The following is a 72089-nucleotide window of genomic DNA, read 5'->3' on the forward strand; positions in this document are numbered from 1 at the left end:
CGACTATCCCGATTTCACTACGTCTTTATTACGCTTCTACTACGATATATTGCTACGATTATACTATTAGGAAGACAATAGTACGCTGCTATTAAGCACTTGCCGTCCTAAGTACGACCTTACTACGATGCTACTACGTCCTAGCCACGATAACTGCACGATCTCATTCTGTTGATATATAAAAAAACGGATGCAATAACTCCTACCTGTAGTTCAACCATGGTTACACATGAGCAAAACCTACTTCTGCAATCTTTAATACAGCTGCACTGTATCGATTTGGCTGATCAGGCTACACTTTTAGTTATAGAAGAAGGAGAAGACATACTAGACAGCTTAGGTCCTGTTTGGTGCGCCCTTGGCTTTCTGTTGAAAGAAGACTCCAGTTTGGGCATTACGACCGACTTATGAAAGGATTAAGAATGGAGGATCAACAGTCATTCTTTGATATTTTAAGGATGCCTCCAGAAATGTTTGATGAACTTTTGAACAGAGTAAGTCCTCAAATTCAAAAGATAGACACCCGATTTAGAAAGGCACTAGATCCTGGTCTGAAAGTTGCTATAACCTTTAGGCACTTAACTTCTGGTGATAGGTATCCAACCCTTCAGTACGATTTCAGAGTCGCGCGCAATACTATAAGTACTCTTATTACAGGAATATAAAGATGAAATCATATCCTGTCCAACAGAACCAAAAGATTTTCAAAGAAGATGGAACGTGCCACACGCTTGTGGCGCACTCGATGGAAAGCATGTTGCTATTAGAAGACCGCCTAAAACGGATCCTTGTTTCATAACTATAAAGGTTTATTTTCATTAGTGCTCCTTGCCTTGGTGGATGCAGACTAAAAAAATTTATGGATAGATGTAGGAGGATATGGTTCCATGTCGGACGCCCTGACTTACAATGTGGCAGAATTTAAGGAGTGTTTTGGAAGGAAAGACTATTTTATTTCCAGAAACAGATCCCTTTTTTACCTAATGACGATCTGAACATGCCATACTTCATCTTGGGTGACGTCGTATTTGGGTTCAGAACTTATTTGATGAAGCCATATTCTAGAGCGTAGTGACAACGTAGTGGAGTCGTGGTTCGATCGTAGTAGACTCGTATTGAGTTCGTAATGCGATCGGGAAGGTCTTGGTAGAAGCGTACAGAGATCGTGTAAGTCGTGGTAAGGTCTTATTAGACGTAGCAAGAGCGTGACAAGATCGTAACTAGAACGTGTTACTATCGTAGCAGGATCTTATCAGGATCATAGCAAGGTCGTGGTATGAACTTGAAAACTATGAAATATTCAATATTCAAGCCGACCATACCACGATCTCACCGCGATCTTATTTTTTTATTGATCGTGGTGGGATCTTCATGGTCTTAGTCTAGTGTGACGGGGGCTTTAGCCCCAGTCAAACCTCCGGGTCGTATTACCTTGAAAGTCCGATATCAGTTCAGTAAAATTCGTTCATTGCAAGCAGTGGTTATTTGCAGACAGTAAAGTGGTACTCATTGCATAACTTATGTGTATCGTGCTGTCCTGCGAGAAAAGAACAATCCGTGATGCAATTTGATTTACCTCCCTTTAAACACCATATGTCTTCGCCTGTGAGCTATCGTTATTAATATCATTTGAGTAATTCCTCTTTGATGATGTCGTTAACATATCAGCTCAAGTTTATTTGAAGGATATGATGATTGTTGAAAGCGAATTGTCTTGTTTTGCCTTTATCGTATGTATAAACCATTTCCAAATAAGTGTGCTTTGTATATTGCATGTTTTAAACATGTATACTGTATTGTGAATATTTCAGATGATACATATTGTATTGCAAGTTTCATAACTATCGACCTTATAAAAAAACACATGTTGGGTGATAAAAAGTTTTAATTAAAATAAAACAAATAATAAAGAGTACAAAAAAACTGAAATAAAAACTTTATAAATTTCGTGCGTCCGATACGCTTTTCAGGATTCACCTTTATGAGGAAAGCTAAACATTTGAAAGCCAGGGATGCGTAAAAACGCTAAACTATAGGAGATATACGAGCTACAAATATCTCTTCTATTACCCCAATAACCAAGACTGCATGTCCAATATCCGTAAAATTTAAAAACAATGCATTTTTCACGCACAGTGTAAGCTACTGTTATACATAAGACATTACTATATATATATATCATAAAGTGTAGCATCTGTGCTGTCGATATGATTTAGCGCAGGTAAGAGTTTCCCACGGAAGGGAAAGGTAACTTTGGCGTAAAACGACAGAAAGGCGGCTCAGCGTAACCACGACGATAAACAATAGCAAATGTTATAGCAAGGAAGGCACGAACCTACCATCTTTTGTTGGTTTATTTCTGTAAATTGTTTGATTCTAATTTTATAAGAAAAAGTTCGGAAGAGGAAATGAATAAAATTGTGTTTTTCCTATTTAAAAAAATACATTGATTTAAAAAATAGTTCTTGTTCCTGCATGATTGAAAAACAGTTTTTTTTTTTATCAAAATATAACAAAAACTGTTTGCCCCTTAAGACACATGAACACACAAGATGAATGGTCGTCGCCTAACTATAATGAATTATTGTTCTTCCTAATGCCTGAATTCCCTGTTGTCTCTGGTATACTTTTTAAGAAGAAATACTGATTTAGTTAATAATTCCCTATAAAGTATAAGTAAATTGCCCTCTTATTTCATATTTTTATATATGATTTTGGTGCTAAATTTGATGAATATTGTAAAGATCTGGTAAGTGCTCTATCAATTATATAAATGTTGGGATTTTTTGCTGCTGTGTACACTCGGTAAATGGTTTGGACGTAGAATATGTTGTGTAGACTCGGTAAATTCTGTGATGACTCGGTAAATTGCTGTTTAAACTGGGGAAATATTGTGTAGGTTATGAAATCATCGTGTTGACCCTGTTGATATTGTACAAATGTAAATTTTGTAAATGTTGCTCCAGTGAACTCTATTTAATTTTATCCATTCAACAGTATCAGTCTTCTTTTAATTATCTAAAGATCGCTTTGCATGCGCCATATCTAGAAATTAAGTCTAGTTTTTGATGTCTTCCTGGTTTTTGGAGTTGTTTGGTTGCTGTCTTATTAATATATACTCTAAATCTTTTATGCGTTTTTAGATAGAGTAGATGATAACGGAATGCATTTGTTTTTGTTTCAGGCAAAACAGTTGTGGTATGGCGATAATTATACTAAATTAATATACTCTACTCTAAACTTATATTACTACTTCTTCGATTCAACAGACAAAGGGAGCATGTATCAAAATGTCGTCACAATTACACAAATCAATGATGACGACGCCGACGACGACGAGGATGATGATGAGTAGTCCTTTTCTTTAAGATAGCGTTTATCAATTTGAATGAATTCGTAAAAAAGAGAGCATACACTGACACACCGTATCAACTGAGTTACGCATAAACCAAAAGCTATAGGACAGGCAGTATTACTACTAAAAATAAAGGAATTTCACAATATGAAAACTGAAATCATAACATTTGTAAAATATAAACTAGTTTTGAGTTGTCCGTCGAATTGGATTTCAATACAAAGCATATGAAGCAAACTTTCTTCTCTCAGTAGTTTTCTTTTAGAAAGTTCACTTAGATAGATATAATGCTCGTTCGAATATGTATCATTAGAAAGATCCTGCAATTTTAATGCAAGAATAAGGCAATTCAAAGTTGTGCCCAATTAGTTAAGGTAAAAACCAACTGCTTGTTAAAATATAAATCAAAAAACAAATATTTTGTCAATCAAATTAAATATTTCTGCATCGGTATACATATTTGAAATAGTTGTTTCTAATAAAGTGACAGTAATTACTACGATGTTTCTCGACTAGGGCTGCATGCTGACAAAAAAACCCGCTGTTTTTGTGATGATGTAACCCATGTTTCAATATAGAATTGAATCCTGATTCTTTTTTATTTACACGAAATGAAAGCAAGTAGCCTTCACATATTACATGAAGCATGATGGCGACCATGTTGATGATGAGAAGTTTAAAGTTTTTATATCGTGTCAAAACGTTCAGCGATTGCCTTTGAAGAAATTCTAATTAATTAACTTTTAAGAAGACTCAAAATGTTATTAATATCCTCTACTGGACGATTGTCTCGTGTGTTGTCTATAAAAATAAGACAATGTGGTATGATTGCTAATGAGACAACTCTCCACCAGAAACAAAATGACGTAGAAGTTAGCAACTATAAAGGTCACCGTACGGCCTTCAACAATTAGCAAAACACATACCGCATAGCAAGCTACAAAACGTCCCGAAATGAAAAATGGTAAAACAATTCAAACGAGAAAACTAACAGCCTGATTTATGTATAAAACAATAAACGAAAAACAAATATGATATACAGCAACAAACAACAACCATTTAATTACAGGTTCCTGACTTGGGACAGGCACATACAGAATTTTGCGGGGTAAAATAAGTTCGGGGGCGCCCAATCCTTCCCCTAACCTGGGACAGTGGTGAAACAGCACAACGTAAGAACAAACTATATACTATAAAATTCAGTTGAAAAGGGCATATTTAATTGTATCGCCAATGATTAAATTGTCTTTGTAACAATCGCAAATGCAGATATCAGTGTTGATCTTTGTTTTTTATATATGATTTCCTGTGTTTGGCATCTGTTGAACAACATCTCCATTATGAGTAAAAGTATATATCTAGAGCTCTTTCATGTAAATAAAACAGAACTTTAGAAATTATGCAAACGTGTGAAAATATAAAAAAAATGTTAGAAATATTACTTGTATATTCTAGACAGACGAAACATTGTGCGTATATCATACCTAAGCAGTTTTCGTCACTATTAAACAAAAATGCATGTTACAATACATTACGCGACGGAAGCAAATACCAAATATCTACAGACAATCAGGCACGTGTTGACAAACATAACGATAATCTCGCGTTAATTCATATATAAGAAGCATTTATCTTATACTAATTTTCTCAGCAATTTCATTTGTCATGTTCCTCTGACATAGATTTATACATTAACGTTGTACATGAAAAATCAATCATTACTAGTTTTGTATAAACAAAAGGTTTTATTGTACGTAGAGGTACTTTACTTTTTGGGAATATGAATTGGTGATGGTAAATCACGATTTTTAAACGTGGAAATGATATATAATTGTTCTCTTTTGGGTCTAATTTTTCATATTTGTTAGTATTCTAAAAATCTAAAATTTAAGGAAAGAGCAATGATTTTTAATTTTAGTGCAATGTCTGTTTCATGATGTCATTATGACGTCATGAAGTAGCCTCCTAATTGCAATATGTCACCCAAACGGTTGAAAATTATTCTGCAAACAAGGTATGGATTGGTTTACTATTCCGAATGAAACCTTGTTGTAATGTTGAATTATTCAAGAAACATTCTCGGATATACTATTGTAAGACAAATAAATTCAAATGATAAAACCAATTTTTGATTAAAATATGAATTTTTCATTTTTTTTGCTATTTTGATTTATGATTGATTGATTGTTGGTTGCTTAACGTCCAGTGGCAAATTTTTTCATTCATGAACAAGTTACATGTAGCAATTAATGTAATAAAGGTCGTCCGGAATGAAGTTCGGGGAATTTTGGACTGCCACTGAAAATGAGGGTATATTGGATAGGGACAGACATTTTGCCTGGCAACAGGCCACCTACGGATTCCTCAAAAAGTTGTTGCAATGGTTTCTAACGTGTAGAGACCGTGGCACTGTTTTAACACGAGGCATAGGAATTAACGTCCCCATTATGACCGGACGTGGCTGCGTAGTTGTAGATCCCGCACAGCCAAATAGACGCCCCATCAAAATGACCATATTTTTATTCCCTAGTCATCATTTGTGATGTATGAATGATTTTATAAAATGCATGTTATTTTTTACTGTTGAATGTGTACTGTTTGCATGTATTTTGTTTGAATGCCTCAAAGAAAATTGTACAAGTTCTATTTGAGTTACTCTCTTTATCAATGTCATTTTTATTATTATTATTATTATTATTATTATTATTATAAGTTTTCACTTGGGTAGTTTTTGTCAAAATTATGTATCCTTACTGATACGTCTTTACACCACTACTAGCCCTATTTTTTTATCTTTCCTATAAAACAAATGAAATATGTTCAAAAGAAAATGATATTAGTTTCATTTTAGTTTTTCAACTATTTTGCATATATGATGTAAACATAAAAATTGACAACACAGAGAAACTACCAAACTCCGAAACAGTAATAACATCGTCTCTGCTAGACTACTGTGTAAACTGGACACCTGTTGTGTTCACTTATGGCTGAGCTTTAGATGGAATGGCGGATCAGTTTACGCTATTGTGGTTTATGTTTAAGCAAAACAACGTCGCCACTCTATCGGAGTTTGAGAATATACTTCTGCACAATACAGCAAATGTACGGACTTGCTATCTACAAATACATACCGAAATGTTTCTATAAGTTCAACAAATTTTCCCCTGATTTTTGCGGTCCATCCATGTTGATGACCTAAGTCCCTTTTAAAGTAGGTATTTAAAACAATTTTCTTTTCATTTACATTAGGTGCTTCAATCATGCAAATATCTAAAAAGAAAAAAAAATTATAACATTTAAGATAGATCATAAAGGCGTAATATTTTACTATAATATTTTTTTTCATAAGCTGAGAGCCAAATAAAAGGCTTATCTTATCAAGTCCTTGTGGTGCCATTTCCCAGGTCGACACACTACAGACCGTAATAACTCTCATATTCGTTTTAGCAGATATGCATGAAAAAATTGCCACTAAAATTTAACCACACTATATAGCTTATAGTATAATATCTTGCCACATTGGTAATCTAAAAGAACCATAATTGGTGTTTTTTTGTCAAATATTTTAGTTTGTAATTCTGTGGATGATATAAAATTAATAGACATATTTTCCTACGATAAAAAAACCCAGTGGAATATTTGTTTAATAAAAGAAAAAGTTTGGACGACGAGCTTACATATCTTTATTTGCAGTTCTTGATGAAATTATTTGCTAAGCTTGGAGGTTTCATGTCATCGTTAATACAGTACAGTAATACATTGATCCAATTTTTACAATTTTTACAATTAAAAAAACGGATGAAAAAACACAAGACTGTTGAAGACGTGCATATATTTACATTGTATATAGGAATAATGTTGTTTAAGTCTACACATAAGGAATCTTTTTTTATATTGTTTTCCCCGTATTTTTGCAATGGTCAATTTAACATAATTTTGAGTATTTCTTATTTATAAATATAGTATAGCTGCACGTTGATAGTCGTTTATTTCAATATATATTTTAATGTAGAAATTGTCATTATAAAATAAAGAGTGTTGTCCAGTATCATTACCGTTTCCTGAATACGAAAAATGCACGCTGTTCATATCAACCCTGGCCAACATGTTTTATTTATTTTCCCATTATTACCACATAAAAGACTACAAAACACAAACTCAAAAAGACTTAATTATTTCGACAATTACAAATATTTCGTCAAAAGAATATTTCAAATAAATTAAAGAAGTAAAAATTTCTCTATTACCGCTTTCCAATTTCTTGGCTTCTGAATTTACACAAACGCAAATCTTTCACATTCTTACGTTTTGAATTTCATAGGTACTTCGACAATAACATGTCATGGACTATTATTCTTTCAAATGAAGCGGAAATGTTTAACTTGTAAAATGTTTTTTCAAGTCCCAATATCTCATATTGTAAAACGATAACTGTATAAAACGGCGGGAATCTGTCAGCGCTCCACGTGCTAAATATGTCTGTTGCAGTCGACCATTTATGACCGCGGTACTTTATTTCAAAAACAGCATTGCAAAACTACTTAATAATATTTCTTTAAAACGTAATTATTATTTTTTTCAAAATTTAAACTTTCTAACTTATGTTTCACAGGAAAATCAACTATTGAGAAAAAATGTAATTTTTTTTTGTGAGAAATGAAGTTTCTTTTCGCTAATTGAAATAAAAATATGAATGGAACTTCATGCGGTCGTTGTCTGAAAATCTATTACCCTTTTTCAAACTAAACCTCACACAGCAAAAGTTGTTGTTTAGTTATGATATCATGAAACAGAACGATGTCTTTTGACAAAACCAGGGATATTTATTTAGATACAAACATCGTAATCTTGTATCAGAGACCTTAATTGTTGACTCAGTAAACAGTACAAATGTTTCGTACCAGACAATAATCACAAAACAGAGTCGGGTTTCATTTTAATGAAGGATGATATCTTGTGCGTCGTGTCGCTCTGCTTCTGAGTGGATTTATCTTGACTGGTTCCCTGTTGTTTGCTAAACTGTTGACAGGACTGTCAAGTTCTGTAGAACCAAATTATGTAAAACGTACAAATGATTGGAACAGGACATTAAACGTAAAGTGAAAAGCGTCAGATGAACTACTTTGTCTTCATGAAGAAAGTTTAAAGGCTTAATCTTATCTGATAAAGAATGTACGAAGTTCATTATGTTTATAAAACTTTCAAGTTACTCTTACTTACGTCGAAAATTATATATCAACTTCTTTACCAACCATTATCAAAATGTCTGAGGTATTTTTACCCTGGACGAATTCGGCATAAATATCTAAAAAATTAATTAATTTCTTCCGTTCATTTATTTTGATCAATGTGTGAAATGTGAGCGCGCTTTTTCATAACAAATTATACAGACATTTGACAACATGTCGGTATACCAACCTTCAAGCCTGCCAACTGAACATTTTATTTCATTTTTTCGATAATATATGTTTTCTTGATATGAGGTAAATAAAGATTAAACTTTACCGATGCCACATGTGGAGCAATACCTGCTCACCTTTCCCGAACACCTGATGTGTACTTCGGTTTTGCGTGGATGTAATGTTTTGTGATTGTTTTTTTTTTTGTCTTTTCGGTCGTCTTTCTTTTGGCCATGGTGTTGTCTGTTTTTATATGGCTAATGGTTTTTGATTTCGCTCTTGGTGTTCTCTTGTTTTTTTCATATGACGATGAGTTATTTTAATGTGTGTAGCTGCCATTTTCCAATTGACTGTACATTATCGTCTGTTTGGTCGCATGAAACCATCATCCCAATTTATTATGAAGTAGATATGTAATAGTATATATATGACATAATATGTATTTTTTTTTTTTTTGGGGGGGGGGGGGGGGGGGGGTAATATGCGATTGACATATATATACAAAGATCTGATACCTTATCACAAGGTAATAGAAAATTATTTCAACCTCAAGACTGACTTCGTAAAGGAGGCTTATTTATCAATTAAAGATTTTAATATAAGAAGTAAAATTGAGAATGGAGATGGGGAATGTGTCAAAGAGACAACAACCCGACCATAGAGCAGACAACAACCCGACCATAGAGCAGACAACAACCCGACCATAGAGCAGACAACAACCGAAGGCCACCAATGGGTCTTCAATGCAGCGAGAAACTCCCGCACCCGGAGGCGTCCTTCAGCTGGCCCCTAAACAAATATGTATACTAGTTCAGTGATAATGGACGTCATACTAAACTAGAGCTATATGTAAAATGAGAATAAGTGCACATGATCTTAAAATTGAGAAAGATAGATATAGTAAAAAATACATAGAGAGAACTCAGCGTCTATGTCATCACTGCCTATCACATGGATCAAATTCTATTGAAGATGAGACCCATTTTACAGTAAGTTGTCCTTTATATAACGAACAGAGAAAATTATTATGGGATAAAGTAAACAGTTTTTGTACTAATTTTAAAGAATTACCCAAATGAGCATTTACCAACTCTTATGTGCCTAGGCAATTATATTATTAAGTGTTTAGAATTAAGATCCAGGTAGATACAAAATATATAAAATAATATTTAATTATGATGAAATTATTGTAATAGTTATGTAAGACACATGATGTGTTACATGTAGGCTCTGATCCTGTCCATAACATGATAGTATTATCTTAGGATCTAGTTTTTCTTTTTTCAAATCATATTGTGCATAATATTGTTGTAAATGATGCCCTTTATGCGTTCTTGATTAGATTAATAAAATTCTTATACACATCAAACAAATTTCCCAAGAAATAGCTTGATAATTTCTTATTGGTGCCTTTAGAGGAGAATGAACTGTTGACCATACAGTCTTTGAAAATAGATACATCAATATACAGCATGTGTATAGATAAAAGAGACTATCAAGGATTTAACTCTAGCTAAAACAAATCAAATAAAACACGATAAATGAGGTGTATGCTCTTATAAAATATAGTTATGGTGTGAAGTTTTGTTCATGTGAGAATTTCTCATATTAATACACCGTCAAAATTTCATGTTTGGTTAAATTTCTTCAAAATACTGGTCTGGTCATCTGTTTTGTATATTGCCCTTTCATACTATTTTAAACTGCTAGGTTTTCTTACATATATTTCGATGTGCCCCGTGCTGTCTATCATTTGTTTTTTTAGTTTTATATGTATTGTCTATTATTTGTTGTTTCGAAATTATTGGTCTTTTGTTGGGCAATGTATGACAAATAAATGTTGAAAAACCTCGCCCGTAATTATAAATTATGTAATTCATTGACCGCTCCCGACATGTGTAACTTCAAGGCATATTTTAGCGGCGATCGATGTCTTTCAAAATTATTGCACTTTTTTTCTTGTATCCCTGGTGCTTTCGACTGGAGAACCGTCGTACACAAACATCGCAGAAATTGGCACTCCGAGGCGGGTGGGGAGCAAGAAGGTGAACTGTGGTTTATTTTTATCAATAGTACCGCTTAAGTCGACGCTAGGGGCCGTCTTGACCTTGTTGTAGGGTATGAATGATTCGTTCATTGTTGAAGACCCTACATCAACTGTCAAGATGAAGAACAGGAATAAAAGCCTTGTTCATTGATAATTTTCTATGTTTTCTATGTATTGTGTGCAATTTTGTCTAATGTACATTTACTCCATATCCTTTCATTTTCTATTACCTTCTTTACACTACAAACCAGTAAAAGTCTGAAATGGCCTATATTTGTACTCGACTGAACTGATTTTTACTCGACCAGTCTGAATTGGTCTGAAATTTACTTGATATTACTCGACTGTAGTCTGGACCATACTAAACAGTCTGAACTTGTACTCGACCTTTACTCGACCAGTACTTAACCATTTTATACGAGTCTGAACCATACTCGACATAGTCTTAACCATTCTCGACCAAGTCTGAACCATGCTCGACCTAGTCTGAACCATACTCGACCTAGTCTGAACCATACTCGACCTAGTCTGAACCATACTCGACCAAGTCTTAACCAACCTAGACCTATTTTTTGTATCTATCTATATTATTTTTTCATTAATTTAGGAACTGTTATTCATATATATATATATATATAAAATGTATATCACATTTAAAATTAAAATAAAACAAGGTGATCAAATTTCTGGTTGGATTAAAAAAATATCATGTAATAAATTAAGTTCGTTAAATGAATTTTCATATACATGATATCATGTTCACATTGATTTATGCATCAAAAATACTATAACTTTCAACCATTATTCAAATATCTTAAATGTTATTCAATTTTTTTTTTATCAAAATATATATAAAATAGTATATAAAGCAACTTAATAAATTAGAATTGACACCTTTGTTTTGTAAAATCAAAAATTTAATCTAATAATAATAATAAAACTTTCATCTTTTTATCCTTGATAACCTTTTAAAAAAGGAAATGTATTCCAAAGTTGCAGTAGAAATTTATTTTAATTAAATTTAAATACGTTTTGTCAAAATTAAAGACAGGGCATACAAGAAGCAGTTTAATAAGGTTTAATGGTTTAATTACCTCAGTACAGGTGTTTTACAGGTAAAAAGAAAACCATATTTTTCTTAAACTCGTGTATTACTTATCTAGTGAATTCAAAGGCCTTGTTATTTAAGTTTTACAGGATGTTGTAATTTTCAATGGATGTTATTTAAAATTTATTACTCTCTGACCAGGTGTGATCTTTTTAATCAGTGTGCAGGATATATTACTTTATAGTTTACCCCTAATCAGAAGAAAAATTTTATTCATTTCTTGAATTTTTTATCCCTTTTAAAATATATATATATCCCAAATTATGAATAGGAATAGATATATTTCTGATATAAGGTTAAACAATGTCAGTGATTTTGTTGGCTGTTGTTACCTCATTAAAAAGATAGTTATATAACTATTGTATATAACCATGAAACCTAAGTACAGAAAGTCACAGGACAAAAAGTCACAGGACAGAAAGTCACAAATTTGATAGGACAAAAAGTCACAAATAATTTGTATACAATTGATTGAATATTTATGAGAAAGATCTTGAAATGTTTACTTTTTATGACACATATTCATTTTACAGTTTAGGAAATTGTTCATATGACTGAATTTGATAAATAAAGATTTATAAAATTTTAATCATGCAAAGGATATATTTCTTGGCACCATGAAGCCATTTAAGTACCAAGACATTGTAAAATTTTGTTTTCTTAACAATTATTTGATCATTATTGATATTGTTTCAAGAAAAATACAAAAATGTTTTTTTAAAAATAAGTGTTCTATTGTTCAAAGAAAAATAACCTCAAAACTGAATTGTGACTTTTTGTCCTGTGACTTTCTGTCCTACATTCGTTTTTTTATTTAGGAATTTAGGAAAATCAAGTTTTGTTTAAAAAAAAAACACATGCCAAACAAAAAGCACCTTATTTTTAATAAGGTTTTATAACCCTCAGTATAGGTGTGGTTTTCAGGTAAAAAAAGTCTTTTATTTAACAAGACTCAGACTTTAAAATTAGATAATTTAACTATCTCGATTTGCCAAATCTAAGAGAATCATGTATTATTAAAGAATGTAAAAAATGTTTTTATATATATCTTTATTTAATTGTGGCTGTTGTCATGTAAGTTAAAGAGAAAGTTATTTAAACAATCAAAATTATAAAGAAGAGGTTATTTGGTCAAGTATGGTTCAGACTGGTCGAGTATTGTTCAGACCTTTGGTCGAGTATGGTTCAGACTGAAAAAAATAGGTCGAGAGCTGGTCGAGTATTGGTCCAGACTGGGTTAAGACTGTTTCAGACTGGTCGAGTAATAGTTTAGACTATTTTCAATAGCAAATATAAGGGTCAAGTACAAATCAGTACAGTCGAGTATGGTTAAGACTGGGTCGAGTAATATTAAGTAAAATTCAGACCAATTCAGACTGGTCGAGTACAGATATAGGCCATTTCAGACTTTTACTGGTTTGTAGTGTTACGATCAATGTTTTCTCTAAAACTATTTACATATTTAAAACAATTGAGCTACGAGAGTACCATGGAATATAGACATTGATATAAGTTTCTCTGTCTTAAAGAAATGAATCCATCCGCAAGGGAACGCTCCTTTTGCTATGCGGGATGTATAAATACGCAGTCACGTCCATTTGGAAAGGGATTATCCAACATGTCCTCATTTTATGGTGTCTTACGCCCTGCAAAACCTACCTTTTGTACTTATTGTTAATTTGTTCTCGTCCTGAATATGCATGTAACATTTTTCGTCGGACATTATAAGTAAATTACAATTCATCAATCAATGATAAAAAATTATATGTTCTCGTGCACCAAGATCGGCTTTAATCTTACAATATATTAAAAGGCCACACAAAGGTATGGTCAATGTCCTCTGTATATTTGTTCCAATCACATGTTCAATATCAGTCACAGCTTCCAACAATATCACATTTGTATATAGTAACAAAAGCAAATGTTATTCTGCGAAATTTTCCAGGATTTTTTCCAGAAAGTTCCAATATGAATGCACGCGAGTTAAAGTAAAGAGCATATAATTTGTAAAACATCATGTATACTGGTACGAAATACAATTAAAGAAACATTTAAAAGCAAAACCCTTTAACGTATGTAAGAATGATTGTTTGTGTAAACGCCACGTTCAGCACTATTGGCAATTTCGCAGCGGACAGTTTTTATTGGTGGAGGAAGCCGGGGTCCAGAGAGAACCACCGACCTTCGGCAGTAAGAACTGGCAATCCTAGTCAGTTAAGTTTGGAGTTAAACGCACCTGTCACGTGCGGGATTTGAACTCGCAACCTCAGTGATACAGTAGATGAACTACTTAGACCACTCGTCCACCATACCCTTATTTAAAACATATGTTAAGCAAGTACATGGATTCATTTGCGAAAGGTCCATGGGTCTCTATCAGTCCTTTCATCTGTGTGACCGTCCAAATTCTTATTTATTTCAGAACTTCATTCAAATTTGTTGATGGAACTAATTATTTTGCAAATGAACAGTACTGTGTAGGCGTGTACTAAAAATTTTAAATTTTATAAATGGTTGACGGCAATATGTTTTTTTTTTTACTTTTAAATTATCCCACAACTGTACAGACCAAATAATTTAAAATATGTTGCAAAACACCTGTCCTACCACTATGACAACTATGTTGTCCCCGCAGATAAAGCCCAAAAACAACATCGTTTTAGGTAAAACCACATTACATAAACTGCTTGATAAATTAATTTGGTATCGACAATTCACTTGGAAACTCAACATATACCCTAACGACACGTGTAAAGGAGCAAATCCTGGATGATCATAGGTCTGTTCTGTGTTCCTTTTGAATTTCAACCAAAGATGAAGAACTGGACCTTCCTTCATTGTATTGGATACCTAAATTACATAAATGTCCTTACAAACTTGGTCTTCCAAGTGCTCCACGAAACCTCTTTCTAAATTATTAACATCAATCGTATTAGCAATCAAAGCTGGGCTTCAAAGTTATTGTGAAACTACCTATTCTAGAGGTGGCGTGAATCAGATGTGGATACTACAAAATTGCAAAGATCTTTTAGAGTACATACAATCTAAGACTTTCATCTTGCAATAGTATTAAAGCATTTAACTTTTCCACACTAGCCACAAGTATTGCACATTCCAAACTAAAAGATAAGTTGAAAGGGTTGGCCCTGCTTTGCTTCATAAAAAAGAATGGCCAACTTGTGTACAAGTATCTAGTCTTAGGGAGGGATAAATCGTACTTTGTAAGAAATCACTGTGATTCAAACAAAACATTCTCTGAAACTGACATTATCAAGATGCTTGATTTCTCGATTGACAACATATTTGTTACGTTTTGAGAACGTGTTTTTCAACAAACAATCAAAGAAAAGAAGTAAGCATTATCCTTTAACTTCACTTTCCTCTATATAGATGATGGTCTCTCACTAAATAATTCAAATTTTGGTGACTGTGTTGACCACATCCATCCCACCGAACTTGAGATAAAGGATATACCAGATACAGTTAAGTCTGCCTCATATCCAGATAGAAATTGACAATGAGGGTCGATTGGAAACAAAACTTTACGACAAAATAGACGATTCTAGCTTTCCAATTGTGAACCTTCCATTTCTATGTAGCATCATTCCAGCAGCGACTGCATATGGAATATATATATCTCCCAGTTGATACGACATTAAAGGACTTGTATTTCTTGAAAGAGGGTTGCTGCTCATAAGGAAGCTATTATACAAAGAGTTCAAAGTGGTGAAGTTAAAATCCTCGCATCGTAAATTCTACGGACGCCATCACGAATTGGTTGACTGTTATGGAATATCTGTTTCACAGTTGACAACGGATATGTTCCAATTGTCGCTACCACAATCCCGTCCTCTATTCTCCTATCACTGTCCCAGGTTAAGGGGGGGGGTAGTACCTTCAAACTTGCATGTTTAACAACACCACATTCATTATGTGCCTGTCCCACGTCAGGAGCCTGTAGTTCAGTGGTTGTCGTTTTTTCATGTCTGTCATATTATTTTTTTATAAATTGGGCCGTTAGTCTTCTCTATTGAATTGTTTCATAGTTTTCATGTCGGTACCTTTTATAGCTGACTATACGGTATGGATTTTTCTCGTTGTTGAAGGCCGTACGGTTGCCTATACTTGCTTACATCCACTTCATATGAACTGTGGTTGGTAGTTGTCTCATTGGCAATCATACCACATCTCCTTTTTAAAATTTATTTCTAAAGTGAGTATATCTTGAAATATTTTTATTTCATTATTCATTGTATACATTGTACACGTATTTCTCTATGCCTTTTAAAATGATGGCTTGTCAAGAATGAAAGATATGTATAAAGACATTCGAAAAACCCGTCCGAGATAGAATATTGAAATCCCCTTTGACAATTAAGGTCTTTGCTAGGATTTCTTATGAAATCATAAATAATAATATAGAAATCAGATAATTCATCAAAAGTACATTCTAATAGTCTGCCTTTACTATAAATTCCGGTTAAATATATTTCACAACCTTGTTTTCTCCAAATATTTCAACTTTAAGTTAACTTAAATAAAAAATATTTCACTTTTTAAACCTATCAACATCTCGAAAATCAGGTCAACAAAACCTACAAACGTGACAATTTTGTCACCGATAAAAACTACATCATCTAAATATTTATGCGTCTTTGAGATTTGACGTAAACTTTTAACACGTCAAACATACATTTTCTGTGTCCCGTTGATGCCACCATGATTGTAATTACTTGGGTCAGGAAGCCCGTCTCTAGTCTTGGATTATTTATAAGTAGCGTCGCCTCCTCCCTTGTTGATAATTTCAGGGGTCAGAAACAAAATGTGATTTATGTATTGATATACATAACTGTGAAAATATTCTGTTTAAGAAGTATTAATCATATGAAATCAACTTTTTTTAAATTGCTTTATATCATGAAATAACGATATCTTATCTATTTTCCATGCAAACAAATATATTTTACATGTTTAACACTTTTGACTTTTGATGAATTTGGCAATTCCTTTTTAGGCCCCTTTCCTAACGTTGAGCACTACGTATTTATATACACATCCCTTGCTTTCACATATTTAGGTTTGAGCGTTACTGATGAAGGTTATTCCAGAAAAGAGCTTCGGAGGAACGAAATTTATGAATTGTTATCACCATTTTAATTTCAAAGTACTACATCTCGAAATCGGCTAAAGTTTTTGAAATGTCCTCTACTAATTAAAATTCTACATAAGATTACATTTCTTAATGTCTAACATATAAAGATGTGAACGTTTCCGTTACTAACGGAGGTAAACATTCTTTAAAAGGTGTTTTAAAAATTCAATTCTTTCATAATTTCATCATGTAACAAGTAAATTTGCTGTTTTGTTTAATTAACGTCATGCGACCAATATTAGAACCAAGCAATTGTATGTTACAAGATCTACAGTTTATGATATATAGGTTTAAATAATATGCAAAAATTTAAGTACATATTTTATTATCAAGAAATATATTTTTTTTATAGAAATGTTAGTATATTTTTTTCTTTAATTTAAGATGCTAAACAAAAAATTAGAACATGTCTTCACAAAAATTAATGTCTGGTTTATTAGAAATATATTTTTTTTTAATTTTCTTTCACCACAAATTATTTATTTTCAGCTTCAATCGATATAAAACTGGAGACATTTAATGATTGAATTAATGCAAAAATATAATTCATCAATTTTCAACGGTATCTTATCAGAACTGGGGGTGAAAATTTGTGAAAATTCACAGAAAATGAAAATGTTTATTATTACTGACTGCTCCGTGCATCAGGGAGGGTTCATTGTGTGGGTTGGCCAGTGTAAGCTGTCAGAATTGACACTTCTAAATGATTAATTACTTATCAACATGCATTAACGTGAAATTGCAATGCTCCCCAACGCTGTTCTCGTTACGAGTTGCCTTTATAAGTTGTAAGATAAAAACTTTTAAAAATAAGAAATTTTGTTTTGCACTTGTACAACTGCAAATTGCAAGAGAAACGTACTCGAAATATACAGTGAAAAACTTTAAAATTATTCATTTAGAGCAGTTGTCGAAGTAAGAACTTTCAGCCAATCAGAATCGAGGATTCCATCCCTTTTTCATAGAAGGATGGAAAAATTGTCAATTTAGGATCTATTATTTATAGTTTTATTATCAGCAAATACGCAAAACTACAGAAAGTTGATTTTAACTGATTTTATTGCAAGAAATCCTCTATGGATGTAAATGTTCCGTTTTCGACCAGAGCAAACGCCTTTAGTATAGCATCACTCATGTCTGGTCAACTTTCAGAAACTTTTGGATATTCAAATCTACAGAATGGAAATGAATATTTCTTTGATTGGAATAATCCTGGATATGGCATGAAAAATATGGAAGGTATGCAAATTTAATTTTATTTGTCTGTTTATATTTATACCTAAACAATTAATATATAATTATTAATTAAATGAACGGTACATAGAGTGTTTGAAAATCAAACATGTGCGTTAAAAAATTAAATAAAACGTTAAGATGAAAGTTAATTTTCGTAAAAGAATACAACTTATATATTACATAAACGTTGAACATGCTCGAATTTTAACTTTTAAAAGATGAAAAACAAAATAAGTAAAAACAAATAATTACAGTTTGTTCAAACTTTTTTAGATAATAGAAATTAGTGCACCGGAGTTTAATATTCTCCTTTTCCATCTCGTAGTTTATTCAAAATTGATTTCCAAGTTTTAAATTATTTTAATGTATAATAGAAAAATTAGAGACTATTTTGATATAGAAATTAAATATTTCACATATATGATGAAGCAATTTTTTAACAAGTTAAAATTGAAACTATTCGTCGGATCGTTTAATTGCTTTCTGTTTATATACATAATTCAATTGTAAGTCTTTTATAATTTATAATCTGAAAGTCAAAACAATGTTTAGGTTTGTAAAATATATTTTCGGTCGTTGATGATTGTTTGTCATATGTCAGAAATAGCGGGAACCTTACATATGAATACTTCATTATAATTTTGACATCAGGCATAATATTTCATAATTTGTTAATTTAATATTTCACAAATGTGTCTTTGTGTGTAAACATCCATCGGATTTGTATCATAAATAAATAGAGAGATATTATTCCTCTGGAAGGATTCTGGATTTGATATTTGCATCAATTATATAATTTGCGTGTGGCAAATGATTTTATCTAGTTAAAAACCGCTTAAAACTTCTAGTTCAACGCAAATTACTAAACCATACTAAATGGATGAGGAATTCCTTACTATTAATAAATAATAGTATAAATTATTTTATAATTATTACAGATTAAAGTAACATTATATATATACGCAAATTACTGCACACACAGAGTTATCTGAAAATAAAGATTTCATTTTGCAACAAGTGTTTTGCTACAGAGATAAAGGAAAGACTGCAAAAACATTTTGGAAAAATTAACCTTCCAAACTTCTTTTGATCTTTCAAATGAGCTCAGTGTTGACTGCACGTGCGTTCTGTAGATTCCATTACTGAACATTATTATTTGTATATTTTTAATGTGTTAGTAAACATATTTCTGTTTACAAATAGCGTAATAATTGTTGTCATGACCTTATGATATAAATATCTAACAGAGTTTTAACCGGGTCAGTGTGCAGAAAACAATTCATAACTAGATATCTATCTAGTCTATCTAGTCTATCTGGCTTAAAAATAATATTTCTATGTCCATGGAAAAAACAACAAAAGACCAAGCAAATGTTATTGTGACCCTTCTTCAAGGGTTTATACAAATGGAATATTGGTCCTTTTTATTGTTTGCATGAAATAAACTGGGCGTTAATCAATTTATCGTACTATAGGGAGAAGGGATATTGAACCATTTATTAAAAATAAAAAAAAAATTATCAGGAAACAGCAGTCTATGACGTTTTATGTAAAAAAATGCAGTCATCCTTTTTAGTAAACATTATCGTTTGTGATCCACTTATCAACTTTTGCAAATATTGAAAAGTGTATACTTTTATAGTTATATATATACGAACGATATTCATTATGATTTCATATTTTAATTTTCAATGAAAGAGTGCAATTATAATAGTGTTCCAAATATTTTTTCTTAAAGAGTAACGTGACGTCACATTGAAATTACACAGACTCTTTTATATTGAATTATAGAAAATTACATCAGAACCAAATCGTGTTAACAAAATCTCTAAAAAGTTTTTTTTTCCCTGATATTTTTTTTATTTTTACAAACATATATAAACAGAATGAGTATATTGTTTATTTTCAACTTGTTTAACACTGCAATGCTTTTACAAGTTTGGCTAAATGTTCCATTTTCTCGTGTACACAATGAAAAATTAGTAAAATATTTTATTTCAATGAAAATGCACAACTGTTTGTTGTTTCCGTGGAGTGCGTTTGTTTGTTTGTAACTGCATGCACTAACCATCCGTACTTTTTTCATATTGTGCACTTATTGCTTTTTATGCCCCCACCGTAGCGGAGGGGGCATAAGTTTTACCCTTGTACGTCTGTCCGCCCGTACGTACGTACGTCCCACAATTGGTTTTCGTTCTCTAACTTTATAGTTTGCCCCAACCAAATGTTATGAAACTTATACACAATGCTTATTACCACAAAGCACATATCAAGTTTGAATTTTGGTGGCGTCATTTTTACCGTTCTACAGTTATGCCCATTTACAAATGGAAAAATTGCTGAATTTTTCGTTTCCGTTCTGTATCTTTAGAGTGGCTCAACCAAATGTTATGAATCTTATACACAATGCTTATTACCACAAAACACAGATCAAGTTTGAATTTGGGTATCGTCACTTGTTTTTGGTGGGGTTCGTGTTGCTTAGTCTTTAGTTTTCTGTGTTGTGTCATCTGTACTATTATTTGTCTGTTTGTCTTTTTATTTTTGGCCATGGCGTTGTCAGTTTGTTTTCGATCTATGAGTTTGACTATCCCTCTGGTATCTTTCGTCCCTCTTTTACCATTCTAGAGTTATGCCCCTTTACAAATGGAAAAATTGCTGTTTTTTTCGTTTCCATTCTATTACTTTAGTTTGCCTCAAACAAAAGTTATGAAACTTATGTGCAATGCTTATTACCACAAAACACAGATCAAGTTTGAATTTTGGTGGCCTGAGTTTTACGGTTCTAGAGTTATGCCCCTTATAAACGGAAAAATTGCCGAATTTTTCGTTTTTGTTCTATAACTTAAGTTTGCCTCAGCCAAATGTTATGAAACTTATACACAATGCGTTTTAATACAAAACTCAGATCAAGTACAAATTTGGGTAGTGTCACTTTTATTGTTCTTGAGTTATGTCCCTTTATAACGTTATATTGCGTTGTGATATATAGGTCTGTGTATGATTATGTTTTATTTAACACTCAAATATGATGGATGCATGGATAAAAATAAATCCGACAGTCTAACCGACCGGCTTTGTATCTAACGCCCTTCAGAATCAGATTTAAAAATGCAGCACGTCCGCCCAGCTCTCTGGAGTGTGATATAAAAAATATACACTGTGTCTCCGACTGAATTTCAAACCAAGCAATCTGAGCGGTGTGGTTATACACATTTCGCTCGTCTGTCCAGGGACAGAATTTGGAGAGTGATGTATAGTATATGGAATTACCTAAACAAATAGGTCAGTACAACAGATCACACCAACAACCAACTCATCCGTAAAAATACACGTACAAACAACAACAAACAACAACGGACAACGAAGTTCAACATCGTCTGACTTGGTACAGGCATCAACATCGGATGGGGGTTAAACCAGATGTACATGCGCACAAACTCCCCTTTGCCTATCTAGATAGCTTGACCATATGTCGTGAATTTAAACACAAATTAAATAAAACCTACATAATCCAGCAATCATGCAATAGGATGACTACTAACTTCAACACAGAAATAACGGCACATTAAAGGAAATAAAAGATGGCTTATAATTTGGAAACCAGGGTCAAAATGTGGTCGATAATACAGGAATGCACTGCTGTTGGTTTAATACTATTGTTGAAGAAAAAAATCCGAAACAACAACAGTGTTAGAAATAGTATTGTTGCGCGTCTGTCTAACCGGCTTTGGATCCAGAGCATTTCAAAATACCCCCGTCTACTCGGCTTTAATTCGGGCGCTTTCACATTGATTAACTTCATTATGTAAAGAAAAAACGTTCCGTGTTTTTGCGATGCATGGACTTTTTTTTATAAAAATTTGATAAAATTGGTGCAAAAGTTTTAATAATATAGTATTAAAGTTTTATTCAAAAATTGATTTTCATGAAGTAAACAGTCAAAATAAACTTTACTCGATTTACGCGAGACTTGAAATAATTTATTTGATTTAAGTAAACGTAACACTGACCATCAAGTCAAAATTATTACGCAGCTGAAAATGTTATACACATAGGTCTTGTTCCCAATAGGCTCAATGGTAGTCTTATGTCTTCTTTGGTAAAACTACTTATTAGTCCCCTACCGACGAAGTCGAAGGGGACTTTAGGTTTGCACTCTGTCCGTCTGTCCGTCCGTCTGTCTATCCGTCAGTCCGGCAAATCAGCTTTCCACACTGTTTTTCTTCGTTCTTGAAGATATTGATTTGATATTTGGTATATAGTTTTTCCATGACAAGTTATAGATCAAGTTCGAATTTTGTTCCTGTCTGATGATTTAGTCCAGAGTTATGGACCATAACTCTAGACCATATCTAATGTTAGAGTACTATGTTAAACCATATTTCTGTACAAAGGGAGATAACTCATTTTTAAAAGACATTCTTTGGTAAATTATTTGAAGATTTTTTTGGCAGGTTTGTTTGTTATTTTGTATAAACTAAATTTCTGAATGCTCTCTCTCTCTATATATATATATATATATAAAAATTATGAAGTGAAATCCTTTAATTAGATAATGTTCTATTTTTATTAATGCATATATTACATTACATTGTGTAGATAAAAATTGTTGACATTTTATAGATAAGTTACAAATCTATATTAGTTTGTGACAAATAAAAGAAAAAAATATTTGGAACTATTAATTATATTTGATTATAATTTGAAAATAGATATACACTGTATTACATCATATCTAATTTTAGAGAACTATTAATCATATCTAATGTTAAAGTGTTTTCCTCACTTTTTTCATCATGCTTGAAGATATTGATTGATAATTGGTATATAGTTTTATCATGGCAAGTTATACAGATCAAGTTCGAAATTTTGTTTAAGTCTGATAATTTTGTGTAGATTTATGGTCCTTGGACTTGAAAAATTCACTCATTTATGCTTGAATTTATTGACTTAATATTTTCTTTTTGTTTACATCATGACAAGTTATAGAACAAGTTAGCTTTTTGTTCCAGTATAATGAATTTTTACCCGGTAGGGAACTATGTATTGCCATGCAATACTCTCAGAATGCTTGTTTTCATTTAATTTCCTTTTACAAAAAAACTCCGTAAAATTGAAATTTTACTGCAGTGTTGAAATTTTGTTCTTCTGCGATCCATTCATCCTTTGACCTTATTTCATTTCAGCTTGTCTTCTTCATGCCGGAACCGGAAGACCATTTTATGAACCATTGAGATACGAAGGGTTTACAGACAGTTGTACAAGGGTACCAGATACAGACTGTGACAAAACAATCCCATCAGACTGTATAAATTCATGTAAAACTGACAATGAAAGTTTAGGAATTGAAAACGATGGGAAAGAGCCAAAGAAACCAATCCATTTAAAATTAGCAAGTGTACAAGTACAACTTGAAATGAAGTCATTGTGGGACGAATTTGATGAACTCGGCACGGAGATGATCGTCACCAAGGCAGGAAGGTAATGTATATTCAAATTTCGATATTTTTTGTCGTACGTGTACCCCATTATTTCTGACAAATAAGACGGAATGATTGGCAACCATTTTTGTACTCGACCGACTATGATAACTTAAACGTATTATTGTGTTAAAAAGGAAAAAATATCTTACATGAGTCACGTGATTACTTTCAGCAAAAGAAAAGCTACGCATATTTTCAAATAGAACTTGTAAGTTACATGAATTTTCCCCTACACTTTAAAAGATATCCTTAATGTACGTCGGAAACTGTTGAAGATGATGCTCACTTTCTTTTTGGTAGCAACAAATTTGATGAGGATAGACATGTTATGCCGCTCTGTACTCTGCAGCCAAATGCCAAAAATCAATCTGCAGACAAAACGAAATTGTATGTCTTTTGTTTTACTGAGGGAAATATCGATTATCATAAAAGAGAGGCGATAGATACCAAAGGGACATTCAAACTCATAAGTCAAAATAAACTGACAACGCCATGGCTAAAAAAGAAAAATACCAACAGACAAACAACAGTATACACAAAACACAACATTGAAAACTAAAGAATGAGTAACACGAACCCCACCAAAAACTGAGGGTCATCTCAGGTGCTACGGAAGCGTAAGATAAAATAACGTGCAATTTTATCATTTATTGACTATTTACTTTGGAATTAAATACGTCTTATTGCTTTGTTTTAAATCTAGGAAACTTTGTAAGTTATTGGTTTTGTCTTCGTTTAAAATATTTTTATCCACGAGGTGCCTGTAATTTTGAATACAAAAATTCTGTATCATTACCATGCATGCATTTGCTGCTGATCTTTATTCAAAATAACAGAAAACAATCGCAAAAGAAAAAGAAAATATCAAGCTAACATCACTCAACATCGACCTGGTAATTATCGAAATATTCTTTCAGAAAGCAAATGATGCAGTTTTGATTGACGTTGAAAATCAAACAAACGTTGCCTGACCTTTCCTCTCGCCACGAGATACGTGCGAGTGTTGACAAGAAAAGATAACTATTCAATCAAAAGTACGATAACATGTGCAAACTTAATTACATGTGGTCAGTTACTACACCTTAAGCTGGCGAAAGTGACCAAAAGTGTGGAAACCCTACGGTGAGGTCGTGTGACCGCTGGCTTTTCAGTATTCTTACTTTCTAAGAGAAAAGAAAACAATTTTTTTGTCTTAAAAAACGGTCCTACAAACTGAAAAAAATAACCAGTAGATTTACTAGCTTACTTAGTAACAGAGAAATTCTAAATAGTAAACTTTCTATTTAAAAACAGTTTTCCTAAATAAGAATTATAAATTATTTTAGTAATACAAGTGAGAGGTTTAGCTAGCTGCAAAACCAGGTTTTATCCATCATTTTAAACATAAGGAAATGCCTGTACCAAGTCAGGAAAATAACAGTTGTTTTCCATTCGTTTGATATATATATACGTTTGAGCTTTTGATTTTGCCATTTGATAAGGGAATTTCTGTTTTGAATATTCCTTGGAGTTCGGTATTTTTTTTTTAATTTTAGTCCCCTACCGACGAAGTCGAAGGGGACTTTAGGTTTGCACTCCGTCCGTCTGTCTGTCTGTCTGTCTGTCTGTCTGTCTGTCTGTCTGTCTGTCTGTCTGTCTGTCTGTCTGTCTGTCTGTCTGTCTGTCTGTCTGTCTGTCCTTCTGTCAGTCCGGCAAATCAGTTTTCCACACTTTTTTTCTTCATGCTTGAAGATATTGATTTGATATTTGGTATATTGTTTTATCAGACCAAGTTTGAATTTTGTTCCGGTCTGATAATTTTGTGCAGAGTTATGGTCCTTGGACTTGGAAAATTCACTCAAATATTCAGTTTTCCGCACTTTTTTCGTCATTCTTGAAGATATTGATTTAATAATTGTTACATTGTTTCATCATGACAAGTTACAGACCAAGTTTGAATTTTGTTCCGGTCTGATGATTTTGTGCAGAGTTATGGTCCTTGGACTTAAAAAATTCACTTAAATTATCAGTTTTCTGCATTTTTTTTCGTCATGCTTCAAGATATTGACTTGATATTTGTTATATAGTTTACACCATGACATGTTATAGATCAAGTTAGCATTTTGTTCCAATACAATTAATGTTTAACCGGTAGGGGACTATGTATTGCCATGCAATACTCTCAGAATGCTTGTTTTTTTTTATTTTACTTTTTTCTAGAAAGTTTATTTGCTACCGAGTAAGTTTAACGAAAACGGCTAGTAATAACACGAACAAATAGTTTCCTTATTTAATTCTTACCGGTTTTTCCTTGGGTAAATGAACGCATGTTCTTCAATGTATACAGATATCAAAACAAAATCTCAACATACATTACCAGACAAATATACTTTGCACAGTTGTATGGATATTGTTTAATTGAATTGAATTTGATTGATTGACTGTTCTATTTCGTGGCAGTCGGTTTTTATTGGTGGAGAAATTTTGCTGTTAAAAATATTTAAAAATTATTATTTTAAATTAAATCAAGGAATGTATCTACCTCGTGCAACTCTTCGATTCCTTGTCCGGATTTGGTTCTACTTTAGGTCCTTTTTATTTGACCAGCTCTTCAGCGTTTGTGTTAGATTTTGAATTTTCAATTATTTGGGTTTCGGGCATCACTGACGAGACATTAATTGTCGAAATGCGCATTTAGTGCAGTAAAATAAGTACCGTTTATGTTATTGTAAATGATTGTACTCTCGTATATTTTTATTTACACAAGGTCTTTGTTACTTAAAACAATTTTAATCATCTTATTTTTGCTTCCTATTTCAACAAATGATTACCGTTATGCACCAACAGTTTTACTATTCATATCTTATCCAGAAACCGAGTCCTTGTGGTCAAGTACCTCATACAAATATAACAGACTAATGTCGGATTTGTGTTTTTGACTTTATTATCTAAATTATATAATTGGTTCTGACAGTTGACGCTTTAACAAGATTTGACAAGTCATATAAGTTTCCCAAACAGTTTTGATGGATCTATAAACCCAATATAGTACAAATTACTGGTTTATCTTATCACAGTTAAAACCTCTAATTCTCAGCTCCCCGCTGTGTACTTACATACATCAAACCTAGACACGATGTAAACGGCTTCGTTGGAGGAATTATCATCATGTAAAAAATATAAGTTCTGAAATTTATCAAAGTTTGGTTCGAATCTATGTCCAGTATTAAAATTTGAAAAAATGATTTAAATAGTCTATTCGTTGGGTGTAAAGTCAGAGTTTATAATCTAATTTAATATAAATTTAAGGAAAATAAGCGAATGGCCTCTTGTGTGAAGTTACATCATTAAGTTCGTTTTGTTTTTGTTTTTATATTTTTTGTTGAGAGTTTTTGGGGACAAAGGACGGGGTCGGGGGGTGGTGGGGGTATATAAAATACTAGTATATATTTGTTTTGCCATAACATGGGTCAATATTTTATACAACAAAATAACAACTGCAATATAATAAAATGAATAAGTTCCGAGGCTGTTCTAAAGTGATGAACATATAATAAGAATATGATTATTTTTTGTTCCAATTGAGGGCCTTCGATGTACAGGATGACATTCATACACACAAAACAATACACTATGGTTTGGTAAAAAAAACAAACTTTTAGTTATATAAATCATGTACATTTTATTCGAGGCAAGACCAGAACCATAAAACTGTTAAAATAATTATCGTTATTAAGTGTATTAATTCGCGTTTCGTCTAACATCTAGACATTCCTAAATACTTTAGGACAGACAAATTTTCATTTGTAAATAACCAAACAAATTTTCCTCATTTGAGAGATCTAAAATGTTATGACAAATATTGTTTATCTCTTCGAACAATATCAAGAAATAAAACACGAACAATACAAAACAAAGTAACAAAAAAAAACAGTAAATGTAATGTCCAACATTTCCACTTTGCCATTTGTCATTACAGTTTCTGCTCAGTATCAGAAGTAAACAGTTAATCTCGCGAGAATTTAATTGTTACTAATTGAGGCATTATGGAGTCAAAAGCCACAAGAGGCTGCGATAACCTCGAAGTAATAGAGTGTCAAAACTGCAGTAAATTCAGAAGTTATGACCAACAAATTACGGTACGGTGTAATAAACATGCATCGGCTAGTGCCACTGTCAAGAAAGCGGTGAAAGATGAAAATCTAGTGGTGTATTATTGTACATAGAAAGTGGCAATCTCGACATTGAATCCAATGATATGAACCTATTCTACCGAACCCCCAATCATGTTCAAACTCATGCTGATTGAAAAACAAATTACGTGCAAGAAACTTGCTGATCTTATTCAATCTACCATAATACGAAAACAAAACAAAATGAGATTTAATCATTTTAACTTTTCTACGTTTTCCTTTCTTTTTTGCATTGTCGCAATTTTAATATCCAAAAAATAATTCACCAGCCTGATTCTTTTACTAATTAAAACTTAATATTTTCTGCACTTTTTTTATGCCCGCGTAGGGGTATTAAGTTTTACCCTTGTCCGTCTGTACTTCCGTACGTACTACGTCTGTCCGTTTGTACGTCCCAAAATTTAGTTTACGTTCTCTGACTTCAGTTTGCCTCAACCAAATGTTATGAAACTTATACACAATGCTTGTTACCACCAAACACAGATCAAGTTCGAATTTGGGTGGCGTCATTTTCACCGTTTTTAAGTTATGTCCCTTTGTAAATTGAAAAAATTGCTAAATTTGCCATTTCCGCATTCGAACTTTAGTTTGCCTCAACCAAATGTTACAAAACTCTTACACAATGCTTATTACCTGCAAACACAGATCAAGTATGAAGTTTGGTGGCGTCACGTTTACCGTTCTTAAGTAAATGTCCCTATATGTGAATTAAAAAGTTTCTAAATTTGCCGGGGGCATCTGTGTCCCATGGACACATTCTTCATTTATTTTCTCATACCTCTGAATTCAGTTTGCATTGCATTCAATTCTTACAATATATGCAGGGGCAGACGGCAAATTTAAAAAATGAGCATTATTTTATTTTTGACTTGTACCTGGAATCTTTTTGTTCGACACAATGTCCTAATGGTTTCATGTGTTCTTCCTCTTCTTTACGATGTTCCTTCTATTGTCATTGTTTTAAAAAATACGAAATATAACCCTCCGAGTTTATTTTTTTCTCCTTTCATTTATTTATCTTTCCACGAAGTTTATAGAAAATCTAAAAGGTGCATCAGTTTCCACGCAGGATTATTTTTTTCCTTTATCCTTTATTGTTTCTACAAGCATGTGCACTAATGAACTAAATCCGTCTCTCAAAATCCCAATTGTTCCCTCCATACTATGTTTATTTAGTTTGTTTATTTAATGATATTCTAGTTCCACCGATTTATAAGGTGACTGACATGAAACAGAACAATCGTAATTTGAATATCTGTTTAGATTTTTAAGAATCAGTTTGGAATTATGCATTTTTTTCGAATTTCGCCTTCCAACAAATGAATGTAATCAACTCCAAAGACAACAGCATATTGAAAGGCGAAATACTTGCCTAACCACTCGCAGAACTTGTTAGAAACAGAGAACTAAGAGGAAAGTAATATTCGAGCGGAATTATCCCAAAATGTTATAAAATATTTAATGTTCTATTTCATTAGGATACTATTTCTATAGATTTTAATGTGTATGATTTATTAAATGTGTGTCCCTTCATAAGAAACTTAACAATATGTTCAAATGCTTCTAAGAGATAAATATATAAAATAATTTGTTTAAATAAAGAAAAATATGAATAGTCTGAAATCGAGTATGGCGGCAAGAAACGCTGAAAACCAAATGTCTCGATTCTATTTTGAAATTTTATTTTGCGTTTATTACGATTTAACCACCAATTTCTCAAATTCGCATTTGAAAATTACGTAAAACAATGTAAATACGTAATAAAATAGATAAATATTTAGAAAATTACTACATGTGAAAAATTAATGAGATACTTGAAAAAATAAAAAATACATTTTAGACGTTAAATACCAAGTCGTAATATTTCAAATTGACTTTAAAACCATGTTCCATGGATGATAACAAACAAAAAATACGCTAAATCTCTGGATGTAAGAGTTCAAGAATTTGAAAATCTTGATTAGGGGAAAGATTTAAACATATCAACGTCTAGTGTCAAGAAAGATTCAGCCATCTATCCTTAGAGAAAGTTGTGTTTTATTTAGAAGATTAAACTGATATAATTAATTATGGGAGACGTTTCCACTGATTAATGGCGATCTTTGAGCAAGATAACCTTACCCCACAAAGATGGAGTTTTTTTCTCGAACGAGGCGCACGAAGATATATCAGTGGCACCGGAGCTTTAATCTGATGGTATTTTGGAAATATTCAGCCAATTATATTTTTTGAAAATCTATACCTGCTAGTAACGCTTTGTAAATAATCGGAGAAGGAAAATATAATAAATACAATTTAACTTTATCTATTTCGGTAATTTGCGCAACATCTTCGTATAAAGAAAGAAGTTACAGGTTAAACATCTTAAAGACGACAAATCTTTTAGAAAGGTACTTTGTTTGTAAGGCTTTAGTTTTATACGTTTTCAGTTCGTATTCGGTTTTAGTTAGTTGTTTGACAGAACGCTATTTTGCTATTCTGATAACTTCCATTTTTTATGATTGCTTCTTTTACTAACGTTTATTCGACATTTTCCATCTTTTTTATAGCAAGAATAGACCTGTGTTGCCAAATCACTATTCTCAGATTTACAAATTATCTTATATTAGTACTCATATATTTATTAACTTGAAATATCATAGCCAATGATATCCTTCCGGTGAGGAACAAAAAAGAAACATCCTATCTGGTACTTCTGTAATTAGTAACTCCACAAATTTAATGAATATCTGTGAGATAACTAGCATTTGGAGGTATGTTTGTTAGTTATTTGAAAATACAAACCCTTCTAGAGCCTCCCTACTATTATATCGGTTTCAATATGCATCGAGTTGGTAACAGAATGTGTTATCATTTGATAAGGATATACAAAATTTTAAATGATAAAAATTCTAATTTGTTTGAAAAAGATCATGCTTTCTCGTGGAAGCGCTTGGTTTTTTCGTTACACTGAGTGCGTATTTAGACCCCCTACACATTCATATCTTTATTTATATAAACATATATATTTATTTATAAAATATCTTGCAATTTGATATCAAAGTGCAGTATTTCCCAAATGTTATGAAAATGTTAAGTTTAGTTAGTATGTTTGATTTCATTTTTTTTCCAGAATTGACTACATCTTCATAACAAATGTCAAATTGAAAAACCAAATATATATTGACTGTCTATTCAACTCATTCTAATTCAATATTAAGTAATGCAAAGATATATCAAAACTTATGGTGCATATGAAGGTAACGTTTTGGATACTGATATTATAAATTGAATAATGCGCTTAACTTTAGTATTAATTTAAAACCTGATGAAAAGGGTCGATAGACGAATAGAAATATGACCAAATGGACTTTTCTGAATGTTTATATAGCCACGTCCGGTCAGAATTTGGACGTTAAATCCGATGCCTACTGTAGGGAAACAAACACTCTATCTGCACGTTAAAGAACACTTGCAACAACTCATTGAGTGGTCCGTGGATGGACTAGCTGTTGTAATGATAGATATTTGCCCTATCCAAAAATCAGTAGCAGTTTAAATATCCTACCCCGCTGTCTCGACCCGCTCTGTGTAACCTTTCTTTTATGTAAGACTCATTATTTATATGTCCCCTTCTTGAACATGCATGAAATATTTGTCACTGTACGTTGAACCAGTAATAACCAATCAGTCTGTAAGATCTGAAGAGGAGATTCATTAAACGTCCTGGCATTGTTTATAGTAGATGTAAAGCGCATCACTGCATATACATTAAAGCTGCCTCCATAAGATCCCATTATTGTGCATCTGTTAATTATTACACAGCTTAGATTAAGTTTCTATGGTGACATTTCCCACCTGTCTTATCCTTTGTTGTCCAATCTTTCTTTGTGTCGTCAGTTCAATCAAAATATATTTGAATATAAACATATATTGCATTTTGCGCCTGTCCCAAGTCAGGAGCCTTTGGCCTTTGTTAGTCTAGTATGTTTTTTTAATTTTAGTTCATTTATATGTTTTGGAGTTTAGTGTGACGTCCATTTTCACTGAACTAGCACACAATTTCATTTAGGGGCAAGCTGAGGACCACCTCCGGGTGCGGGATTTTCTCGCTGCATTGAAGACCCATTGGTGGCCTTCGGCTGTTGTCTGCTCTTTGGTCGGGTTGTTGTCTCTTTGACATATTCCCCATTTCCATTCTCAATTTTATTGGGTATACGATAAAGAGACAACAATCTAACGAAAACAATAACCAATTGATGTATGTTGTGTTGTGTGCTGTTATTTAGTTGGTGGTCTACTTTCCCGTGATGTTCAGTGGCGTATCCAGTATTTTTGAAAGAGGTCGTAACTAATTAAAAGTGAAGATGTACCGGAGCGAGGCGAAAAAAAAATTTGGACGATTTAAAATTCAAATATATCGTCAGAAACATGAGATGTTTTTATTTGTGGGTGATCAAACGCCCCGTTCGCCCTCTGCGCTCATATCCTGGATCCATTTTAGAAACACTTTTTCATGAAAATAATTTTATTCATAATTCATTTTTAGGCGAATGTTTCCAACATTTCAAGTTCGATTATATGGGTTGGACCCTATGGCAGAATATATGTTAATGATGGATTTCATACCGGTTGACGACAAAAGATACAGATACTCATTTCACAGCTCTAGCTGGGTAGTTGCGGGAAAAGCTGATCCAAATATGCCCGGACGAATTCACGTGCATCCTGACTCGCCAGGCAAAGGAGCTCAATGGATGAAACAAATTGTATCATTTGATAAATTAAAATTGACAAATAATCTACTTGACGATAATGGCCACGTGAGTATAGCAAGTTGAGTTTTCATTTTAGCACAAATTATGTAATAAGCATGTAGTAACTTAGTACGATTCCCGAATAAGAAATTGACAACAGCATAAAATACATGTCTATCTGACAGCAGCTGACAAACTGAGAATGCAACTGCAAACTTATTGTACATTTAACATCCGGCTTTTTAAAACAAAATGTCCGTATTTTTCATGCCCCACCAACGATAGAAGAGTGGCATTATGTTTTCGGTCTGTGCGTCCGTTCGTTCGTTTGTCCGTCCTTTCGTTCGTCCGTCCGTTCGTCCGTCTGTCCCGCTTCAGGTTAAAGTTTTTGGTCAAGGTAGTTTTTGATGAAGTTGAAGTCCAATCAACTTGAAACTTAGTACACATGTTCCCTATAATATGATCTTTCTAATTTTAATGCCAAACTAGAGTTTTGACCCCAATTTCACGGTCCACTGAACATAGAAAATGATAGTGCGAGTGGGGCATCCGTGTACTATGGACACATTCTTGTTATATAATTTATTAAAATTTATGACAATTTAGCGTTTATTTTGAATTAAGTGGGGATAGGGGGCCCAGGTCCCCCTTATGGAGCTTCATATATGTTAAAGGCATAGACCTTTACAAGTTTCACTCCAAACATTGGCTTTTTAACAAAGCTCAGTGCGAAAGGCCATTGTTTTAGACTACTAGTAAATCAGTTCGGAGGTAAAGTAATTGAGATTTCAGTCAAGGAAATCAGCTTGCATTCAATACAATTATACTCCTAGAATATAAACGTTTTTGCTTCCGTCTGAGATATCATATTATAGCTGATTTTTACAATTTTTGTGTACATTGTTTAACTGTTTTACAATTCTCTGATAACAAGAGTGTTAAGAATTTTTTGTCCCCCACGCAACGCGTTGCGGGGGACATAGAAATACCGGGCGTCCGTCCGTCCGGTCTTGTTAGCGCTCTCATGTGTACAGTTCTGCTAGATTTTTATGAAACTTATATCATAGGTTTATATCAGCAATGTCTTGGACGAGTTTGAAAATCAGTGTCGATCAATTATTTTAAAAAAAAGTTATGCCACTTGGAAATATAAATTATATGGAGAATTGCATTGTTAGCGCTCTCATATTTACAATTCTTGCCAGAATTTTATGAAACTAAAATCATAGGTTTATATCAGCAATGTCTTGGACGAGTTTGAAAATCAGTGTCGATCAATTATTTTTAAAAGAGTTATGCCACTTTGAAATATAAATTATATGGAGAATATCGTACCTTGGAAAGATAAAATATGTGCAACGCGGGCGACATTGGAACTGTTTGGCATTTTTCAGTTATTTACATTAGTAAAACTATTGAAGGCCATTGACGAGTTTGTTCATTTTATAAGATCCCACGTGATAAAGATAAAAAAAAATAAGATCCCACGTGATCACAATGGTTGTTAGAGTAAGAAGATATTCTCTTTTTCGTCTTTTTTTTAATTCGGTGAGACTCGTAAGAAACATATTGTTTATTTTTCTTATAAAGATGAGCTTTAGTCAGTTTGTTCTTCCAATCAACATCACATTAAGGACAGTAGCATTTAACGTTGTCGCACTAACAAATCCATTTGTTTTAAACAAAAAGCCATGCAATATTAATTCAAAACAAACGGTAGTAAAACGTTCCAAAGTAGGCAATTGCTTATATCGAAATAAAGTCGTCATATTCCTTATTTTTCAGAATATTATATATTATATTAATATATATAAAAAAGCTTCAAATATACAGGTCATGCAAAATAACAAGAGATAAAAATAATGAATGATAAAAAGATTAATATAGTATAAATAAATAATATATAAGTGACTATTCCGGGTATTTTGTCATTATGAAATCTACCAAACACACTTAGTTGATACTATTTTCAATAATAATAGCAGCTTTGTATTTTTCTCAACTCATTACGTAATAAAGCTAACTACATAGAGTGAAAAATCTGTAACAGCAGACTTCAAATTTAAATCGGAATGCTGGTTCCGAAATGTTACAGACATCTGTCATGTTTGTCAGGATATTTGTAGAATGAAAATGTCAACAAGTGTTTGAAATTCTATCGGTTAATGATGTGTTATTTCAACATAAGTATTGATAGTGTTATATAACATATAAGAGAAGGAAGAAAACAGCAAATAAACAATAACAACTTATTTATAGTTATAATTCACTATTTTACAAACATATCACTCCTTCGTCCTTTTGTAAAATTTTGGGACATATAATTCATTACCTTACTAGCTAATTTAATATTTATTTAACACTTATAAAAGATACCAGGGGCCTGTCAATCGAAGCGCTCTTTGGACTTGTACATATCCTAATGTATCTTTGTCCTAAATGCGTTTATTAAATATGTCGTAACTTAGGAAAAGTCAAAGGAATCGTCCTAACTTTAGGACATCTAAGTAGGTGTCTCAAGATGGTCTTGGGAATGGTCCTAACTTTAGGATATATTTTATGATGGTTAATTTGTAAACAAATACGACCGCCACCTTTATATGGATCCCCCTTTTTCTAAATATTTTTCTATTTTCATTTATTTAATGTTTTCTTGCTTTTATCCAAAAGATATTACAAAAACAGTAGTATATATATGACATTCCTCTATTCATATTTTCCACGTTAAGGATAGAGGGGCATCGTATATATATAAAATACATAAAATAAATGGACATAGGTTAAAATATTAAAATGTTTAAGAATAGTATCTACTTTAAAAAAAGGTTCAGAAAAAGGGGGTCCATTACCCAAGCGCATTTGATCCGTAATGAAATAATATAATGATTGTTACCGGTTGTCTTTTATTAGTTTTTTTCACGTTTACTACAGTAACTGTTTACAAATAATTTGATCAATTATTTTAAAAGTATTAGTAAATGTAAGTTGCAGTATCACGTCAGTATTTTAAATTATGACAAGTTTTGATACTTGAGGAACAAACTTAAACGATATTTCCTAATAACTTCCTGAACTTGGAACCAAAACAACACGACCACTGCGTTTTTTGTTTTGTTTTTGTTTCTTGAAGATTTTACTAATTGACATGTTTTTATATGCATTCCTGTGTAAATCATTACAGTTGATATGCGCATGCCCTTGAATATATATATTTACCGTATATCTTGTATTTGACACGAAAAGCAGTTTCACAAACAAGATGAAAGCAAATGGAAAGAAAATTCTATCCGGAGTTCACGGAAGTGAATTTACAATTTTAAAGCTCCACTTCTTCTACATTTAGGGAGCTACCATTTGATTTTTATGTAAGGGGGGGGGAGGGCTAGGATGAAATTTGAAAAAAGGGCAGGACAGGAGTTTTGAGTAAAAAAAAGGCAGGATGAGCAACTTGGCAAAAAAAAAGGCAGGATGACAATTTATGCAAAAGAGTCAGGATAAACTAATAAAAATAAAGGCAGGAACGAATAGAGTGAAAAATAAAAATGCAGGACAGATATTACAACTGAAAAAAAAATGCAGGATAAAATTGTGATCCTAGCCTAAAGGAATTCGTAAACCATTTTCACAAATTCTCATCACCTATCCTTTTAAACCCTTTAGTGATCTATTGAATTGCATAATATTTCTAAACAGATACATAGAGTTACAATGTATATAATCTAAGGGGTGTGTATACTGTTTAACACGACGTGACCACACTACCATAAGTAGACCACTTGTCTTACTTTATAATGTCAAAAACTTTTAGTTAAATAAAAAAAAAAAATTGGTCATCCAAGTTTCGATTTTAATAATCACCAATTGTAGACGTTCTTCTGCTTTAATGCCTGTGTTCATAATAAGACTAAATATAAGCTAAAACGATATTCAATCAAGTAAAAAAAAATACAAACATATATATTTTGAGACCATCTTTCGAACATGTTTTGAGAACATCCCCTCATTTTACAGTGAGAGGTGTATATTATCATTAACAAGCCCTTTACGTGATCCCAATTAAATTGATGTAAATAAATCGAGACGAATATGATGTGCACGTTGTTCTGAATGACAAGTTGTTAATGGATAATTAAATCTGTAAGCTGCAGTTAAAATAAATTTTGTGTTCGGAGAAAATAAGTTATGATACTTTTTACGGGGTGAATGCACTTAAATTGCAACATGCTGGAGTTTAGTTGTGCAATAAAATTGCATATATTCAGTGCATTTCCTTTAAATTAGATTGCATGTTAACATACGATTTAAGTTTACTACACTTTATATTTGCTTTTTCTCTCTCTTTTTTTCTTTCTTTCTTTAAACAAATCCAGGAGATGCGATCAATCCAGTCTCGTTGTGAAATAATTCAATATTATTGTAACAAAAAGTGTGCTACATAAAGATAACAAATATGTTAATTTGTTGGTAATCGGCAATGAAATAAAAGTAATATTTTAACCAGAAAATTTCTCTTTTTTCCCTTTGCAGATCATTTTGAATTCAATGCACAAATACCAGCCTCGATTTCATGTAGTTTATGTAAATCCAAAATCAGAAGATTGTTCGAACACAGAATGTTTTAAGACGTATACCTTCCAGGAAACTAAGTTCACTGCAGTCACTGCCTATCAGAACCACAGGGTGAGTAAAACATACTCTCGTTTGAATGAGAGTCGTGCGAGAGATTTTTTTCTTAAATTAATATTGATGGCTATATCCACTGATTTTCAAGAAAAGACATTTGTCATTTTGGCATCCGTTTTGGTTGTGCGGATCACATTGGATTGAAAACGTTAACTAGGAGTTGTTTCCCATTGCAAAATAATCTGAATTGAAAACGATGTCTAAAATTGGAAAATGGACAATTGTATAAACTCTTATCTTTGATTTGGAGGTTTTACGCGCCAACGCAACGCTGTCATTCGCTAAAAACCTGGTAACGAGTCAGGAATTATATCTCAATTAATCAACATTGGTTTTAATAATACGTACCTTGACGTACATGGTATACATTTATGTTCTTCTCTTTGCTGTCTGAAGTGCGAACAACAAATGGAACTGAGGAGAACAACAATAATATAAAAGACAGATTTAGACCCAGAAGAAGAAAAAAAAAAAAACCAAAAAGAATATGATTTTATATGTCTATAGATTTATAGTGTGGATTTTTATCCAGGTCTAGACAATTAACAAGACCATTTGTAGATAAATATAGTCGGCCTCTAATAGTATGTGCACTTTAACAGAGAAGTCTTAGTTCAGGAACTAGTTTTTGATAATATTTAATTGACTTTCCCTCGAGTAATTGTTTGGAAAATTGTACAGAAAATAGTTCCTGTATTTTGATAAGAATCTAAATTTTTTTCCAGATAACCCAGCTCAAGATAGCCAGTAATCCATTTGCCAAGGGCTTCCGGGATGTCGACCCAAATGAATGGTAAGGAATGTGTGTTGGTTTTATTTTTTTAAGGATCTGCCGACGTAAATATTGCGATTTACATTGAGCAGCTATTGTTTTTTTAAATGTTAGAATTTCTAATCGATCCAAGTATATTGAATGGCGAGTCCTTTGGAAGTAGAGGCATTAACGTCCACAAGACACCAAGTAAATGATAAATGCATCAATACACTGCACCAAGTAAACCGCGGTTAACGAATCAATGAAATACCCCAAAAGTAAATTATAAATGAATCAAGACAATGCACCAAGTAAATGAATCGTTACACTACAACACCAGGTGAATCGAAAATAAATACATACAACGCACTTTCTCCGGCACCAGTTATCATGACTCGCGAAATATTTTGACACATTATTTCTTTAAGGAAGCAGACGGCAGACATTATTCGGAATAAGTAAAGTGCATTTGTTCATATAGCGTATCTCTGTAGATACAGAGAAATATTAGAACGCATGGCTCTATACAAACTATAGGCAAGTTAAGCGGAAAATAACAATGTAAAAAGTACAAAATATGAAGAAAATTTTATCTTATCGCAAAATCATTACTAAGCAAAAGATAATTGTATATTTATTCTTCTTTAATCTTATAAACTTCAACTAGATGTAATAACAAACACAAGTCATTTTTTTCCTTTGTAGTATGGTAGATGTCATTTCACATCTTAATCCATGCGGAAGACCTCGGAATCATCACAGACCTTCGAGTATGTCACAGAACCCGGATGGTACATCAAGAAAACGCCAATGTGATAAATGTAAGAAGATTATATATTTACGTGCTATAAGATCGTTACAAGGAAACACAAGGGTATAATTCAATATAGACAAAATAAAATCAGCTTTAAGGGGGTACCCAACACGTTGACTAAAATAGATTTGGCTCGTTTAATTTTCATAACATTTTGACAAAAGAATTAATTTAACCTGTATAAAAAAAAAATTTGAACCACACAATATACCGGAATAATTTCATTGTTTATATAGCAGTTTGACAAACACCAATTATGATCATTGAGAAGTTTGATTTCTCTATACTAATACTATTTAATTAAAACGTTCAGCAGAATTTTAAAGAGTTAACTCCCTTAGGTGTATTGTAACCCCTTAAATGCACACGTTAAAAATGCGTCCTTCATTTTCAAAAGTGGTACTTCAAGCCATTACATTCCAAATCCGAAAGTATCAAAATATTTCCGTAAGATCAGGACTGCAAAAGCAGATACAGATTGCATGTGCCACTACAGGAAAACCTAGGACTTTTAACAAATTTACATCTGTATGTAAACGTAAAAATTTTCAAGTATAAAATATAAAAGTAATATCATGCCAGTACAATAGTGTGTGGTGTATAAGAGAGATTGTAATCTCAATAGAAATAAGGTGAACATATGAAACAAGGTCAGACAGAAACAATGAAACAGTTAAATATAGGTATTACAGGATCATACGTATGTGCTATCAATATTTTGTCTGGCAAAGGGAAACCACTCAAAGATTGGAATTGTCCGTAAACAGTAAATGGTAAAAGTGCATCCCCCATTTGGGTAAAAAAGGGATTACAAATAGATTTTAACGAAATAAAAATTATTAACGGCTAAGATGCATCAAAACATGCTCCTTCCATAAGGTTTGTATAAACAGGGATGACAGCGTGTACTACTTGAAAATTGTCTCCCCGTGCTAAAAAAAATCTTAAAATTGGATCAGTTTAGTAATTTAGAAACTGACTCTTGCACATCTGATTTATGACTTTTCCTTTACTTCTGAAATATGTCTGTCTATATAAATTACTTATTTATTTTACAGCTTCATCTGAGTCCGACGAATCACAGCTGTCACCTGCCAGTATGAACAATTCAAATTTGTCAATGACATTACGACTTCCTACGCGGACAACTTATCCTGATCCGTACAATTATATGTCTTACCCACATGACACATATATGATGGCAGCAAAGACACGACCCTCTCCGTATCCACGGAACATGGACTATACTTCATATCATCATGCCCGGATGTCTATGAAGGAAATCTACCAAGGAACGCCCGGTTCTTGTGGTTACAACTATTGATTCTCTCTGTGATCTTCTGTTAGTGTAAATATTAAAATATTTGGTGCCATGACTATGCGGATGAATGTTTTGTGGAGATGTGCGGCATGTAACAAGTATGAATCTGATTTGTAATTGTTTTTTTGTAATAAAAAGAGCTGTTGCTTATGAATTTGTTTTATCAATCTTTTACTTGATCTGAGTGAAATTCTTTAAAAATGCAACTTTGTTATTATCTTTCAGTTAGGATAATACTACACCCTCCATGCAGAAGTTAAACATACCATGCGATCACTCATCGATATAGTATGAGGGTTATCTGTTTAAATATGATACATGAATATAATATAAGGAACTACCAAAAATATTGGACAGTACAACAGACAACACTAGGATCCTCCCTCGAAAAAAAAAGACGTATATATAAAAACAGAGACATATATACACAGAGATTGGCAACTGTAACAGTGGTCAGCGAAATCCAATTAAAAACACGCATCACACGAGACTTTAACGAGATCGCCATTTTGCATCTGATCATGACAAGTTCACCACCGCTTCGATTTTTATTTTACATCAAGCTTTTCAAAACAGCATAATGTAAGTATATATTTCAATTTCGTAAATTATTTACCTTGTTTTATTCAGTTTGTAGTAATTGTTAGTTAAAATATTGTGACGATTAACGTTTTATTGTGGTCAATAATAAGGGGAAAGCTTGGCCGACTGGACGTTATGAAAATTTTTTACACGGACGCGTATTTTTTATTAAAACCTTTTCATTCGAAAAGGAATAAAACCATTTATGAGATGAATCACTTTCCCAAGACATACTGGTTTTGTGTAAATATGTTGAATTTTTCATTAAATCACCCACTTTGATGCAATTTACAATTAAAATTCAGTATTCTCGCTGTCGGCCACGTTCAATTTTTATACGACCGCAAAAATTGAAAATTTTTTGGTCGTATATTGGTATGACGTTGGCGTCGTCGTCGTCGTCGTCGTCGTTGTCGTCGTCGTCGTCGTCGTCGTCCGGCGTCGTCTGGCGTCATCCGAAGACACATTGGTTTTCGCACTCTAACTTTAGTTTAAGTGAATGGATCTCCATGAAATTTTACCATAAGGTTCAATACCATGAAAGGAAGGTTGGGATTGATTTTGGGGGTTATGGTACCAACAGTTAAGGAATTAGGGGCCAAAAAGGGGCCAAAAATAAGCATTTTTGTAACTTCCAGACAATAACTTGTGTGTATGTGTATGGATCTCTCTGACATTGTACCACAAGGTTCCATATCACAAAGGGAAGGCTGTAATTGATTTTGGGGGTAATTGCCTCAAAATTTTAGGAATTAGGGGCCAAAAAAGGGGCAAAAAACAAGCATTTTTCTAGTTTCATGACAATAACTTGTGTGTAAGTGCTTGGATATTTCTGAAATTGTACTACAAGGTTCCATATCACAAAGGGAAAGCTGGAATTGAGTTTGGGGGTAATTGCCCGAAACGTTTAGGAATTGGGGGCCAAAAAGGGGCCAAAAATAAGCATTTTTCTAGTTTCCAGACAATAACTTGTGTTCAAGTGTATGGATCTCTCTGAAATTGTACTGCAAGGTACCATACCACAAAGGGAAGGCTGAGATTGAGTTTGGGGTGATGAATCATAAGGGGGTTCAAAAAATTTTGGGGGGGGATTTCTTTTTTTCTTTTTTCCTTTTTTTTTTTCTTTTAAAATTTTCCATTTTAAGTTGGTTATTTCTGATTTATATTTAAAAGCAAATAATAATGATATGGTAGGAGATACACACCAAACAGGATGTGTAAATTATTATATTATAAGTATTGTGCAATAGCAAGAAATTTTCAATTGCACAGTATTGCACAATAGCAAGAAATCTTCAATTGCACAGTATTGCGCAATAGCAAGAAATCTTCAATTGCACAGTATTGCGCAATAGCAAGAAATATCCAATAGCACAATATTGCGCAATAGCAAGAAATTGTCAATTGTACAGTATTGCGCAATAGCAAGAAATAATCAATTGCACAGTATTGTGCAAAAGAAGATACTTCCTATAAATTGCTTATTTCTTGATCAATTTCAATAGGGTTTTATTCTTGAATTCTTGGGGTTCTTTAATATGCTGAATCTAACCGTGTATTAAGTTTTTGGATTTTGGGCCCCGTTTTTAAATTGGTCCACATTGAGGTCCAAAGGGTCCAAAATTTTACTTTGTTTGATTTCATCAAAAATTGAATTATTGGGGTTCTTTGATATGCCGAATCTAACCGTGTATTTAGATTCTTAATTTTTGGTTCTGTTTTCAAATTGGTCTACATAAAGGTCCAAAGGGTCCAAAATTAAACTTAGTTTGATTTCAACAAAAATTGAATATATGGGGTTCTTTGATATGCTGAATCTAACCATGTATTTAGATTTTTGATTATGGGCCCAGTTTTCGAGTTGGTCCAAATCGGGGTCCAAAATTAAACTTTGTTTGATTTCAACAAAAATTGAATATATGGGGTTCTTTGATATGCTGAATCTAACCATGTATTTAGATTTTTGATTATGGGCCCAGTTTTCAAGTTGGTCCAAATCGGGGTCCAAAATTAAACTTTGTTTGATTTCAACAAAAATTGAATATATGGGGTTCTTTGATATGCTGAATCTAACCATGTATTTAGATTTTTGATTGTTGGGCCCCGTTATCAACTTTGTCCACATTGAGATCAAAAGGGTCCAAAATTAAACTTTGTTTGATTTCATCAAAAATTGAATATATGGGGTTCTTTGATATGCTGAATCTAACCATGTATTTAGATTTTTGATTATGGGCCCAGTTTTCAAGTTGGTCCAAATCGGGGTCCAAAATTAAACTTTGTTTGATTTCAACAAAAATTGAATATATGGGGTTCTTTGATATGCTGAATCTAACCATGTATTTAGATTTTTGATTATGGGCCCAGTTTTCAAGTTGGTCCAAATCGGGGTCCAAAATTAAACTTTGTTTGATTTCAACAAAAATTGAATATATGGGGTTCTGTAATATGCTGAATCTAACCGTGTATTAAGTTTTTGGATTTTGGGCCCCGTTTTTAAATTGGTCCACATTGAAGTCCAAAGGGTCCAAAATTTAACTTTGTTTGATTTCATCAAAAATTGAATTATTGGGGTTCTTTGATATGCCGAATCTAACCGTGTATTTAGATTCTTAATTTTTGGTTCTGTTTTCAAATTGGTCTTCATAAAGGTCCAAAGGGTCCAAAATTAAACTTAGTTTGATTTTAACAAAAATTGAATTTTTAGGGTTCTTTGATATGCTGAATCTAAACATGTATTTAGATTTTTGATTATGGGCCCAGTTTTCAAGTTGGTCCAAATCGGGGTCCAAAATTAAACTTTGTTTGATTTCAACAAAAATTGAATATATGGGGTTCTTTGATATGCTGAATCTAACCATGTATTTAGATTTTTGATTTTTGGGCCCTGTTATCATTTTTGTCCACATTGAGATCAAAAGGGTCCAAAATTAAACTTTGTTTGATTTCATCAAAAATTGAATTCTTGGGGTTCTTTGATATGCTGAATCTAACCATGTATTTAGATTTTGGATATTGGACCATAATAGGTGAATGTCCAATTTAAAATTTTTAAGTTCTTAGACCACATTCATTCTGTGTCAGAAACCTATGCTGTGTCAAATATTTAATCACAATCCAAATTCAGAGCTGTATCAAGCTTGAATGTTGTGTCCATACTTGCCCCAACTGTTCAGGGTTCGACCTCTGCGGTCGTATCAAGCTGCGCCCTGCGGAGCATTTTATTAAAATATAAAGACAGGCCCCTGTCCATGTCTACAGTCAATAAACTTTTCCATCTTTAGAGAATAATTATTCCCAGCACATGAATTACTTTCTTATGACATACTGGATTTGTGTATAACAGTTGTTTTTTCCATATTTTCACCAGCTTTGATGCAATTTACAATTAAAAATGACCATTCAAGCTGTCGGCCATTTTCATTCTCTTCAATATAAAGACAGGCCCCTGTCCATGTCTACAGTCAATAAACTTTTCCATCTTTAGAGAATAATTATTCCCAGCACATGAATTACTTTCTTATGACATACTGGATTTGTGTATAACAGTTGTTTTTTCCATATTTTCACCAGCTTTGATGCAATTTACAATTAAAAATGACCATTCAAGCTGTCGGCCATTTTTATTCTCTTCAATATAAAGACAGGTCCCTGTCCATGTCTACAGTCAATAAACTTTTCCATCTTTAGAGAATAATTATTCCCAGCACATGAATTACTTTCTTATGACATACTGGATTTGTGTATAACAGTTGTTTTTTCCATATTTTCACCAGCTTTGATGCAATTTACAATTAAAAATGACCATTCAAGCTGTCAGCCATTTTCATTCTCTTCAATATAAAGACAGGCACCTGTCCATGGCTACAGTTTATAAAATTGTCCATCTTTAAAGAACAAATGTACCCATCACCATTGATCACAGGAATTACTTTCCCAAGTCATACCGGTTTTGTGTATATAAATTGTTTTTTTCATTATTTCCACCACTTTGATGACATTTACAAGTTTATATACATGTATATTTACATTCAGTCTCTGACAGCATTTTTTTTTTAACAGGATCCTGCATGTTATAAAAGAACAAAGATGTTGATCAAATTTACCTAACAGTGCAGCATACAAGAGATGTAATATCATACATGTGCTGAATGTAGGACTCCCTAGCCTTTCTGATTGAAAAAAAAAGATTCCCTGGCAGACAGGAACAACTATTAGTGATGACTTTTTTCAAATGTTACTGCACAGTCATGTAGTGGACCGATTACATGTACTACTATCAATGTGATACTAAAAAATGGTTTTGTAAGAGAGAAAATGACATGTGCTTATCCTGACTGTGAAAACACCACATTATTGTAGTTCAAATATCATAGTTCATATGCCAAACTTGATGTACATGTGTATGCGATTTTTGTGCAAGTGATGTTGACATCATTGAACTAAGAATAAATACAAGACTCTGCATTCAATCTATTGAATTTGAAACAGAAGTGGCAGTTGTGCAGAGACTATACGGATAAAAATGCAAATAAATATCTTGTGTTCAACTTCATTTGTCTTCTTTACGTTTACAAAGTATACATGTACATAATTTTTACATACATGTATAACAATATGATGATGTAGTATGATTGCCAATGAGACAATGATTTACATGTATGACTATCATTGGAAGGCCACTCTATAATATCTTTGTATATCATGAGAATGGAAATGCTACCTTTGTAGCATAAAGGTAGCATAATGTAAAAAAGGGAAAATGTTCATTTATTCAACAACACTCCTGTGAATATATAACTTGACAGTACTAAAGGCAAAATATTTCGTTTCACAAATTCCTTCCTCTCCTCGGAAAATAACATATTTAATTGTTTACATGAAATGACAAAATGTGTAGAATAAGAAGCAAGAAATGTTTACTCTACTTGTACACTACTAGTCGCTCATATTAGTCATCATCTATGTTTGTTTCAGTCCTTTAGCAATGGTGCTTGTTTATATTTATCTGTTGTGTTGTGTTGTTTCAATTTTACATGTCCTCATTCTGTGATCACTGTTTCACCTCGCCTATTTTGAAAAATGTTAATGCAAATATTTTCTGCAATAAATTGAAAAGGCACAGCTGCTATGACTATTCAGAAATGTGAGGTATATGTCAATGAGACAACAACCCAACGACAAAAATATTCTTTGCACATCCATGAATGTTTAAGAATTCTTGTGGAGGTCAAAAGCACATAACTTGTACTTATATATTGGTGACCTGGTACATGTATGTACCTATTGATGCATTTCGTCCTAAACATAAATTGTGTGAAGAGACCAAGCAGTTTATATGCTTATAAAAAAACTGATATTAAAATGAATTCCTGTATAACAAATTCCGGGAATGAGACACTATTTTATTTAAACCAGATGAGATATTAGTGGTAAAGGTTTAAACAGAAGCAGGAGATGTCAAGGGGCAATACAAAAAGTACAAGGTCATGTAACACAGATAAAAAAATGACAAATAAGAGGAAAATAACAGCCCACATAGCACTGCACCGAAACATAAACCCACAAAAGATCAGATAAAACTTGTCTTCAATTTTAAATCTTTCTAATTTCAAACTCGAGTTTCACTACCCGATAGGAAAGAGTAAAGATAAGGATGTTGCAGTACTTCTGTGGTCTATGAAACAGAACATTAAAATTCTACAGTTCAGCAGAGCATTTTACTGCACTTATGATACACGTTGTTTTTAATCAGGGTCTGTGATATTAAGTCTATTAAAAACTACAAATAATGACAGATTCATATTCAATATTTCATGACAGCAAAAATAGTGATTTCGACAACACTGTACATAATGTACGTTCATTTAGGAAATTCATGCAAAGGTTCCACAAATAATGTAATTGTAGGTCAATCAAAAATTAATCATTTAAATCCGTTTTCCACGAGACAAAATTCTACTGGCTACATATTTTTTTTATATACAAAAGTTGCTTTCTGATTTCTTTTTTTTTTGACATGTTAAATGACTATTTTTGTTCCTGATTGAATACTATAGTAGAATGTAGGACAGTAAGTCACAGGACACAAAGTCACGGACAAAAAGTCACAGACGAAAAGTCACAATTCAGTTTTGAGATTATTTTTCTCTGAACAAGAAAACACTAATTTTAAAAATAATTTTTTGATTTTTTATTGAACTATAATATATGAAGCAACTTTGTAATTAAAAATTTATTCAATAAATATCAATGATGATCAAATAATTGTTATGATAACAAAATGTCAAAGTGGTTTGGCTCTTAAATGGCTTCATGGTGCCAAGAAATATATTATTTGCATGATTAAAATTTAATAATTTTTCATTTATCAAGGCTTATGAACAATTTCCTGAACTTAAAAATGAATAAATGTAAAAAAAGATATTATTTGAAGATCTTTCTCTTATATATTCAAACAATTGTCAATACATGATTTGTGACTTTTTGTCCTATCCAATTTGTGACTTTATGTCCTGTGACTTTTTGTACTGTGACTTTCTGTCCGTTTACCCTATTCATAGTATAGCCCAGTGTTTCTGTTAAAATAAAGTTCTGGTCATGGTTAAAATAATGTCAGAATTTGTTTAGTTGTAAAAACAAGTACCAAGTAACAATCCACTTAGAACTTCACCTCCGGCAAAATTCAGGTGATCGGAGGGCAATAAATTGCGTAATCGCACACCTGTGAATCCACAGTCACAACTCTAAGGAAATAATGATCGGAAAATCGGACACACATAATTTCACTGTGTAATTTAGAAGCAAACTTTAGCAAAGAAATGTTTCTTGTAATATCATGATCATTACCAGATTTTACTTTTTAAATTAAAAGAAATGCCGAAAAAAAGAAAAAAATATTTTCTCAATCAAATACATTAAAAAAATATTATTATATAATATTTTATTTCAAGTAGTTTTTTAGAAAAAGAATTTATTTGATCTGAAATAAGTTTTCCTATTACTTTTCTTGATTAGCTATCGAGGTTATTCATCCCTGACTTGTCTACATGTTGTAGAATAATTATCGACGAGAATCTCATTCCGGGCCGCGTTTTTTAACGGGATTTCACGGAGTTGCCAATCTCTGTGTATATATGTCTCTGATAAAAACAAATAAAAATAACGATGGACAACACATGGTCCAGATAATCTACAGGCACAGAATATTTTGAGGTTAACTCAGTTTTACAAGCGTACCCTTGTCTTCCTCTGTTAAGGCTATCTAGACTATATGTCATAAAGTAAATGTAAACTACACTATAAAAACATGCGCAGCGCAGCTACCAATAGACGACCACTAATTAGGAAATAAAAGACAAATAATGTGTAAATGAGGGGAAACATGGAATCGCTTCTATAAAAAGCTAGCGAAGGTAGCCAAAACAGATGGTTAATACTGTCGCTCAAGAAAGACGCAAAGCGTGAAATGTCTTAATATGTCCATATTGTTTTTATACGACCGCAAAGAAATTTTTGTGGTCGTATATTGGTATGACGTTGGCGTCGTCGTCGGTGTCGTCGTCGTCGTCGTCCGGCGTCGTCGTCGTCGTCCGAAGACACATTAGTTTTCTCACTCTAACTTTAGTTTAAGTGAATGGATCTCAATGAAATTTTACCATAAGGTTCAATACCACAAAAGGAAGGTGTGGATTGATTTTGGGGGTTATGGTACCCACAGTTAAGGAATTAGGGGCCAAAAATAAGCATTTTTGTAACTTCCAGACATAACTTGTGTGTAAGTGTATGGATCTCTCTGACATTGTACCACAAGGTTCCATATCACAAAGGGAATGCTGGGATTGATTTTGGGGGTAATTGCCTCAAAATTTTAGGAATTAGGGGCCAAAAAGGGGAAAAAAACAAGCATTTTTCTAGTTTCATGACAATAACTTGTGTGTAAGTGTATGGATCTTTATGAAATTGTACTACAAGGTTTCATATCACAAAGGGAAAGCTGGAATTGAGTTTGGGGGTAATTGCCCAAAAATTTTAGGAATAAGTGACCAAAAAGGGGCCAAAAATAAGCATTTTTCTAGTTTCCAGACAATAACTTGTGTTCAAATATATGGATATCTCTGAAATTGTACTGCAAGGTACCATACCACAAAGGGAAGGCTTGGATTGATTTTGGGGGTAATTGCCTCAAAATTTTAGTAATTAGGGGCCATAAAAGGGTAAAAAAACAAGTATTTTTCTAGTTTCAGGACAATAACTTGTGTGTAAGTGTATGGATCTTTATGCAATTGTACTGCAAGGTTCCATATCACAAAGGGAAAGCTGGGTTTGAGTTTGGGGGTAATTGCCCTAAACGTTTAGGAATTTGGGGCCAAAAAGGGGCCAAAAAAACAAGCATTTTTCTAGTTTCCAGACAATAACTTGTGTTCAATTGTATGGATCTCTCTGAAATTGTACTGCAAGGTACCATACCACAAAGGGAAAGCTGGGATTTAGTTTGGGGGTGATGAATCATAAGGGGGTTCAAAAAATTGGGGGGATTTTTTTTTCCTTTTTTTTCTTTAAAATTTTCCATTTTAAATTGGTCATTTCTGATTTATATATAAAAGCAAATAATAATGATATGGTTTGAATAGGTAAATTACTAGTAAAAAATGTTAAGTTCTTAGACCACTTTCATTCTGTGCGAGAAACCTATGCAGTGTCAAATATTTATTTACAATCCAAATTCAGTGCTGTATCAAGCTTGAATGTTGTGTCCATACTTGCCCCAACTGTTCAGGGTTCGACCTCTGCGGTCGTATCAAGCTGCGCCCCAGCGGAGCATTTTATTTGTTTTTGTTTTCTAGTCGAACTAGTAACCAAAATTATCCGTTCCATCTTCGTTTTTCAAATTCTTAATCAGTTTTAAAAATAACCAACCAATAATCGAAAAGTGGTTTTCTATACATAATCTGATACTAGTATTCTGATCTTTTTCTTTTTTGAGTTATTATAATTATTATATTCCTTGCTTTGGTTATTAAAAGGAGATGCATGGGTACACTTGAATGAGACAGCATTCCATCGACACAAAGTGGAATGAAAACAAACGTCTTTACAATATGTCAAGCTAAGCATTCAATTTGCACTTGTCTCGAAAAGTTGGGAATAATTAAGCAGAGTCTACATTATCAAGAATCTGCCATAAAGTGGTTCCTGACTTGAAACAGTCTCATGAAGGTGCGGCGAGTAAAACTAGTTGATTGAGACCATACATTTTAAGCATATGGTAAAATCACACTTATCACGGTGATATATAGGCTGGGAACCTTAGGAAAAACACATCTCATGTTAAAGTTAATACTCTTATATTTTTGTAGGTGGACTGTCATTTACCTCTTTTAAATCAAATTTAAATGCATGTGAATGCGACATCACCGAATTAGACTTGTCACCGAATTTGTTATTACAAGAGTAACACGACCGGTATCATGTGGAGCAGGTCCTGTTGACTCTTCAGTAGCACCTGAGATCATCCCCGGTTTTTGTAGGTGTTCGTCTTGCTCAGTCTTTAGTTCTTTATGGGGTTTTTTTCTAGACCGTTTTTGTCTTTTGGTCGTTTTTTCGTATTTTGCCATGGTGTTATTAGTTTGTTTTACCCATTCCGGAGCACCTGAGATCACCCCCAGGTTTTGGTGGGGTTCGTGTTGCTTAGTCTTTAGTTTTCTATGTTGTGTCATCTGTACTATTATTTGTCTGTTTGTCTTTTTATTTTTGGCCATGGCGTTGTCAGTTAGTTTTCGATCTATAAGTTTGACTGTCCCTCTGGTATCTTTCGTCCCTCTGGTATCTTTCGTCCCTCTTTTGTCGTAGACTAACGAGTTTGAATATTCCTTTGATATTATTCAATTATCTTTATAAATACATCTCCATGTGTACGTGTTTCTGAAGCTATCATATATGTTCCTATGGGTTTGAACTATGCCTCCTAACCATTTCTTACTTGGGCCTCAATGGTTAAATTAGTCAGGGAAATATGGTAGCCTGGGCTTCTCCCAATTAGCAGTTAACTTGACAGTACTCAAATTGAACTAATTATGCAAACAAACAAAAAAAACACAGCGGAAATTTTACAAGTTATCTTAGAGACTAAATAATTTGTACTTTTATAATTTGCAGTAATGAATGTTTCAAGATAGATAGATATATTTAAATATATATATCAACAGATGACATAATATTTACGGAAACGTCGCATACGACGTCGACAAAAATGCAACTTTTAAAAATTAGCAATTAAGATATGTCCGAGGCATCTATTTCTTACAAAATGAATAGTAAGCATGGACTATTGTCAATTTTTTCTAAAAATGTGGAGACATAAAACAAAATATCAGTTATTCGATTTCTAATGATTTGAATTTAAGCATGAACACAATTTATTTACTCTTCTTTACAGAGTCTTGGGTCGTTTGAATGTCGGTTCAAGCCCATTTTTCTATGATTCAGTACGGATTCAAATTTAAATTTGTTGGATACACAGTAATTAAGGAAACATCTACAAAATAAACACAGAAAGGAAACTTTTGTGTGGATCATAAATAAACGTAGGTGAAAAAACTATCAAAATAGGTGCAATTTTTGGGTACCCTCACGTTAAAAAACCATTCTATTGTGAGACGACCGTTTGGTTGTGCGGGATGTATAAATATACCATGTACATGCAGCCACGTCCGGTCATGATGAGGGATGTATAAGCGGATGCTTCAAATAGAGAGAGAAGAAACTATCAGTGGATTAAATTAATTCTTTGAAGGGTCCCTAAGTATGATAAGAATTTGTCTTTTCAAAATTAACCATATTCCAATAACGGTCTAAATTTGCCGCCGTTCCTCCCTTTGGACTCACTTTGTATAGCCTTCACCTAGTGAATTAATTAATATTAATAAATTGATTTCGTCTTTGAATATGTCACCTCGTTACAGGCCTGAAGTCATAATCGACAAAAAGTACTTTGTATAATATATATTTGTTTTACATTGCATGTAAACAATTTTTTTGTCAGTTTAAATTTATCAACAGTTGTGTTTTGGAAATCATTTATGTGTTCTTCAACGATTATAAAATTCATAGTGTCAGCTTGAATACTAGTTTACTTGGTAAATATTGCTTCATATTTTATTTTTTTTTTTCAAAAGGTTTATTTATACGGTGAAAATCCTGAGTTTATTCATCATGATAAATTATCAAATGACTAATAGGGGGATTGACGTCCAGTTGCAAATATTTCAATAAATGCACATTCAGAACGATTACATGCAGTGTTATTTGAATATGTATTGCATGCTTATAGTATAGACAGACAGGGTTTGCAGGAATTTGTTTCTATCTGAGTGGCATAGCTCGAAACCCGGAGTCGAATTTTAAACTTGGACGAGCTGACAATAACCGAAAATTACCTAAGTATTGACAAACCTGGACACCAAATCTGCTATGCGCGTGGGAGATTAATTCTTTGATTTTATAAATTTTTATATCAGTAAAACAATCTGCCTGTTTTCATGCCAGTATCGAAGTATTGGCTACTTGGTTGGTAAAATCCTGGTGGACTTAGCATCCTTTTACATGTGTTTGATTACCGAATATCGTATATAATAAAACACAATTGATAGTTTGGAATCTATAGGGGCTTCGGTTGCCGAGTAGTCGTAGGTATAGTTCATCTACTGTATCACCGAGGTTGTGAGTTCGAAACCTGCACGTGGCAGGTGCGATCTATTCCAATCTTAATTGACTTTGATTGCCAGTTTTCCTGTCGAAGATGATCGGTGGTTCTCTCCTGGTACTCCGGCTTCCTCCACTAATACATATGGCTGCCAGGAAATAGCCCACAGTGCTAGAAGTAGAATTAAACACCAAATCAATCAATCAATCATATTGTGGAATCAAAAGTATAGCTTGATGTCGTAGTGACGTCTACCACCCCTTATCGAATGTTCTGCAGTACAAATGATAAACGGACAAATGCACGACCAGGCGCCATCGATTATAGACCACACTGTATGAAGAGACAAGTTATGAATATATGCATCAATATGTTTCAACTCTACCGACGTGACACGTATATACTAATGAACCCCACAAAATGAATTCTAACATAATTTATGTCTGTTAACTATTATGTAAACATCCCGACGCTTTTAAATACCTTACGTAATAGAAACGGACATCCATTGATTAAAACATAACAACGCCAAGATGTCAGATGTATAGACGTATTTATAATACGGACGACATCTATCAGAAACACGCCATTCAAAAACAACCATTCTGCAAATTAAAAGGAAGCAGCACATTCCATCCCAGTCTTGAAGTACAAAAATATTTATATAAACGGTGAATATGATGGGATTTAAAGAAAAATGACGAATGACGGAAGGTGTCGAGGGTTAATTTCATGATGAGCTACGAACCGCTTTACGGCAGAAATAAAACCCATTTACGGCAGTTAACAAGGAACGTGATGAGTTTATTCTGCCGTTTCCTCTAACAAATTAACAGTAGGTGTAAACAGAAGATGTGGAATATAAACAATCAATTCGCTTCAAAATGTGCTCATGGCTATGATTTAAAATGAGAAATGTTTCTTTCCAATCCAGATGTAACGATTCCGGGATCTGTTTTCTGTGATAAGAACAATGTTTATATTTTATACGTATCAATTTCAAATCATAAACACCTTCATCAACGGTAAAGGATGCGTTTACTAAACATTCTAAGCAGCTGGTACTAAACTCACTTTATATATAGTATAGCACTTAGAAAAAGTGAATTGAAAAGTTTACTGTAAGCAATGTACAATATTTAAGCAAGAACTGATATTACTTGAAAATCTACTTAGCAATTGTATACTTTCGACATAAGAGCACTATTACCAGATCTATGGTACAAAAACTGATGTGCAAAAGCTGATATATGTATACATGTAACAACTTCAGATTTAATGTCGGTATAACCATTGGGTTGCTTCAAATTTATTTCTAAATAGAAAAAGACTTTCAAATTGAAATATTTGCGTAACTTTCAAACTGGAAAAATTTCATCATTCCATTTGATTTCTTATATTTCTCGATAATAAACAAGGAGATTTTTTTTTGTAAATTCCACAAGTTAGTATGCCATATGTATCGATGCTCAAAATAACAATACATAAGCATTTGAATTCCCTTGTAATTGCATAATAACTTAGATTATTATAATCATTATGTTGTTTTTTTCATTAACAATGATGAAATTTTGCCAGTTTGAAAAATAAGCAAATATTTCAATTTGAAGGTCTTTTTCTATAAATCTGAAGTTGTTACATGTATACATATATCAGATTTTGCACATCAGTTTTTGTACCCTAGATCTTATAATAGTGCTCTTATGTCGAAAGTATACAATTGTTAAGTAGATTTTCAAGTATCGGAATTAGTACGTATTAAAACAATACAGTATTTTGTAAATACACCAGCATGAAATTACTAATGTTAGAAGTAGCATTAAACACTATACGGTTGCCTATTATTGCTTAATTCTACTTCATTTGAACTTTGGTGGATATTTGTCTCATTGGCAATCATACCACATCGCCTTATTTTTATATTAATATAATATAATAATTCAATTTGTAGTATTCAAGCTTCAGTTTAACAATAAGAGGAGTATCGAATGGAGTTACAAAATCAAGATCGAAAACATGACTAAGATTAATTTGCTTATCAAATACTCTGAAAAATTATACGTATGATATTTTAGTAGTGTTTTCTGCTCTAATTAATTGATATCTACACACAAAAACTACGACATGTAAATCAGCAAAAATAATTACGGACAAAAACATTTTCATTTGAAGTATCCCTGTTATAAATATTAAGCATGTGCCATGTAAACCGTTTTACCATTTTTTAAAAAGAGTATTGTAATTCAACCCAACATATAAATTGATTGTTTAAAATCGATGTTAAAATATATACGCTATCCTCGAAACAATTTACTTTATAATATGTTAATTGCTGTGTATAACGTATACATGATATTACCTTCTTGTTTGTTTCTCTGCATCAAGTACGAGGGGGGTTGTGAATAGAGCTCGAGCCTATTGCAGCTAAACCACTAAATATATAGTTTTCATCAAATATAAACAAATAAATAGTTCAAATAGGAAAAGAAAAAAATAAATAATAAAACAAATTGCAAATAAGATTAATTAAGAAGACATTTGAAACTTCTCTGGAGTAGCAACCCGTTTTAGTTATATAAATATATATATACTATACTAATCTGTAGGACTCTACAATATTTACATTTATGTATGTTGTATACATGAAAGTTTTGTGAAGAAAATTGTTTTGTGATGTATCATATTTCTTATATGTATATTCTCGGGTGCTTATCTTATCTTATAGCAAAAGATAGAATGTCTCGTGTAGGAAAGTGCTTTGCAATAACTGATGACGGATCCTTAGTAGGACGCTAGTTTCTGATGACGGACCCTTCAGAAGGCCGCTAGTTTCTGATGACGGACCCTTTAGTAGGCCGATAGTTAATGATGACGGACCCTTTAGTAACCCGCTAGTTTATGATGACGAACCCTTTCAGTGGCGGATTTAGAGGGTTTTCCAGGGGGCCCGGGCCCCCCCTTTTTTTGGGAAAAATTTGGTTGAATATTTAAGGAATCACTGAAGCATGACTGGAGAGGGCCCCCTCTTAGGCAGTCAGTGCCCCCCCCCCCCCCCCCCCCCCCCTTTATGAACATTTCTGGATCCGCCACTGCCTTTAGTAGGCTGCTAGTTTCTGATGACGAACCCTTAAGTAGGCTGCTAGTTTCTGATGACGGACCCGAAGGCCGATAATTTCTGATGACGAACCCTTTAGTAGGCCGCTAGTTTCTGATGACGGACGTGTTAGAATGCCGACAGTTTCTGGTGACGAACCCTTTAGTAGGCCGCTAGTTTCTGATGACGGACGTGTTAGAATGCCGACAGTTTCTGATGACGAACCCTTAAGTAGGCTGCTAGTTTCTGATGACGGACCCGAAGGCCGATAATTTCTGATGACAAACCCTTTAGTAGGCCGCTAGTTTCTGATGACGGACGTGTTAGAATGCCGACAGTTTCTGGTGACGAACCCTTTAGTAGGCCGCTAGTTACTGATGACGGACCCGTTAGAAAGCCGATAGTTTCTGATGACGAACACTTAAGTAGGCCGCTAGTTTCTGATGACGGACCCGCCCGTTAGAAGGCCGATAGTTTCTGATGACGAACCCTTTAGTAGTCCGCTAGTTTCTGATGACGGACCCGTTAGAATGCCGACATTTTCTGATGACGAACCCGTTAGAAGGCCGATAATTTCTGATGACAGACCCATAAGTAGTCCGCTAGTTTCTGATGACGGACCCGTTAGAAAGCCGATAGTTTCTGATGACAGACCCTTTAGAAGGCCGCTAGTTTCTGATGACGAACACTTAAGTAGGCCGCTTGTTTCTGATGACGGACCCGTTAAAAGGCCGATAGTTTCTGATGACGAACCCTTTAGTAGTCCGCTAGTTTCTGATGACGGACCCGTTAGAATGCCGACAGTTTCTGATGACGAACCCGTTAGAAGGCCGATAGTTTCTGATGACAGACCCATAAGTAGACCGCTAGTTTCTGATGACGGACCCGTTAGAAGGCCGATAGTTTCTGATGACAGACCCTTTAGTAGGGCGCTAGTTTCTGATGACAGACCCTTACGTAGGCCGCTAGTTTCTGATGACAGATCCTTAAGTAGGCCGCTAGTTTCATGGCAACAAACTGCTGACACGATCCAACACTTTTTGAAGTAGCAGTTTAAATTAACCGTCTTTTTTATTTTTGTGTTTTAGTTATCTTCAACTTCGTCATTGGTTTGGATTTCCAACTGGTTTGATTCGAGCGCCACTGATTCCTCTTGTGTAGACGAAACGCGCGTCTGACGAACTTAATTATTAACCTTGTATCTGTATTCCTTGATTAACCCAGGTGGACCCACAGTGCAAACCTGGTAAAAAAAAGTAGTACACTTCACTGTAAAAATCTTATTGGGAAAGTGCAGGTGAGGTTTTCTTTTAATTTGCATTTATTGTCTAAACGAAATGCACTACGAAATAACTCTGGCAACTTTACGAACGGTATTTATTGTTAATTTGTTCTTGTCCTGGATATCCACAAATGTTTGTCACTGAACCTTTAGCAAACAACAATGAATCAATCATAATGAAAAAAATGAGACATATTCCACTGTGTTTAACGTCTTTTTGTGACTTTTAGATGATGAAAAGGAATGAAAGCGTGGTTCCTTTGCTTTTGTCAAGTGTGTGTTTAGATTTTGGCCATGAATTAATACATTTGCATGCATTATAAAAATTATAATTATTATTACATGTACCTGTTATTTTGATATAAAAAAAAAAACGATTCGAGGAATACCGAAAGATGTGTAAACATTATATAGTAACTTTGAGATGAAGAACAGCTGTTCCTTTGCTTTGTGTGTGTTTTTTACTGTGCATGTACTGATTTTTGTCATGGATGAATACCCCATATCCTTTATTTTCTATTATAATATAGTAATTTTGAATAAAACTACAACTGAAATTATGATAAGATAAAGATATTTTCCGGGTATTTAGTGACTTGGATAAAGGCATGCAGGCGTAGTTGGAATTAGCTTTTAAAAATTAAAGACCATGAAATATTTAGAAAAAATAAAAAGATAATGATCTCAAATCTGCACAACCTTAAAAATGTTTTAGTGGCTTCTTGTGAAAAAAACAATGATTTTGAGTTTTTTCGTAATAGGAAACAAAAGCACATGAGTTAAATAAAACCAGCTGCAATTTCTACATGACAATATAGAAGCAATAATAGCAATACAATGATAGGTATGTACACTCCGGCCATCTGTTGATCTGCAATGACAACTCGGACAGGTCGAGATAACAGGTTAACGCTGGACAGTGCGGTGGTTATCTCTGGTGTAATTATTCAGTGAGAATCTTTAATAGATTTGTGCAGGCAGATACATTCTTGATGTGCTAATTATCTCGCCAGTGTCAATCATTTTTTACATTTGATTGACTGGGGTTTAAGATTGATGTGCCTACTATTTATATAATTGCATCAAAGCACGTTTTCAACACGCACATATAGCTACCATAGTACCAAACGCATTACTAATGTTAATGAAAGACTTTACTGTGTGTACTGTTGTTTGTCTTTTGGTCTCTTTCGTTTTTTTACCATGGCATTGTCAGTTTGTTTTCGACTTATGATTTTGAATATCCCTTAGTTATATTTCGCCTCTCATCATAGTTGTTACTGTTGACATAGAATATTCCGGGGGGGGGGGGGCTTGTTATTCTGATTTTTTGACACTTGTTTGCACTCACGGAAAGCATCCAATCTAGTTTATGCAAAAACTTAAAAAGGTGTCGCAAGGTTATTTTTTGTTTCAATTTCATTTGTATCTGTTTTGAAGATATAACTACAAAATTCAGAGTCAATGTTATTTTTTCTTTTAAAATGGCACGAAATACATAGTGTTGAAACGATCGTTTATTATTCATTTCTGATTTTCCTTTAATTATTGGATAACAAGATTTAATATATCGATTCGGAAATGCAAAGCCTATTAGATCTTCATTCCACGTATGACCAGTAAAATATCGCCGAATATTGTATTTTGGTTTTGAAAAGTTAACCTACGTGAAAATATATGGTAATATGTTGTAAACTAAGATGTTTGGTGTTGCTTTGTGTAAACGTTAGTTCTGCATCGAATGTAAAAAGCACTCCGGTCTATGGCCGGATGTTACCTTCCCCGTGCCCGGATGTTACCTTCCCCGTGCACATGTATTCCTGAGTTTCTTTATGTTTTCCATCCTCTCCATTCACATGTATTTCTAAGTTTATTTATGTTTCAAACCCTCCCCATTCATGCACATGCAGTTTATGTTTTCAACCCTCTCAGTGCACATGCATTCCTTAGTTTCTTTATAAATAACAGAACCGAATACCATCACTTTTTCTAGTTAGCCTGGCGTCATTTTTTTTTATACAATATTCAGTTATTTTCCAATTCATTTATTATTTGCGCAATTTAAAAGACAAATCTTGTTTGATATTGTACCGTACCAACCTAAGTACCTGATATTGTGATAAGAATGAACAATTATTTTAATTCGCTCCACCACTTCACGGAATTAAAGTGTTTAAAGTGTACTACATTTGTACCTACTTTTCAGAATAAATTTGATTAGATACCGGTCAGTACAGCAATAAATTTTATCAAAAGTTTCAACGATTCATTAGTGGTTTGTGATTTACAAATCACCATGACATTTCAATTTTATGGTCAATAATGACCACTGTCCAATAATTACACGTCTATTTATTACAATCATTCCTAAAATAATGATACATGTCATTACAAAATCAGTAATTAATCTTAATTAACATGGCAAACCAAATAAACAAATTGGTCTAATAGCAAACGACTATGACTTGGCACCGATCATTTTCTGCACGGCAGCAGGTCCGCAGAGAATTGATATTATTACCTGAAGCACATTTGGATGCATAAAAAGTTTTTATGCTTTGTGTTAATGAGTATGACAATTTTGTGAAATATACCGAAGAAAAGTGAACACAATCAATTTGACGTATTTTATGAAATTAAGATTATTCTTCACTATCAAAGAAAATTAAAAATGATTTTATTAATTATTAACTAATGCCAACTTTTAAATTATGAACAATTCCATTTAATCCATTATTTTGGGAATAATTCAAACTGTAACCTAACTGAATGTGTGTGTGTGTGTTTTTTTTTTTTATTATCATTATATAATAACTATAATTATATAACAATAATTAAAAAATATTAATAGATTAAGTAAAAAAATATTACTTTTTCCTCGTATTATATATATTAGTATTGTATTGATAAATTTTATTATGATCATAAAACACAAAAAAGTATTTTTATTCTTTTAGATGATGACAAATACTGCCTCTGATTTAGTATTTGCCTTCTTACTTCTTTAGACGTATGCAGAAAATAAATACAAACAAAAAGCTTCTTTCACAACAAAGAAAATCAACCAGTTTATATCAACAAATTTTACACATTTGTCATCTTATTTATGCAACAAGCTACGTCACTTTTGTAATGAACAAATACTTCTTTTATATTTTTCTACTCAAAATCGTATTCATTAATAGAATTTATGTTTATTGCAAAAACACAAAAAAGACATTTCTGCTTACTTAATATTAACAAAATTTCTAAACAACAACGTACCGATGACAGAAAAGAACTCTGGCAATGAATGCGGAAAATTGAATAAAAACAATCACCAAAATGCAACAGACTCGCTTCAACAACCTCCTCTTTTCGTATGAAATTAACCGTAGAATTTTACTATCATTTGGGAAACAGTAGTAAACTTGTGTTACACTTGTTGAATGATGGGCAGTTAATAACAAACAGGGATACATTAACATCGGTAAAATGCAGACTGGTACCGCCAATTATTGTCAAAAACCTCTTATAATCGTGTTAACTTTCATATTCCTGTCATAAATAATTGTTAAACATTGCTGTGTGTGCACAATCTTATTAGAAGAAAACTGTTACCGTTGACAGATATTACTACTAATGTAATTTGCCAGAAATTGTGAATGTAATTGTTTTACGACAGCTTTAGTTACAAAACAAGTAAGGGGAATTTTGAGTGAGAAAATTTTCTAGCTCTTCAGATATATTTATGTAATATCTGATATTTGGTAGTGCTCAGTTTGAAATATTATAAATAATATGTTTTATTTTGTAACTTTTATAAGCATAAGCAATCTTCGATAAGTGAGTTCAGTTTCTTAATAATAAAAAAAAAATACGACAATAAAGATTATTATGATATTATCTACAGTTGTGTGTTTTTTTTTTTATAATTCAATTTAAATCAATTCAATTCAATGTATTATTGAAGTCTCATTTCTCAACAAGTACAATCGATATTTATAAATTATAAAACAATACTACATAAAATGAGAGCCATTCTATAGAGAATTATAACTTAAGAGACTAATATAATACATATATATATATTTACATTAAACAATATGAAATTAAGTACTAATTACGATAATTTATATCTACTGTTAAAATAGACCGACAACAAAACAAACAGTGCAGACGTATTTTGTTTCGTACTTTTAACTTTTAATCACATTTAAACTGGGTTACAAATTCTAGCAGTCCATTTCATGTGCTTTAAAATAAAAAAGGAGTTATTCTGACTTTATTATAGAAAACCCAAGGTCAAATGTAATCATTACTATTAAATCATGTCATAAAAACAGAAACTTGACAGATGAAAAAGATATATGTATTGTTTATAATTGTTTTAACCTGTCTTTTACAGATAAAATAAGAAACATTGATACGAAAAAAATACTATTACGATTTTTCATGTGATAGTGAGGCAAAACATATTCTTAAAATTGCAGTTTCTTTTTCTATGCCTATACAGTATCTGTTTCTTCAGGGAAATTGTAAATCACAGACATTAAACCAATTCCAATTTACACTTTAGGACAGAGCAGTTTTATAGACTAATTTTCAGTTGTAGCTTTATCATGTTATTTGAATTGATCGAATTTTGGAATTCTTAGATTATAACCTGTTCACAGTTTGTTCTTATTTCTAAATTAACACTAGTAAATATACAAATATATTTATAAATAATATACTCAAGGAAAGTTTAACAAATTTACAATGCGAAGGATATATTCAATCCATGTTTCGATGCATAAAATGTAGGATTGTCCACGATCTAAAATGTCTGAAATAAATGTGGACAATTAATTATTTGATTTGTTTGTTATATCTCTTGAGAAATACACAATATGTTATTTCCTCCACGAACCTAAGGGAACCTCCATTTATTATCAATATACAAGTAAATGCATTGTATTCTTTTATTAATTTTAGTAGATGTATCATTGTTTTGTCAGACATAATTCTATGAGCAGTTGTATTGTTGGTCTCGCGGTAGCGTGTTGGCTGGACTTGGGAGACCAAGACTGTGTCAACAAAAGAGCTCTTTCAAAATACCCGGCATTTACGAGTAATTAAGAGCAAGGACTGGTCGTCTCGGAATCAGAATTATGTTTCTGGGCAAGGTGATATGTCTTCCTGAGTAGTGCCTCCATGACAGCTAGCACGTTTAAACCCGACCCAGCGTGTCTAGTACGAAGCAGGGTATGTTCATATCTCATTAACATGTTATCGTCCTGAATATATACATGTATGATATTTGCCGCTGGACATTAAGTATCCTTTGATCAACACACAGCTATAAGCTCTTTATCATTGCATATACCTTGGGTCATCAGCGATTGATGTTAGACCTACCAATTATTGTGTTAATTTCACAGTTTGAAATTCTAAAGTGTTGTCTGGGGGTAAGGGAATATGGCTAACCAAAGACTTCTCCCGTCCTGGAAGGAAAACCCTTTGTAAGATGGGAGTCTGTTTGGTTGTGTAGGATGTATAAATACACAGCCATGTCTGGTCGAAATAGAGATCTTAACTCCAATGTCTGATGCCACGGTCTCTGCATGTTAAAAAACCCATAGCAACAGCTTTCTGGGGGGTCCGTTGAAGTCATGTTGCGAGGCAAAATGTCTATCCCAATCAAATATACCCTTTTTTCAAATGACCGTCCAAATTTACGCCCTTCACCCCAGTTGACCCTACCACTCAGATCCTACCGATTGTTATTTTTGTAAATTTGTTCTCGTTCTGAGCATTCATGAAATATTTGTCACTGGACATAAAGCAAACAAAATGCAATCGCAGTCTTCATCACTCTTTATCTGTAGTGTCTTGATAGCAGATTCACTTTTAATTCCTATAGTGATGAACAAATACGTGTACTTCAACAAAATTGTGTTATTTTATAGGCTTAGTCACTACTTTGCTGTGCGTTTTTCTTCTGTCTAGTCGCAAATATTTCATGCATATAAAAGACGAGAGTAATATATATCAGTGCATTTTTTAGTAGAATCTTAAATATTTAGGGAACAGGAGAATGGATTGATAGTCTGACGGTCACTGGAAAACACTATTTAACAGTAATATAAACAGGGAAAGAGCGCACTGTGTATGTGCGTATACTGCAAGCCTAAATAATTCTAGCGGTTCACTGTAAATGATATCTTTCTTTTATTTGGTTTATATTCTTCTTACGATTTTGTTTAATATTACAATCGTTATTATGTACACGAGGCTTATTGCAATATACCGGTATACCTAGCCATGCACCACAAAAGATTAATGATGAGTGGAAATTCTTCATTTCTTTTATTTTTATTTTTCATTTCTCCTCCTCTCCTAAATCTAACTTAAATTCTATGTTATATCTTACAACTACTAATGTATACTATCATATATACTAGAATATAAATATGAAGACTGTCATAGTGTAAACCAACATACTAAATATTTAATTGATATCTTTTTGGTTTTATATTGTTCTGTTTTTGTTTTGTCTCGTTAAATGACGTATACCTCACACTTCTTTTAGTCACATTCGGAAAACATTTCCGAGCAGAGCTTTGTACTTTTTTATTTTGTTTTAAAAATAAAGTTCATCACTATATATTTTTCAAGTTGATTCAATTAAGGACTGCACTTTTAAAACACTTTAATTTTAAAAGAGCCAGTTCAGTCTTGATAAAAATCTCAGTACTATTTCACATGTAAAAATAAATGTATTGTTGTTTGTTGCTTGTTAATGTGAAGTGGCAAGTAGTTCATGCATATTCAGGAATTATCTAATCATAATAAATGATTTATTGTTATAAATAAAAGTCACAAATAAATATCAATCATTTTGCATTGGAACTGTTTTTTTGGAATTTCTACTTTAGGAGGGACGGTTCAGAGCTAAAATAGTTGAAAGTAACAGAAAAGAAATAAAAATATTGGAGGCTACAAAACAAAATTTATTTGTTTCTTCAACAGTTTAAAATATTACAGAATCAAGAATTCTTATAGGAAATCCTGAAATCTACTTTGGTATAATTATGCTGTGTGTAACTAATTTCCTCTCTAATTGAGACGATGTTGAAGTTCCACATTAACGAGTTTGCAGTTGTGAAAATACGCGGCAGTGTCATTATTTATACACTGCTAAACCTGATATCAATAACTTTGTAACAACTATGTCAAACATTTCAACGTCTGTTTTACTCACGTATGAAACGTGGTTTCCATGTTGTTTTCAGTAACGCCATGTTTAGCGCGCATGCGTAACTGTAGTTCTCGGTGGTAGTTGTCTTCTGTTTCCGCATTCAGTAACGGTTCATTGGCGTCCGATATGCCGTAACGATAGCGTTTGGGTGGTTAGGATGGTAATCTAACTTCACTGTTATGATATTCTTTTCAACTGCAGAAACTGATTAATAAAACAGATATGATTGTGCATATTCAACGAAATTTTCTCAATATTTTAAACAAAAATGTCAAATTGACGAATTTTCACACATTTGTCATTCTCTCTGCGATACGTTAAGTAAAGAATTGGTTTTGAAAATGTTGAGAATTTTTAAATCACAGCGGGAAAATTTCTGTTAACAACATAATTTGGTACGTGTGACTTCGCTTAATCTATAAAATACAGGAATTGTTGAGAAAATTACATTAGTTATATTATGTTAATTGTTTTAAAGCTTTCATGTATGCGAATCTGTAAGAAGGCCATTTGTAAAATAATTTACGTCTTGCACCTTGGATATTTTTTTCTCATAGGAAAAATGTTAAAGTCCTAATAATAAAAAAAGTAATGACACGCTGTCCATTCATTATTATGAAAAATTATTTAATGGACTATTTTTATCATTTCTATGATCTACTAGGGTATGTATGTCACTGTGTTTTTGTTTAAACAGTTTTCAAATCATGAATTCATATGAAACCGTTATCGGTCTCAGGAAGGATCCTGTATTTTTTTAAAAGGGAGGCGTAAATCCATTAAACGGATTTTATACAAAATTTTGTACGATTTTATGCTAAAAGAGCATATAAATCGTGATAAACATGATACAATAATTTTTTTGACAATCAAAAGGTACGCCTTCTAAGCCTTCTACGCCCCCATCCCCCTGCCCCACTGGACCCGTCACTGGACCGTCTCAAGATAAAAGTCTATGCACGTTTTAAACCTGTCAAAAAAGCCAGATAATCAGGAAATATATACTATACATCATAGCATTATCTGTAATGGTATATGTATTTTGAAATATTTTATAATATGTTATCCCACCAAAAACATTTAATTGTCTTTGTGTTAACATTTCGTCCTTTCGTTGCCGTAAAACATTGCTATGTTGACACCCATATCAAATAAAAACCCTTCTTTCTGTTATGCATGCAGTCAAAGTTGCCTCTATCAGAAAAAAGGGAGGATATACTATGGGAGAATCAGAAACTTTATGTTAAGGACAAAGATAAAACCATGACCCTTATAAGAAGCTTTAGTAATTAATGACATATCAAGCTATGGTATGGTATAACAAAAACTCATAAAAGATACCAGGCTTATAATTTTGTACGCCAGACGCGCGTTTCGTCTTCAAAAGACTCATCAGTGACGCTCGAATCAAAAAAAGTTAAAGGGCCTAATTAAATACGAAGTTGAAAAGCATTTGGCGGTAAAAAATAACAAACGGTTTTGCTAAATACAGCTTAGATAAATAAGCTAAGAGTAAACCTCCACCGGCAGTGGCATCGACCCAGTGGTTGTAAATAAACTCATCATGGAAACCAGGATTAAAATTTGTTACGCCACATGAGCGTTCCGTCTATAGAAGACTCATCAGTGACGCTAGAATAAACAAAAATGGTATTCCTTATAGAGGTAAGTAGACAAATGTAAAGCAAAATATTATAAATTCATATAATAAAGTTATAAACTTGTCATTTTCACGCACTCTTTTCGTAAAATAATGTTTCTACTGTATGATAATCGTCAGTTTAAAGCTGCGAACTCTTGGCTAAATCGTGGCGGCCAGGTTTATTTTTTTGTGGAGGAAACCAGGGTGCCCGGGATAACCAGCAAGTTTCGAAAGGAAAATTAGCAAAGATAGGATCGTACGCTTGAATACAAAAAAAAGAAGAAGAAAAGATAGGATTGTGCGCTTAATTAATTGTTTTACAGTGTGTGCAACAAGGCACTTCGTGCAAAGAAATTTAGGTAGAGTTAATTAAAAAGTTATAAAAGATTTTTGTACTACTTCCCAAAATAATAAGATAATAAATAAATAAAAAAAAATTTCAAAGTAATTCGCATGTGAAAATTTAAAGAATATTTAAGTGGCTTAATTTATCTAGGTGTAAATTGAGACACGTTGGAGACAGTCACACCAAAATGTGAAAGGAGGCCCGTGTAGATCAAAGAGCCAAACGCGTAACTGTCAGTTTCCATATGAAATACACATCATTGACTTCAGAGGTTATCTAATCTTTATGCAACATGTACTAATGTCTTTTTATGCAACAAACTTTTTAACGCATCAAATGGAGGTAAAAGATCTCCCATGTGATAATGTAAATGTTTTATAAACGAGTCTCATGTCCTTGGTTTAATATATTCTATTAATTATTTTTTTAAATTTAAATTTGAAAAATTGTCGCAATTTGATGTGAAAATTGGTTAGTCTGGGATGTTTTTTCATTCTCTTATTTATTAGATGATACATTTAGGGAAAAAAATGGTTAATGTCATCAGGTTGGATGTTTGTTTGGGTTTTTTTCCTTCTTTTAAGAGATCGCAATATTTTTCTGACACAGAAAATGAAGCTGCACTTTTCTTTCCCTTTTTATTTTATTTCTGACAGTGTAACTTCATGAAGCCCTTAGTGGGGTTATAGGGAAAATGGAGTTTTTCATTTCCATGCATAATATGCTGCTCTTTCTTACTCAACCACACGGGGCGCATGGGTTATCTATTACGATAATAGTTTCGTTGCTTATCAAATAAATATCTTGCAAATAGATATAACACATCTAAATAGCACCAAGTTCAAATCTTTCGAGATTTATCATAATAATAAATTTATTTAATCTCAATTCTTTAATATGTAAAATATCATGTTTTTGAGGCTATTCCGAAAATTTTAAAGGATATTCCGAAATATTTTTACGTATCTTATCACTGCATGGTCACGCACTAGCGGAACTCCTCACAAAGTTTAAAAGAGTAATACCACCATTGTTTTCCCCCTAATAGTCTTTGTTGAATTTACATTTTTCAAAAAAATTGTGCAGAATGTATCCTTGTTTCAAATAAAAAAATACTTGTTGGATGTGTACTGAATGATATTTGAGTCTAAGATACATGATTTTTTTTTATTAGTTTGAACTAGCTGTCAGTAATTGCGAGTACTCTCAGATCTGTACTTAGTGTCTTTTATGTTGTTAGGGATGAGGGATGGATAAATACCCTGCCACGTCCGGTCTGTGCTTTTGTTTGATGTTTTTCTGCTTTGTATCGATCTGATGAGTTAAGCCTTTTTCAACTAATTTTTATAGTTTGATATTATGTTGTGCTGTTACATCACCGTCCCAGGTTAAGGGAGGGTTGAGCGCTCACAAACATGTTTAACCCCGCCACATTCTTTATATGTGCCTGTCCCAAGTTAGGAACCTGTAGTTCAGTGGTTGTCGTTGGTTCATGTCCATCATATTTGTTTTTCGCAGATTGTTTTGTTATAAATTAGGCCGTTAGTTGAATGGTTCCATATTTTTCATGTCGGGCCTTATATAGCCTACTATACGGTATGAGTTTTTCTCATTGTTGAAGGCCGTACGGTTGCCTATCAGATTATTGACTTGAGACAGGTACATAGAGCATGTGGCGAAGTTAAAACATTTTTCAGTGCGCATGACCTTCACCGTGAACAGGAACAATGGTTTTAACAGTTACACAAACCGTAAATTCAGTTGGAAAGGGCTTGACTCACTTGATTGACATGACGCATAGAAACCACTAATACAAAAACAAAAGAAGCAAAGCACGGTAAATAGACTCATCTGATCTCTTATTTAACAAAGAAAGAAAACGTAACATCGTACATGCATTCTAAGTTAATCTATTTTTGTGTGATTCCGCAGTGACTGAATGCTGCGACAGAACTGATTGTCTATGTATATAGATTGGTCGATTGATTTTTGGTGTTTAACGCCACTGACTTTCAGCAGTCTTGTCTATATAAGGCGGCTAGGATTGGTTAGCGTAGGAAGCCGGAGAGAACCAACGACCTTCGTCAAGAAAACTGGAAGCTAAGTCAACTAAGATCGGAGTCGAACGCATCTTGCTACGTGCGGGGTTCGAATCCACGACCTCAGTGTTCATAACCGAGTGATCACTGTTGAGACCACTCGGTCTCAGAGGCCCCGATTGTATATAAAGATTGTACACATTAAAACTAGTTCTAGCATAAAGACTGTTCTGTTCTTTTGCTGCATTTGGAAAAAAAATAAATGTTTTATAAGGTAATATATGCTTTGTTAAATATTTACAAATTCCTAATTCAGCATTTTGTGAGAAAAATCTACTACTTGTCACACAACTAACATGCATTTCATCAATTCGTTTTGATTTATTCGATTTTTCTTTAAACAAATATATGCTTACGTATTATTACCATATGTTACATAACATCAAACACAAAATTGTACGTACAAAAAAGTCATGATAAGTTATAGTTATTGAACAAGCAAATCGGTATATGTCATTTAATCTGCACGGCTCGGATGACCCTACTTGACCCGGACGACGTAAGAGTTCGGGTTAAAGGGTTATCCCGACCGTTTAGATTAAATGATATATATACCGATTTTATTGGCCAATATCTGTTTTAACACATGACGCCATCCATTTACATGAGCGTTTTAAAGTATTCGGACGATATTCAATCCACGGCTCCTGGGAAAGTTTTCTCATAGGGTAAAGAAAGGGGGAAATACGCCTTTAAGTAGTAAAAGGTTGGTAGCTTTTAAATTATTAACAGTTTTGATATTCAGGTTTCTCCCAAATTGTTACAATGTTTGGAGAATTGCGTGTTAATGGCAGATTTTGGTTTAATCTATCAACAATTTTTATATAAATTCGTGACGATTTAGAACGGGACATATTGATTGCTTAACACTATATTTCGCTCTCTATATGTCCTTAGATTTTCTCGATTTTTTGCTGTCTTATTGACGTATAAACCACATCTTCTACAGTTTGAAATTCCGTTTGATGTACTTTTAAATCGGTTTATAACAAATCATAATAGTTTTCTGAAAGGGTTATTGAGTATAGATTAATTGTTTTTCTTTCCCTCCAGAATATGCTCAGAGGAAGATTAATCGTAGCTAGATGTATTTAAATTTGTAGTGCAAAGTAAACTATAACACAAACGCTCTCTTTTCAATCTTTAACCCCCCCCCCCCCCCCTTTCCCAATTTTCAACTGTATTAATTTTGAAGACATATTGCATCTTAACGAAGTCTGATTGATCTCCAACATTCCAGTATAATGTTTCTTTAGGGCAGATCCAGGAGTAAAGACATATATACAGGAGGGTCTGGATTTTGGTGGTGGTGGGGGGGGGGGGGGGGGGGGGGGGGGGGTGGGGGGGTCTTACATTGCTGTATTCTTTAATGTTTTAGTCCATCTTTCTCTATTTTTTTTTTATACTTTTTGCCTATTTTTCTCTATTCTTTATATTTTAACACCTCGTTATTCTCTATTCTTTATATTTTAGCACCTCATTATTCTCTATTCTTTATTTTTGTTGGTCCATTTTTCTCTATAGAGTATGTTTGAGTACATCTGAGGTAGTTATTGCACACCTTAGTTGTGCATTATCCACAGTAAGAACAAAGAGATTGTGCCTTTGTCATGTGTTAACATACGTGTAAATAAGCTAAACATTGTGTAAATCATAAAAGATATGTACACTATGAAATTAATACTAAATAATATCGACCGAACCGCTGATTCTAAAACAAGTTCCATGGCAGGGTATCAAATTGGTTGATTGTTAGTTAAGTTTTACGGTTCACACGTATGGACTATAATCGCTATACAACTACTTGTTTTCTTATTGCACTGAAACACACATATTCAGCTGAATGCACCATTCTCCCTATAAAACACTTTAAGAAAATCATGGAGGACAATATTTCCCTCACCCCCAAAAAAAACAACAACAATTGGGTAAAAAATATTTTCTTCTCGTCTAGACAAAAAACACTTCTAGTTGACTGGAGTTTGAAAAATTGGCCACCCGGTCCCTTATCCGGTATCAAAAATCATTCTTAGTCGATGATTGATCGGGTGATTCGGGGTTTTGAATATATAGTCAGCCTGGTGTGGTCGGAATTTGGAAATTTGGTGCCCGTGTTGGATGAATTTCACACTCTCTGCACTTCAAATAACCATTTGAAAATGTCTTTGAGGGATACCAAACAAGTGACCAGTTACAAAATATTTCTGCCTTTACCAAAAGAATAAACTTTTCGAGGGACGGTCTAATTTTCAACCCTTCAAACCACTGCATAAACAATTTATTCTTAAATTTGTTCTTGACCTTCGTATGTGTGAAATATTTGCCACTGGACATTAAATTTAGATAAAACGATTAATTAATCAAACTCAATTACAAAAATGTATTCAAAATATAAAGTTACTTATTCAGAATATAAAGTTACTTATTCAGAATATGAAGTTAGTTATTCAGAATATAAAGTTACTTATTCAAAATATACATTTACTTATCCAGACGCACGGCATGCAACATATATTTGTTATTTTTACTATTATTTTTTTCTACATGTTTCTATCGTTTGTTTCGTCGAAATAAATCTACGAACGCATAGATTATTTTTGATGTATTTCAGATTTGGCCTCTATACCTTCTTTGTCATTCCACCAGAGGTATTCTAACTTTATAAGTTTAGAAAAGACTGAAGATTATTAATACATGAACTTTCGATATATAGTTTACGTCCGATAGATTTGAGTGCAAAAATCATTACGTACGTCATCAATAATGATTTGGGTAACTATGTTTAACTTTTTAGGACAACTGCTGTGTTGTGGAAAAATTCAACAGTACCTACATTGGATCTAACCTCAATTGTTCTGCACTTGATAATGTAATAGTTATTTGTCAGAAGACGTAAAGTAAATGACAACAATAGATTAATCAACCATTACACTTATGTGGGGGTGGACAGGAGGGTACCCTTCTTCCACCTCCCGCCCCCTATCTCCCACCTCCCACTTTTAGAATTTTTTTTTTTCTCCCACCTATTTTTTGTCTCCCACCTCCCACCTCCCCCCTTCCCCCACTTCCCACTTCCCACCTCCCTCAAAACCTCTCCACCCCCTTACTTATTGCTCCCGTATTTGAATCGGATGTTATTTGATTGAATTTCAGTTTTAACTAACATAAGATAAGATAAGATATTTTATTAGTATAAAATCAAAACAATCGGATTGCTACTAAATACAAACACAAATATGTGACATTTACAAAAAGTATTAACATTTTAGACGACATGCCTCCCCTTTAAAATAGCATAAAATGATTATATTTAGAAGAAATGCTGCTTAAATCTATTTTATTCATTCATATTTTAGATTATAGTAAAGCAAAAAGGTATACATGTAAAATCAACAGTTCATACACAATTGCTAACATTGTTTCTGTAATCATACATCTCACTTATGCCAATTACCAATAATTATCAAAATGTCATATTCTTTACAAGAATAAATAAAATTTAATCAAATGATTTTTACAGACCAAGGGAGATAATTCAATTTACATTTGCATATTTCTTTTCGAAAAATTTACATAAAATATGGTTTACGAATTAGGTGATGTCCTGTGTTATCATCAGAGTCAACTACAAATCCGTTGTTGCGTGATGCCTAATCACTTGATATAACTTATGATCGTACTTTCTAGGAGTAACACGACAGGTGTCCCATGTGGAGCATGACCTGTTTATGATCGTACTTTCTAGGAGTAACACGACAGGTGTCCCATGTGGAGCAGGACCTGTTTATGATCGTACTTTCTAGGAGTAACACGACAGGTGTCCCATGTGGAGCAGGACCTGTTTGCCTTTCTTAA

The 72089-nt window shown here is 33.0% G+C and overlaps 1 protein-coding gene and 1 long non-coding RNA gene across 2 annotated transcripts; both read left to right on the forward strand.

Annotated features, from left to right (window-relative positions):
• Window positions 1-18137: 18137 nt before the first annotated feature.
• On the forward strand, window positions 18138-40388 carry LOC127712417 (T-box transcription factor TBX1-B-like). Its single transcript, XM_052218853.1, has 7 exons — window positions 18138-18300; window positions 23487-23781; window positions 32484-32757; window positions 37219-37371; window positions 38100-38167; window positions 38834-38949; window positions 40001-40388. Exons 1-7 carry the CDS (start codon window positions 18138-18140, stop codon window positions 40264-40266), a joined length of 1335 nt encoding a protein of 444 aa, XP_052074813.1. The 3' UTR covers window positions 40267-40388.
• Window positions 40389-40680: 292 nt separating this feature from the next.
• Window positions 40681-45395, forward strand: LOC127712419 (uncharacterized). The gene is made up of 2 exons (XR_007987065.1): window positions 40681-40845; window positions 44908-45395. It is a non-coding gene; the product is annotated as an uncharacterized LOC127712419 (long non-coding RNA).
• Window positions 45396-72089: the final 26694 nt, after the last annotated feature.

Source organism: Mytilus californianus, unplaced genomic scaffold (assembly GCF_021869535.1).
Source record: "Mytilus californianus isolate M0D057914Y unplaced genomic scaffold, xbMytCali1.0.p SCAF_8, whole genome shotgun sequence".
Lineage (NCBI taxonomy): Eukaryota > Metazoa > Mollusca > Bivalvia > Mytilida > Mytilidae > Mytilus > Mytilus californianus.

What these genes read in the sequence shown, in the direction of transcription:
- LOC127712417 (XM_052218853.1), top strand. Translation starts at nt 18,138, where the DNA reads ATGGATGTAAATGTTCCGTTTTCGACCAGAGCAAACGCCTTTAGTATA. An exon ending in TACTTGACGATAATGGCCAC is followed by an intron (nt 32,758 to 37,218) that starts GTGAGTATAGCA and finishes TTCCCTTTGCAG; the next exon opens with ATCATTTTGAATTCAATGCA. An exon ending in AAAACGCCAATGTGATAAAT is followed by an intron (nt 38,950 to 40,000) that starts GTAAGAAGATTA and finishes TTTATTTTACAG; the next exon opens with CTTCATCTGAGTCCGACGAA.